The 72,089-nt window shown below is 38.4% G+C and overlaps 1 protein-coding gene, 1 long non-coding RNA gene and 1 pseudogene across 2 annotated transcripts; all 3 read left to right on the top strand.

Moving 5' to 3' along the window:
- The first annotated feature begins 16,849 nt into the window (after positions 1–16,849).
- On the top strand, positions 16,850–17,377 carry LOC145802231 (disease resistance protein RPP13 pseudogene; annotated as a pseudogene).
- Positions 17,378–19,408: 2,031 nt separating this feature from the next.
- On the top strand, positions 19,409–21,778 carry LOC114290044 (uncharacterized). Its single transcript, XR_014345195.1, has 3 exons — positions 19,409–19,527; positions 20,778–20,846; positions 21,509–21,778. It is a non-coding gene; the product is annotated as an uncharacterized LOC114290044 (long non-coding RNA).
- Positions 21,779–47,772: 25,994 nt separating this feature from the next.
- Positions 47,773–53,390, top strand: LOC145802232 (uncharacterized). Its single transcript, XM_082894914.1, has 6 exons — positions 47,773–49,174; positions 49,610–49,905; positions 49,999–50,631; positions 50,887–51,298; positions 51,791–51,912; positions 53,313–53,390. The coding sequence occupies exons 1-6, from the start codon at positions 47,773–47,775 to the stop codon at positions 53,388–53,390; spliced, it is 2,943 nt and encodes a 980-aa protein (XP_082751040.1).
- Positions 53,391–72,089: the final 18,699 nt, after the last annotated feature.

The raw sequence follows: 72,089 nt of genomic DNA on the forward strand, positions 1-72,089 counted from the left end.
GAAATCTAGAGAGAGAGAATTGTAGAGAGAGAGGATTTTAGAGAGAGAGGCTACTAAACTTTCCAACCTTGAAAACAATAGAGAATGGCCTCTATATATAGAAATACAAGAGCCTTGGTTGAAAATATCTAAATTAGAGACAGTTGGAGTAGTGTGATACAGCTGGAGGAAAATATCTGCAAAATCTGAGCTTTTTGGACACTTGTGGCCGACTGGCCACCACTGGTGGCCGACAAGGGTCACTATTGGCCGACATATGGCCGGCAAACTCCATTTGTGGCTGACACATAGTCGACAAGCTTCACTAGTGGCTAGAAAGCAAAAACTAGTTTCTAGCCCCAACTTCAAACAGGCATATTGCCTTTATCTAGACTCCTTTGTAGGTCATTCTTGAGCCTAAATTGAAGCCCTAGAATTCTTCTTTCCAATCGTGGCAGCCTCACATCAAAATTCCAAGTTTACAAAAAGATATGCCTCTTTTAGTGAAAACTATTGAGTTTCGGTCCTAACTAGATTGATACCCAACTTCAACCAGCCATAGCACTCTCATCCGGACTCGGCTTTAGGAGATTCTTGAATGTAAAATGAAGTCCCAGAAATCCACTTTCCAACGGTGGTGGCCTCATAGCTGAAATCCAAGTGTACAAATGGATAGGCCTAATTTAGCGAGGGCTGCTCGACTCTTTCTTAACGATTCATGCCTAACTTCTTCCCCAACTAGGTTTCTTCCCTCTCCTCCAATTTTCTTCAACTCCAAACCTCTAAATAAGGTGTTTTTGAAGATTTTTCAGAAAGTTCACCTCTCTTTCATGCACTTCCACTTTGTCCTTGCTCGGTTTATCGAAAAGCGCAACACTTAACAAAATGCGAGCCTCGGAACATCGTAGGAACTTTTTCAAAAATATTTTGAAAAAGAGGGTTTTAAGGTCTAAAAATCATTGGTCAAAATAGTTTTGGTCAAAAAATGGAGTGTGAGGTTGGGATTTGATGCTCTCTTTGCCAAAGAAATCGAACATTTGCACTGCACAATTTTTATCACCAAGTAAGCAATCAGTGACGCCCAAGTCTTAAGGGCGGTAAAAAATTGGGTGTCTACAGGAACGAATTTGTCCTAAGGACAGAGTGTCACACTCTCAACTTGATCTATTTTTATACTTATTCATTTCGGTAAATTAAATTCTGTACGTAATTTATTTTTATTTGTTTGATTTGTTCCAAGTTATTTATTTTACACAAAAGATTGTTCCAACAATCTTAAGACAAAATCAAATTATTCTATTTGTATAGAATTTTTCGTTTATTTCTCTTTTTTCTTTTCTTCTTTTTGCAGAAATTATTTTCTATGGTTTTACAAAAAAATATTCTGGTTGGAAAATAAAAATAGTAGTAATATACTGGTAGTCATTAGCAATTGCAAAATATTTATTAGTGATGTTGGTCAGAAATTAATTTTGGTTTTCAGAAATAATTTTTAAAATGTTACAGAAATATTTTTCTGTGTGGAATTAATTTGTTTTAATTTTTTTTTATTTTCAAATTAATTGGAAATAAAAGTTATAGTTTTGTTTCTTTTATTTTTACAGAATTAAATTCTGTGTTTATGGTTTAATTTTCTGTGTAGTACACAAATTCTAATTCTAATTTTGTTTTATAATTTAAAATTCATGGCTACTGAAACTAATGCTCAAACAAGTATTGGTATGGTGGCTGCAATTGCGCTAACCCCTTCTCTTATTGTGACTGTGCCAGTCAATCACAGTGAAAAGTCAGAGAAGTTCTTAGGAACTGATTTTAAAAGATGGCAGCATAAAATGCTGTTTTATCTTACTACTCTCAACCTGGCTTGTTTTCTCCGTGAGAATGCTCATACTTTGAAAGAGGTTGAAATCGATCAGCAAGTGGTTGCTACGGTCGATGCTTGGAAACATGCTGATTTCCTTTGTCGGAATTACATCTTGAACGGACTTGAAAACACATTGTACAACATCTATAGTCCTATCAAGACGGCAAAGGAACCTTGGGAGTCTTTGGAGAAAAAATACAAAATAGAAGATGCTGGCTCGAAGAAATTCATAGTAGGCGAATTTTCGGACTTTGTGATGGTTGATTCTAAAACTGTGATTAGCCAAGTTCAAAATCTCTAACTTATACTGCATGACATTCATGCAGAAGGCATGTCTCTTAGTGAATCCTTCCAAATTGCTGCCTTAATTGAAAAATTACCATAAGGTTGGAAGGAATTCAAGAACTACCTCAAACATAAGTGCAAAGAAATGACTTTAGAGGAATTGATTGTGCATTTGAGGATTGATGAGCGCAACTGCAATTCTAAAAAGTGGGCTGGTAAACATCCAATAGCATCTAAAGCAAATGTGGTGGAACATGCTCCAAAAACAAAAAAACTGAAGTATTCTAGAGAAAGTTCCTCACAAGGCTCTAAAGGAGGGGAAACTAAGAAGTACGAGTTTAATGGAAAATGTCACATCTATGACAAAGAAGGACATCGGGCCAAAGATTGCCGTAGTAAGCGCAAAGGCAAAGGAAGATCAAGCAAGAAGTCTGCTCAAGCCAATATGACTGAAGTGGACAAAATTTCTAATGGTGTAGATAACATAAATCTTTTTGCAGTTGTTTCCGAGGCAAACCTTGTCGGAAATCCTAAAGAATAGTGGGTGGACACTGGTGCTACTTGCCACATCTGTGCCGACAAAAAGATGTTCACATCTTACTCTGTAGCGGACAATGGTGAACAACTTTTCATGGGCAACTCCTCAACTTCTAAAGTTGAAGTACAAGGAAAGATTATTCTAAAGATGACATCTGGAAATGAACTCACTCACAACAATGTACTGCATGTACTGGACATTTGCAAGAATCTAGTCTTTGGATCTTTGTTGAGTAAAAATGGGTTTAGACTAGTTTTTGAAAGTGACAAATTTGTACTTACCAAAAACAGGATGTATGTAGGAATGGTTACATGTCTGATGGCTTTTTCAAAATAAATGTAATTACTGCTATACCCTCTGTTATTAATAAAAATACATCTTCTTACTTGCTTGGGACTTCAAATTTGTGGCATGGTAGACTAGAACATTTTAATTATGGATCTTTGGGTAGATTAATTAATATGGAATGTTTACCTAAATTTGAAATTGATTTAAATCATAAATGTGAAATTTGTAATGAGGCAAAATTAATGAAAACTCCTTTTCATTCAATTGAACGAAGTACAGAGCCACTTGAATTAATTCATAGTGACATTTGTGATTTTAAATCAATTCAAACTAGAGGTGGGAAAAACTATTTTATCACTTTCATAGATGACTATACTAGTTATAGTTATGTTTATTTAATTCGAATCAAGGATGAACCTTTGGAAACTTTCATTCAATATAAGAATGAATTTGAAAATCAACTTGGTAAAAAATTTAAAAAAAAAACTAAGAAGTGATAGAGGTGGTGAATATGAATCACCTTTTGGTGAATTTTGTAAAGAACATGGAATAATTCATCAAACCACCGCTTCTTACTCACCTCAGCAAAATGGAATTGCTGAAAGGAAAAATAGGACTTTAAAAGAAATGATGAATGGCATGTTAATAAGTTCTGGATTACCTCAAAACTTGTGGAGGGAAGCAATACTTTCTGCTAATTATATACTCAATAAAGTACCCTGAAAGAAAGTGAATCAAACACCTTATGAAATGTGACATGGGAGAGTACCATCCTACAAATACTTAAAAGTGTGGGGGTATTTAGCTAAAGTGGCTATTCCTAGTCCTAAAAAGACTAAGATAGGTTCTAAAACTGTTGATTGCATATTCATTGGTTTTGCCATGAATAGTAGTGCATATTGGTTTTTGATTCATAAGTTGTGTAACGCCCTCAAAATAATAACATTAAACCCAACCAATAAGACAAGCGTTGATAGATAAACTAACCACCTTCTATCATTCATTAGAATTCCATTACATAAGTATTACATGTTAATCTCATAACAAAATGCCCTACGGGCTTACAGCCTTCCAAGTTAACACTTGGTTACAACAAAGAGTTCTAACTCGTTTACACATTAAGCCCTTGGCTTGAAATTACATGTAATACATCAAAAGTAAAACGACAAAACTATGCCCGCCACTAGCCTCCCAGCTATGTCCTTGGAGGTGGCATGCTTCCTGCACCTGAAAATGATGTTCCCATATAGGGTGAGCCACAGCCCAGTAGAAATACACTAAACCAACCATGGACAATGACTAAAACATTAGCAATTGATAGTTGGTCAACACTGATACAATCACATAAATTACATATTTATGTCAACGACTTACAAGTCCCATTTACTTTTCATTTTCCCTTTTTCAACAGATAAGCATGCTAGCTCTATCATCATTTCCACAGATATGTATAAAAACTATATCTCATATTCAGATAAGCATGAAAGCTATATCCACAATCTCAGCAGATATGTATATCAACAATATCCACAGATAAGCATACAAGCTGTATCCACACTCTACAACAGATATGTATATCAACAATATCCACAGATAAGCATACAAGCTGTATCCACACTCTACAACAGATATGTATATCAACAATATCCACAGATAAGCATACAAGCTGTATCCACACTTCACAAAGATAAGCATATGAGCTCTATCTTCACTTCTCTAGACAAGCATATGAGCTCTGTCTACGGAGTACATCCCCTATCTCCTCCAAATACCTATCCGGTTTAGAGGTCCATCCCCTATCTTCCCCTAAACCGCGGAGTACATCCCCTATCTCCTCCTCTACACATAACGTATATAAACACATTGGTTCTATATACAATCACACAATACAAACAATTAATGTATTCCAGCAACTGTCAAGTTCCATAACACATTCCATTGATTAGTTTCAGTTTGCCTAATCAACATACATTGTCTACAACAATCGCGACTATCCTCCACCGATAGCCCAAAGCAGTTATTTCTATACAGAAAATAAATGCACAAATGGATATTCAATCAACATTTCATTCCTCATTCTTCTCAATTAATTATCCCAATTAATTAAACAATGTAATTAGGTCAATTCCCATAATTAACATTTCAACCCTTAGGTTCCATTTTCATCAATGATTCAACAATCATTCCATTTTTCTATGCCAAACATGCATCTAGGTTTATTATGAATAAAACCCCAACTTTTGTATAATTGCACAAAAGCCCCAAACTCTCACAAAACTACCAAACCAAGCCCAACATCTCATAATACCAAAATTTAAAGACAAAACCCATAGAGAGGAGTAGGTTATCCCTACCTCAAATTCGGAGTCCCAAAGGAGAAGACGACAAAACCCAACGTGCTCCAAAACCCGAAATTTTCAGATTAAAATGAAGCCCTCGACGATCAACAACTTTTTTGTAAAGGCCAAAGGTGAGTAAATCACTCCTACTAGATCAAAACCTAGAGAGAAGGTAGAGTCTAGAGTGAAAGGCTCAACAATGGTGATTTTGGAAAAGTAAGAGAGAGAAGAGAAAGTGAAAAAGTGATTTGAAAAGTCACAATTTCGGGACTTTAACCCAGGTCTCCGCTCGAGCGTAAAACACCCCGCTCGAGCGGCCACTCACAGACTTCCGCTCGAGCGGCCAACCTCCCGCTCGAGCGCAAAATGCACTCGCCCAGCACTTTTGCAGAACCAGGCCTCCGCTCGAGCTCCCAACCCTACGCTCGAGCTCACAACACTGCACAGGAAAATACTGAAAGGGTGTAATCTACGCTCGAGCGCCAACACCTCCGCTCGAGCGTACAGGCCAAAAATCTGGGCAACTAGTTTTGGTTTCTAAACTCAACCAACCTGTAACAAATCCGCCCAACACATCCTATAACTCCAATACAAAGTAAGAAAGGATGTAACAAGATAATAAACAACTACCAGCATCCACGGACACATGTCCGGATCACGGTATAACAAGGGTAAACCCGGGATCGCTATAAGTTGGAACATTCCGAAATGAATGTGATAAATGTATTTATAATAAAAACACAGACAAAGGTTATGTAATAACATATTTTTATGTGGATGATATGCTCATCATAGGTAGCAATAATGACATAATTAAAACTATCAAGAAAATGTTGAATAAACATTTTGACATGAAAGACATGGGGATTGCTGATGTAATACTTGATATGAAAATTACCAAAACATCAGAAGGATATGCTTTGTCACAATCACATTACATTGAGAAAATGCTTGACAAATTCAGCAAAGCTGATGATCATCTTGCTAGAACACATGTGGATGTTACTTTGTTTCTTTCTAAGAATGTACAATAAAGTATTTCTCAATTAGAGTACGCCAAAATATTGGAAACTTAATGTACCTGATGAACTGCACTCGCTCGGATATAGCTTATGTAGTAAGTAAATTAAGTAGATACATACAAGTAATCTAGGAGTAGAACACTGGAAAACAATTATAAGGCTTCTATGATATCTCTGATTTACTCGTAACATTGGGCTAAATTATACTAGATATTCAGCAGTACTTGAAGGATACTGTGATGCAAATTGGATATCGGGTACTAGAGACTCAAAATCCAGCAGTGGGTATGTCTTTACTCTTGGTGGGGTGGCTGTATCTTGGAAATCTTCCAAATAGACTTGCATTGCTAGGTCTACTATGGAATCAAAATTTGAAGCTTTAGATAAAGCTGGGGAAGAAGTAGAATGGCTTCGCCACTTCCTTGAAGATATTCTAATGTGGCCAAAATCGGTGCCTGCTATATGCATACATTGTGATAGTTAATCAACAATTAGTAGAGCACAGAGTCATAGTATAACGGTAAGTTACGACACATTCGTCATTGACATAACACTGTGAAACAACTACTCTAATGGAATTATTTCCATTGAATATGTGAAGTCTAATGACAACATAGCGGATCCACTAACCAAAGGGTTAGTAAGAGAGTTAGTTGAGAATTCATCGAGGGGAATGGGACTTAAGCTTATTAAATAAGAGTTACCACAACAGCAACCCAACCTAACTGACTAGAGATCCCAAGATCTAGGTTCAAAGGGACAACCGAGTTGTGTATGACTCATAAGGATCACTGGGGAGTCAAACTCCTATCCAGTTCTATGATGAAATAGTGATGTCAACAGCATTTTAGATTAAGTAATACTTTTCATGAATCTTATATCTAGGAATACCTAGTGGAGTATGGTAGGATACTCTTTATAAGAATCACTTATATGAGTGTGAACTGGGCCAGTTCTATGAAATTTGTGAAGGACAGCAATTCTCTAGAGCACTCATGAAAGACCAAGTTGTTCAGGGCTAAAATGAACACAATAGTGAGAATTAAACTGTGTCTGGTAATATACTATGTGAATTCTATTGTCTTGTTTTACACAAATGACTGAACAGTTCAAGACATCATGGTCACTGGTTAGCTAGTAAATCCGATAGTGTCTCACAAGGGAAGGTTCAAAGCCAAAAGCTACATATCCTTTGCAGAATATTTTCAATTTCTGTACTCTCTGTAATTAGATTATGTTGTTGCATTTTCTCTCCGTCAAATTTCATTCATGTGAGGAATTGTTGGAATTATGGTTTTTTATAGGCTTATTTTGGGCAAACTTTGAGCCCAAATTTGAGTGGGTCTTACACGTCTTTTGGGGTGAGTCCAAAGAAGTGATGTGTTCCTTGCCGTATGGCAAGTCACATGGTAAAGATGGTTCGTCAAAACCATTTATGAGTGAATGAGAAGTTGATGTCATTTTCGGGTTTGTGGAATGGACTATTAAAGAATAAAATGTGGGTTTCTTTGTAAATGTAGTCTCACATTGAAAACTTTAAAGAACTTATGTATGTATATAAGTTCTAGGTGGCAACATTTGGTTTGGGCGCCAAGGGCACCTCAAGTTTGCAGAAGGGAAGAGTTATGGGCAAAGTGGGCCTTAGCCTAAACCACCACACACGTGCGCATGCGCCGCCACCGCTATCCAACCAGCCTGCTGGGCCGACTCGTGTAGGGCACATGTGTGGGTTGGGTTGGTCTTAATATTAATTTTTGAACAAAATTTATTTGAATTTTTTCAAATTCTTGCGGGAAAATTATTTGAAATTTGCACCAAATTTTTTCTGTCTAAACAGTCCAAACAGTGCCCTTGTTTAATCCAAGTCCAGTAGGGTCAAATTATTTTTAACAGTTATAAAACTGCCCAGCAGTTATGAACAGATATGAAACTACCAGCAGTTATCTGTTCAATTTTGAAACTGTACCTATTCATTTCAAAAACCAGATCTATTCATTTCAATTTTCATACCTGTTCGGATAGATCTGAATGGTCACCAATCTGCCTATAAAAGCAGACCTTTTTAGCATTTCTAGTATGCAGAGAAATTCTTGTGATATCCCTGTTCCGTAATATGTTAATTGATCCTTAATATGAGTATGATTATGTGTTTAATATGATTTTGTGTGCCATTATGTGAAAATATGTAGTTTTGAATTTCTATCTGTTCACCGTAGGAATATCTGTTTGATTGTCTGCTTTGGGAATTAAATTGAAGGCCCTATCGGCCACCGAAACCAAAATCGGTTGCGCCATTGTGATTGGCATAATTTTTAGAGCCTACGGTGAAATTTAATTGAAAATTGATTCGGATCAAATTAACTAGATTAAATTAGTGCTAAGTACTCAAATATGTAATATTAAATTAATGAGGCTTATTGGGCTTATTGGGCTTATATGGGACCATTATATGTGCAATTCCCTCTTTTATTTCACTCTTGGCTGATTTAACTCTCTAGAGGAGGAGAGACCCGAAATTAGAGAGAGAGAGAGGGGAGAGAATCAAAGTTTTGGTCTTGAAGCGCGATACTTTGAAGCCATACTCAAGAAATTGCTATTGATTGGAGAAATTGAGCCTCTAGGTAGGTAATTGATCTTGAATTCATAAGTTGAATTTGTAATTTTGTAGGTTCAAGGTTCATTTGTGATCAAGAGCTTAATTTGAGTCGAATTTGTTGAAGTGGAAGCTTATATGACCATGCATGTGCATGATTGCTATAATTTTGCATATTCATGCATGAGCCATGTTGAACAGGAGGAATTGGGCACCAAATCTCACATGCATGCATGGTTTTCATAAGTTCCATGATCATGAAACTTATTTGTACCATTTGAACTCAAATTGGAAGCCAACCTACATGCATGCTTGATTTTTGAAGAAATTGAGCCTATGTGAAGTTGGAAATATATGGGTTTTGTTCATGCTAAGGAAATGAGAGTTGTTTGAGAATTAGATGATGGCTTCGAACAATTTGATGTAATATCCTCACACTCTTGTGTAATATAATGTGTTTTTATGTTTTTGGAACTGAAATCATGAATTGAAACCCTTGAACATCGAAACTGAAGCCCAAGAACAATTATGGGTTTTCCAGAATTTTGATATCCGCTCGAGTGGGGAAACTGCCACTCGAGCGTGAAATTCGTGTTTTCAGTACTTTTTGCAGACGTCCACTTGAGCGGGGAAGTTCACGCTTGAGCGGGGAGCCATGTAGAGAGGCCTTCCGCTCGAGCACCAGAGTGCACGATTGAGCGTAAATTCGACATAACCAGTACTTTTGCAAGCCATATGGGTCTGCTCGAGCGGGGAAGTCCACGCTCGAGCGGGGACCCTGTTTTCTGAAATTTTGTTTATGCATTCTGTGTTTCATTTTCTGTTCCCTTTCACTTCTAAGTATTCTTAGGTATACATTGAGCATTGTAATTGAGTTAAAGAGATAAGAATGAAGCCTAAAGAGGAAAATGTGAATTCAGAACGGATTGAATTGTTTGTGACCCTTTTGTGTTCATGGAATGTGTAGGGTCGAGCTCCAGGGCAAACCAACCAACCGATCACTGTGAGTAATATCTTAACAAAGATATCTGAAATATGTTGTTGTCCAATTGCTTACTTCTATGTAAGTTTTATAAGTTCATTGATTCGATTGGTGGACAATGTTTGCTATACCAAATGAGTGGGCCAGAGGCCGTTTTGACATGAATGAATGGGCCAGAGGCCGTTTTGATATGAATGAATGGGCCGAAGGCCGTTTTGACACGAATGAGTGGGTCGGAGGCCGTTTCGACACGAATGAGTGGGCCGGAGGCCATTTTGACATGAATGAATGGGCCAGAGGCCGTTTTGACATGAAAGAATGGGCCAGAGGCCGTTTTGACATGAATGAATGGATAGAGGCCGTTTTGACATGAACGAATGAATGGGCCAAAGGCCAGTTTGTTATCTGAATGGGCCAAAGGCCGTTTTGACACAAATGAAAGTTTAAATGGGTCAAAGGCCAGTTTGTTCAGAACCGCAGTCACTTGACCTAAATTGTGTATACTTGTTAAATAGAAATATGAATTAGGCCCAAGGCCGTTTGAAGCATGTTGTTCTACATATCGTTTGTATAACTTTTGTATTTGATATTATTCACTGGGCTTTCGCTCACGCTCATTCATGTGGTTGTAGGTGAACCAAGAGAAGTCCAAACCCAGCCCCAGTGAAGTCTGAGTGGAACAACAAAGGTTTTTGGAGAGTCAGCCCTTGTGTCTCACGCACGAGACTCGTCTTCGCTCTTTCGTTATGTATTTACATTATGTCATGTTGGCGAAGACTTTGCATCCGTTGTTTATAGTTTTGATGGGTTGACTTAGACTCATATGATCTTGTATGTACAGAACTTTATGTAGTACATATTTTGTTGTGAGTTATTAACATGCATATGTATGGTTTGTTATGATGTGCCATGTAAGCACAGCTCTATGGACAAAATTTTGAATTGCTTCCGTTTGGCCTCCATTAACTCTGTAAAAATACGTTTGGTTTGATCTGAGGCCGTAGGTAATCTCATGATTATTGGCCGGTTATGTCCTTAACCCAAGAGGGCGGGTTCGGGTCATGACAATTCTTCTCTTCCCGATTTTGTTCTTTGTGTGCATTGTTCTTCATTTTAGTTCTTAGGAAAAAAATTTGGAGAGTATAGATCATAGGTTTTGTTCGCCGTGCAGATTGTTTGGAGTGCTACTACAATTTGTAAAGATCATTGTATCTTGGGAGATAGACGCCTTTTATCCGTAAGCACCGAAGCGGGGCGAATATGTCTTAAGGACAGAGTGTCACACACTCGACTTGATCTATTTTTGTACTTATTCATTTCGGTAAAATAAATTCTATAAGTAATTTAGTTTTATTTGTTTGATTTGTTTCAAGTTATTTATTTTACACAGAAGATTGTTACAGCATATATATATATATATATATTAATGTCTATGACACCGTCAACACCAAAATGAGCTTAGTAAGATCATTCTCTTTTGCCTCAAAATAAAAGATGATTGTCTTGATTTTGATCCCATGACTAAAGTGCTTATTAATTGTTCATTTGTTTGACTTTATTTATTTTTTAAATGTATTAAAAAAATAAGGATAAATTACACTTATCAGTGAGTCTTTTTGTACTTTTGACGTAATTATACAACTTCTCTTGAAATTTTAATTCACATAACAATTAGATAACTTTTCATTAGTCATATAAATATATATATATATATATATCTTTATTTATTTGAGTGTCTATCTGTCATGTGCTTTAGTTTTAGTAGCTTTAGCCATACTAAAAATAAAAACTGTAATTATATAAAAAAATATAGAGACTAATTGTATTTTTTAAAATTTCAAGGGAGATGAGTGTAATTTATCCAAAATATAAAAATAAAAGAGTATTCAACTGGTAATACTGTTGCAGCTAGTGCCACCAGTGCTGAGAGGAAATTGAAAAAAGAGAGTTATAATAAACATGTGACACACTAAATTACAACTGAATCATTGCTCCAAAACACAAAATCTAATTTAGAGAAATTTGCAAATCATAAATATACTGCACACTAAATTTTTATCTCTGTCAAATTCAATCACTAATTTTTTTTTTTTTCATCAATACAAATAAAAAAACCTTCAATCACAGAGAATTAATTACAAAAAACATACCTTCCAAACAAAAATCTCTAACAATGAAATCGAAAACAACGAACACCTCCACCGGAAACGAGCGATCAAAATCGCGAATAATGTTATCCTTCAAATTAGAATCATGATCTCAAAATGAAAATGAAATCGGAATCGGAGAGAATTCTACAAAATCAACTCGAATAAAGCTTCCAAAACAAAAAGCTCAACAAAATCATAATCGAAATTGAAATTGGAATCGGAAGCGAAAATGAGATCGGAATCTCAAATCAAAATCCTAACATAATCTTCGTCAAAACAGGATACAAAATTTTCACGCCAATTTCAAACTATCGAGGGTAAATTAGGGATTTTACACTTATAAAGGACCTAAACTACTAAAATAATAACACTAAAGTATCTTAACTAGGAAGGGTTGAACCTCTCCTACTATCAAAACTATATGGAGGATGTTTTACCAATCTTCCTCTTCATTACCAATATTGTTATTACTTAAAAACATCACATACATACTAAATTGATAATTCAAAAATATGAAATCATTACTCGTGAATTTCTGCATAATAAATTTGGGAGTTTTGTGAAACTTTGTCTTCTATTCATCCTATTCATCCTAGCTCAACTGAGTAATTATCCTGTCTTCTGAAAATTTTATGTTAGCAGTGTGCCCAACCAATAGCAGGGGTTAAAAATTACATAGTGCTAAAAACAAGAAAAATATTAGAGAAATGACATGATCTCATTAGATGGGCACGTAGCCACGTAGTTTTCCTGACTCGTAGAATAATTTCTACAACTGTAGGCCTTCATTATGTCGAAAATATATGTTGTGAATTATTGCCTCCAGCATGAAAAATGAAAATTTAAAAATAATACATTTTTGTGTTAAAATTTTATTTTATTTTTTATCATAAATTTAAAATAATTAAAGAGTTTTTTTAAGGAAAAATCGGTCTAAGGTCCCTATCAAACTTTTAGTAATGGATTAAGTCCACAATCTGTTCTTTTGTAGTCTAAGGTCCCTCACCCCATCCCCTCTCCATCCACGTTGTCCTGAGTCCGAGCAACAAGCTGGTCTGCCGTATGCATGTCTCCATTATAGAGAGAGAAGCTGGTCGTTCTTTGTGTTGCCCTCTCCATCCCGTCCCTCATGCATGGTCTAGGTGTGTGGGTCTCTCCTTGCTGTGTACTCTCTCCTTTCTCTCTCTAAGCCGAGAGAGAGAGCCCGTGTACAGCTCTCTGTAATCATGTTCGTGTATCCTCCTCTCTTGATGCCATGGAGCTGATTTGCAGAGAAACAAGCTATGGACTCTTTCGATTGAGATTTGGTTTGACAAAACTCTTTTTAGAACTGTAAAACATATAGCTATGAGCTTTGAAGCTAACTTGTTTGATAAAATGTTTCTTAGAAAAATAATCATAGAGAAAAGCAATTACAATTTTCTCTAATTTGTTCAAAACACAGAGAAAATTATGATTTTTTTTTTTGTTTCTAGGTAGCCCAAATTTCTCTGGTTTGGTTTGATTTTGAATGACCAATAATAAAGAAGTTTAGATAACCAAGAAATATTTCCTGGTAGGTAACTAGAGAAATTCTTTGATTTTGAATGACCAATAATGGCTATGAGAAATTTGGAGAATCAGAAGCTTCTTCTACAACCATATATCCAAAGAAAAAATATTAGAGAGTGAGAGAGAGTTTAGGGTAAGATGAGACTTGAACTTACTTTGTCCAAAGAAATTACAGTGGGAAATCCAGAGAAATTTGGCGAGAATTTCTCTGGACAGTGGGAAGTCCAGATAAATTTGAAAAGAAGTCCAGAGAAATTTGGAATTAGGTAAGGATAGATATACCCTGGAAAATTTGTAGATAAGTATAACAAAAATTTATTGAATTCATTCAAAGAAAATGATAGGAATTTCCCAAACAATTGTAGAATTTCTGAATCAATATCAACAATATAGCATATTCAAACAAGATGAAGCACATTACAATTTCTCTGGAGAGAATGGAAGGCCAGAGAAATTTACAGTGGGAATCTAGGGAATGTTAGAGAAATTGGAAAGTCCAGAGAAATTCTTCCCAGAATTTCTCTGGACTAATTTTCTCTTTGAAGTTGAATTTTCTCTGGAAGTCTAGGGAATGACTTCTTTTCTTTCTTGTCTATGCTAGGGTATTGCAAGATCTTACTGTCAACCACCTCATCTTGTTGGACTTGATCTACAAAGAGCACTAGGATTAGCAAACAGAATTTTGATAGCAACTCTTCATGAAAAGATATTTGTAAGAGAACATATAAAATGCATGATGATGCAGAGTTTCTTGGATTTTGTGAATTTTCTCTGAACTATCTGAATTTTCTCTGAATGTCTAAATTTTTTGTGGACTATCTGAATTTTCTCTGGATAAAGAGAATTTCTCTGGATGTCTGGAGAGAATTTCTCTGGATTTTCCAGAGAAATTCTCTGGACCGAATTTTCTCTGGTTCGAATTTTCTCTGGATTGATGTTGAAGGACCTTAGACATTATGAAAATATTGAGTGTCCTTTATGCTATAAATTCTTAATATCAGGGACCTTAAAAAAAATCCCCCTTTTTTTAATTTTGAAAAAAAATAAAAAAAAAATCAGTACGGGATTATATTATTTTTAAATTGGACAAATAATTTGAAACGTAATGAATATTATACAAATTGCATAAAAAATTATAAGATACCAAATAAAAAAATTGCACAAATAGTGCGGTAGAGGTTGTTTTGAACTGGGGCATATGGTAGAGGTTGGTGCCATAAACAAATTTATAGGAATAGTTTCTCTTTTGGAAAAATTAAAAAAATAAATAAATTAAGATTTGAACTTTTTAACAAATTTTTTTTGTTGTTGAGTTTTTCTTAATTTTATTTATTTATGTTTAATTTAAACCATCTATCTATTTTTATTGAGTAAAATTATTAGAAAAATATATTTTATTCATTAAACTTAATAAAAACAAGTATTTTAGATATTTTTCATATATCTACTGTGAATTTAAATAAGCAAAATATATATTTTTTCGACAATTTTACTTAATAAAAATGGGTAGATATTTTATTTTATTTTTATTTTTTTGTAATTTCTTGGTTCTCTTTCTATATATGATGGGAAACACTGTGTACCATATGCACCTTATAACCAAAAAAAAAAAAAAAAAAAACATAATTTAAATTTTCTGAGTCATAACTAAAAAAAGAAAAAAAAAAATCATAACTAAACGCAACATGAGGCATAAATAAAGAACTCATAAGTTACAATTAAAATATGGAGAATTTTTTTTAAGATCCTTGATATTAAAATTTTATAAGATAAATGATATGCAGTATTTTCATAATAGTTAAGGTTCCTCAACATTTTCACAGAGAAAATTTGATTTAGAGAAATTTCGCTTGAGTTAGAGAAATTCCGATCCCGACATAGAGAAATTTCTCTGATTTCACAGAAAAACTTAAAAATTTCTCTAGTATGATCACAAAGAAATTTCATCGAGAGACTTTAATTAATATAAAACATATTTTGGACATTTTCTACTGCGCAAAGTTGGATAGGATGTTTTACTAGTTTTCCCCTAAAATAATGTCATAATTAAAAAAAAAAAATTGATCATAATAAAAAAAATATAACATAACAAAAAATACATTTAATATACTCTTTTTTAAAAAATGTATATTAAAATTTTCCACACATGACACAGTTTAAAAATTTACGAAAATAATAAAAATGGATACCCACACCAAATAGTCGGTAAATTTAGGGGTGAGCATGGTTCGGATTGGACCGGATTGGGGTAAAATCAGGACCAATCCGTTATCTACGGTTCCTGAAAAATTGGAACCAATCCAATCCGTTTAAATCATGGAACCAATCCGAACCAATCCATTTAAATACGGATTGGATCGGTTTAAGACCACGGATTCACATAATTAAATAACAAAAAAATATATATAACACTTTAATTTCATAAAAATATAAATATAGCGCTATATTAGTTCCACAATAGCAACATCTATTTCTATAATAGCGACATACTGTGCTAGAATTTAAAAAATCATAAGAAAACTGGTTTCACCATAAATATTTAGACCATTATAAATTAAAACTAAAAACTAACAAACAAAAGTAATAAAAGAAGATATTATGCAGTTTTAGGTTTGAGTTTAGATTTTATATAGAATAAGAGAAGATACAATGAGGCATGATGTACAATAAAAATATATACTATTTGTATACGGTCCGGATCGGTTCCAATCCGGAACCGTGAGGTTCAATCCAGAACCAATCCGTGTACTACGGATTTTTAATTTTTCAATCCGGAACCGAACCACGGATTCAAAAAACTAATCCAAACCTATCGGATTAGACTGGACTGGATCGGATTACGGATTTCACGGATTCCTTGCTCAGCCCTAGGTAAATTGGAGAACTTAAATTAGATTAAATTATTGATCTTTATAATTACATTGATACCAATTGCTGTACTGATTACGCCAATGCCGGTCAACGGAGAAATTAAATTACATTGATGAGAAGGTTTGGTGATCGTACAGCTCTTCGCTTTTGTTTCCTCTTTAGTTTTGGCTTTGCAATTGTGCTTTCAATTTTTCCTTTTGGATCCAAAATCATGAACCCAGTTGTCCCTTCTGCTTCTTCATCCTGAAAGATCTTTCTTTTCTGTTTTTGGGGATCAATACCCATTTCAAGATTCTCTGTTCAATCACCAGTTTTCCGGCAAATCTCCCAGTCTCTTAGCATTCATCATCATCCGATTGAGGCCGCCCTTCTATGGGGAGCAGAACCATGGTCGAGGCAGAAATTACAGTGGACTTTGACAACGAGGTATTGGCCATAAAAGAGCAACTTACTGGAGGGAAGGAGCAGCTAGAATTCGTGTCAATTGTTGGGATGCCTGTCCTCGGAAAGACAACTTTAGCCAAAAAACTGTATAATGATCCTTATATCATGTACCACTTTCATGTTCGTGCATGGACCTATGTTTCTCAAGTACCAAGAAAAACAGAAATGTTGTTAAACATTTTACATTCTCTTAATGTCCTTTCTGGTGAAGATAATGACGTGTGTAATCAAATGTTTGGCGAAATGTTGGACAAGAATTTGAAGGGCAAGAGATATCTCATCGTCATTGATGATATATGGGATATTGGTGCCTGGGTTGATCTTAAAATGTATTTACCAAATGACAAAAATGGAAGTAGGGTCTTGTTTACTAGTCGGATCAAAGTGGTGGTTATGCATGCCTCGCCTGATAGCCATATTCATAGTTTGCGTTTTCTAACTGAAGAAGAAAGTTGGGAATTATTTCAATAGAAGGTGTTTCAGAATGAAAGTTGCCCTGTACAACTGGTTGAAATTGGGAAGCAAATAATGAAAAAATGTGAAGGGCTTCCACTTGCAATTGTTGTAATAGCAGGACTTCTTGCAAAGAACAAGAAAACAGAAGAGTGGTGGAAACAAGTTGCCCAAAGAGTAAGCTCCTTCATTGTTAGTGATCCAAATACTTGGACACAATAGCATTGACTTACAATCACTTGCCTTGTCACTTGAAACCATGCTTTCTCTATTTAGGAGCATTTCCAGAAGACCAAGAGATTTCGGTGCAGAAGTTAATTTGGTTATGGGTAGCAGAGGGATTTATACAGAACATTGGGGAGAGAAGCTTGTAATAAGTAGCAGAGGATTACTTGATGGATATAATTCAAAGAAGGCTGGTAATCGTTGCTCAAAAAAGATTTCATGGTTGAATTAAAGCATGTCGTATGCAAATCTTTTGCGTGATTTATGTTTGAAGAAAGCTAGGGAAATTAATTTCCTACACGAGATTCACAATTACGAAGACGCTTATCTTTCTTCTTCAAGTAATTACAGAGCAAATAAGCAATGTTGCCTGTGCTTCGATTCTAACTTGTTAGAAAAATTTGATCAAGTTCCTTCTGAGTCTTATTCTCCAGCAGTTGTTCAGTCATTCTTGTGGTTTGGAAATAAGTGGCATAAACAAATTGGTTATTTCTACAATTCTTTTGATAATATGATCTTGTTTATTTGTCGGGCCTTTAAACTTCTTAGAGTGTTGGACCTAGGGTACATGATTTCCATCCTTTCAAGTAACATACCACGGCTTGTTAATTTGAGGTATTTGGCAATTAATTTGAGAGGTCACTATGAATTACCACCATCAACATCCAATCTCTCAAACCTAGAAACACTTATTATTTTTTCACATTGGCCTAATGTTATTCTGCCACATGACGTTTGGAAGATTCCGATGTTGATGCATCTTTATGCTAAAGGAGGAGCGGAATTTTCTGTGCTGTTAAGTTCTAAAGATGCAGTAATGAATCACAACCATGCCTCTGTATTAGAAAACCTACGAACCATCGCAAACTTAAACAATTATGGATCTGTTTCGGATTTATAAGCAAGGACTCCTTATCTTACAAAGCTGGGAATTTGTGGACGTCTGATGTCAGATTCGGAGAATTCAATGTTTCCTAATCTAGAATTTTTAAGACACCTTGAGACTTTGATGCTACACAATAAGTACGTCTATTTCTCAATCAATCTCATAGTGTTCAAGTTTCCTCCAAATATTAAGAGGCTAACCTTGAAATCTACAAGGATAGAGTGGGAGGAGATATCAATCCCACTACTAGAAATATGACTTTTTATTTTTTTGCGACGGATGGTTTAGTGGTCGCAAAAAATCACTTTTTACATTAAAAAAAGAAGACCCACGTTGTTAAAAAACTATCTCCCCTTTTTCACTTATTTCCCAAATCTCTCTGTATGAACTCTCTCTCTCTCAAAATCTCTCTCGCTCGACTCTCTTTTGACTCTCCACCCTCTCTCGCTCGAATCTGACTGGCCACAGTCGAAGCTCTTCATATGCATCGCCATTCTCACACTCTTCGGAGCTTCCAAAGCAAATTAATCAACCACAACACATTGTAGCGATCTTCTTCTTCTTCATCTCTCTCTCTTTCTTCAATCACCGGAGCTTCCACGGCTGCTTATTCCGCTGTCGGATCAGTCTTCGTCGCCTTCAAATCCGTCGAAATTTCTGCTCATTCTAGCAATTTGAAACTCTCTAATTTCCGACATTGCTCTCCGATTTCAAGCCGAGTCGGATCTATTTAGCTCTGACATAGTCTTAACTCGCATTTCGGATCCCGAAGCTCCTTTGCTTCGTCTGGTAATCATCACTCTATGTTCTGTTCAATGATATCACTAAATGAAGTGAATCGAATCAGTTAATTTAATCTATCACCCCTGTTTCTCTCTCTATCTGACTTAGGAAATCTAGGTTTTCAATTTACTCTCTCTCTCTCTCTCTCTCTCTCTCTCTCTGTGTAGGTATTCGTTCTCTTTGTTTTGGCAAATCCTCTGATCACTGGTCGAAACTCTCCTTTGGATCACAAGCTTCGAAGTTTGCAAAAAATGTGAGGGATTCACAGCTTCAGGTGCGTCTCTTTCGTTCTTTTTCTTTACATTATTTAGCTTTCTTGTGATATTATTGTGTTTGGTTGCTGAGAAAATGTTGGAAAACGATCTCTTCTTCACATCCACTGAAGCCAAGTATTTTTCGTGAGGTTCAAATTTTAATTTTCTCGCATTTTATAAAACACAGGACAGCCAGTATGTGATAATAATATGAGAAGGTTTAGAATATATTGGCTTTCTAAGTCTACTTGTTAAAGTCGATGTTTTGGAAGAGTTTTAGATGATGTGGTTTGCTGCACTGAGGTTTGCAAATGTGAATCTGACCAAGTTTGTTAATAGATTTTGACAAATGGCTGCTAATAAATAAAGTAGTGCATAGTGTAGGTGAAATTTCATGGTTATTTTCGCTTTCCATGATTCACTAGTTTGATAGAGCTCATATCAATGAGATGTTTGCTTAATTAAATTCAACTTAGCGAACAAAAAGGAGCAAAATCATATCCTTAAAATCATATCCAAAAAGGAGCAAACTTAAAATACGTTCTTCACCTACTACCGAATCTTTCACAGACCCTGCATGTTATTTAGATAATAATTATTATCAGTTGCATAAAGAAGCAATAGATCATATAGACAAATATAACTAAAGTTCCAGATGCTAAAATTGATCACAAGACATCTTGATGTTGCATCACCTTCACGAGGATTTATTCAAACATGTGCTAGGCAAATACATTGAATTCGATAGTGGATTTTGAATTTTTAATTTGGATATCAAAATTGTTTTGAGGATTTGAAATTCAAGAGTAGTGAACAAATTGTTATAACTGATAGGTTGATGGATGGATTTGGAAAATAACATCTAATAGTGTAATTGAAATTCATAGATTTTGGTCATTAGATCCATATCATATCAGATACTTTGTAATTTTATTTTTGTTACCAAAAATAGTAAAGAATTGTATATCATATCAGATACTTTGTAAAGAATTGTTACCAAAAATAGTAAAGAATTGTATATCGTAGAAAATGTAAAATTAATTTTTCTTGTGGCAAAATTAGGAGCCACTTGATTTTTTATTTTTGTTCTAGTATTATATCCCTATATTGCTTGCGTTGCCTCTTCTCTTATGTGTCCCAGTGTCCTTTGAAGTTATTTTTGACAAAATACTTGATTCCCATATTTTGTAGTCTTGATATTGAATATTTTTTACTTTTAAGTGCTTGTTCTATATAGGTACATGATTTCGGTTTCTGTTTGATTTTGTAGAGTGAGAGGTCAAATGATATGTTTTGTGATGACATTTTTGGAGAGTCACCTGCTGGAGTTCGTAAAACAGTAAGTCTTGTGCTTAATTTTTTTTTTTAATCCATTATATGCTGGTATATTCTTTTACCTTGGTTGCAGTATCCTATTGTCAGCTGGCCTTTAATAAGAAATCATAAATGAGACATGTTGTCACTAGTCCAGAAAATGTACAAGTCTTTCTTTTCAATGTATCATATAACTCTGTATTAATTTATACCTTTACGTTTAACATGTACTGGCTTGTCTTTAGGTTTTCTTTCTTGGTTCATTATGACTGGTATGATGAGATTAGGATGTTATGTTACGTTTAACATGTACTGGCTTGTCTTTAGTCTTTCTTTTCATGTACTGGCTGGTATGATGAGATTAGGATGTTATTGTAATCACTAGGCATCTTCCAATAGCTACCTTTTGTAGACCCTAGTGCTTCCCAGCTGCTTTCTCTAGACCTTGATAACTGGAGTTTTGGGCTCCTTTTTGATGTCTTGCCTAGAAAAATTACTAAGATTCTTCCCCTATAAAAACCATGTACTTTACCCCTAAGGTTTTTTTTATGCATTTCAACATTTCGAAAGTGATTTTTTACGTTGCGGGCATTTTATGTACTACTTCAAATATATATGTACCTGATGGAAGAATTTTGTGCACGGGTAATTTTAACTAATTTGATTATTCGGATTGCATCTTTGCAGGTGGTTGCAGGTATGATCGGTAAAAAACAAGGGTAGTATGGATATTAGAAGTAAGCAATGATTTGTCTTATCCTGCCTCCATTCCCCTTCCCCTCTTACTCTGATTAGAGATTGGAATAAGATTTTTTTATCATGTGAGAACAAAGAATTATTGTTGCTACTGGTTATTCACCTTTATTTTTGCTTGTGGATTTTAATGCTGTTAAAACATGTGGTTTCTCATGCTATCAATCGGAATTGGATGAGCTCCATAAGAAGCTTAGTTCTGCATGTTTGGTTGTCTTTACTTGATTGCATTTTTATGCCTTCTCACAATGATGTTCCCAGTCCTTTAAAGGCCTCGTGTTAGATCTTAAACCTTTAGTTCATCATTTGGGCTTTGAAATGCTTGTGCTTCATTGACACACCTTTTATAAGTTCTATTAGTAGTATTGTATACTAGAAGTGTTTTGACAGATATTACCCCACTTGGAATATGATAAAAAAAAGTTTCACATATTAAAAGTAATTGTTTAATTGTGACAATTTTTTTTTTTATTTTGTTCAAGCTTTAATATTTGAAGAAAATAGGAAGGATATCTAGAGGTTAGTTGTGGGTTTGATTTGTCTAATTTGTTTGATAAACAGCTGGATAGGTAAAAGGGCTTTAATGTTTCACAATTTGTTTATTTATTTATTTATTTTTATTTTTAATTTTAATTTTTTGCGACGGTAACAAGATGGTCGCCAAAGATCATGTTAGTATTTTTCTTTGTTTTTTGCGACGGCAAAATAGGGGTCGCCATAAGTAGTTTAGGTGGTCGCAAATAATTTGCGACCATTGCTTTGCCGTCGCAAAAAGTATTTGCCACCCCCATATTCGTGACCCCCATTTGCCGTCGCATGGGCCGTCGCAAAAAGTCTTTTGCGACTGTTTTTTATTATTTGCGACGGTTTATGGCGGTCGCAAAAAGTATTTTTTTTAGTAGTGTCCTTGGGATGTTGTTACCCAACCTTGAGCTTGTCAAATTAGAAAATCATGCTGCTTGCGGAGAGCAATGGAAACAACTGATGGTGGGTTTCCTCAGCTCAAATGCTTGAAACTAATGGAACTCGATGTTGAGCAAAGGATCACTTGCTCTCGTCACTTTCCAAGGCTTCAACACTTCTGTTGGGATGGTGTAAAAATCTCGAAGAAAAACCATCTGGTTTGGGGGATATGCTCACTTTACAAATGATTGAGGTAGCCTTTTGTCCTTCCTCTCTTGAGGAATCAGCCAGAAAAATTAAGGAAGAGCAAGAGAGCATTGGAAACAATTGGCTGAAAGTGCTGACTAGGAATACTTTGTAGAGCGTGAGTGGAGGTATATTAATTACTGCCAGCACTAATGATGTGGCAGTGGGTCCTATTCACTGCCACAATGTTGTTGTGTCTGTTCTTTTTTCTTTTTTCTTTTTTGAAAAAGTGGGTGCCACATCATTAGTGGTTGCTTTAGAGCACCACTTTTAGTGGTATCTAGCATTGCGCTATTCTTTTTCATTTTATGTTTAATCTTTTCTTTTCTCTATCATATTCTTTTCTCATTTTGGATTCAACCCAACATAAAATAAATGAGATCTATCTTATATATACTTGTTTTCTAGTGTTGTAAGCATCTTACAATTCACAATATATATTTTACAATTTGATATTTTTAGAGATATGTATCTTAAGTCAAATGCATTTTATGATACACAATATGATATAATATGATATGGCATACATATTATACATCAATACTTAATTATCTTTAGCAATTTAGAAAAAATTAATTAAATTTATTTTATACAATTGAATGCTTTGTTTGTTTCGGTGAAAAACATTTTCCAATGAAAAATATTTTCTACAAATCAAAAAAATTCTAAAAAATGTTTTCCATAACAAACTTTTTCTTATATTTGGTTGCATTCTTGAAACTTCGATTTGTTTTGATTTTCTTTATGGTATATGGCTGAAATTTCTTCTTTAATATTGTCATGATGTTCTTGTACAACTTCTTCTCATGTGTTTAAATTTTCTTGCAACTACAATTTCATTATCATGAACCTTTGAAGATTTACACGTGTTACCAAACCATTAAATTGAATGTGCAATTTGAATAGAAGGGCCAAATTCAAACTGAATTTAAAATATAGGGACTAAATTGTTTAAATTGAGTCAATAAGAGTTCAAGTAAAATTTAAATAAAATAACAAGGGTTAAAAATGTAATTTACCCTTGTTTTTATTTATATTTTCTTTTTCTTTCCAATTTATGACTTGGCAATAAAAACAAAGCGATTCACTTAGCTTGGCTTCATCCAATGTCAATTGTTAAACAATGCCTTCTTCAATTTATAGTTAAATTTGTATTTTACCTTTTGTTGAAGTTTTTGCTCCAACTTTATGGTGAAATAGTTTAAATAGAAATCACAAAATGTGAACCCAAGAAAAGAAAAGGGGGCAAGAATACAAATCAGGATGGAATTGCAATTTAAATTTCAATATTTTGGTTCTACCTGTTGTATTAATTTTAATCATATTGAGTATGTTCGATAGAAGTTGAAAAACATATAAAAAGAAAATGTAAGAAGTCTGTATTTAAAATACAATAGGGTCATCATTTAACTAGAAACCCAGCCCAGGCACATACCCTGGGTAGGTTAGGTAAACACGAACAAGGCTTTGTTTGCGACTGTTAGTATAATACCCTACTACCTGCTAGCCAAGAGCTTAAGCCCAAGTTAGTTATTAGCAAGCTAATGGTGCTTTAATATGCTGAAGATTATCCATGCAGATGTGGGACATGTCATTGCAAATTGTCATACTTATGGATTCTCATGTCCTCACGAGGATCCGTAATCAATCAAAAAATACCATGACAAGCTTGTGGCCAACCCATAATAGTGATCCATATGGTTGCGAAGTAACATTTGCTTAAGCTCAACTTACTTTGTAGCAAGCTTATGTTGCTTTCGTATGCTAAAGATCACTCATGCAAACTTCTAGTGTAGCATGGGATCATTACACTTAGCATACAGACCACCCCACTAGCCCGTCAGGGCTTCAGCCTAAGATTTTTGGCAGCGTGCTAGCTTTGGCTAACTAAAAAGAAAACTACCAAACTTAGCCAACATATGGGATTGGGTACCAATTTGACAAGTTGAGCCGGCCTAACCCAGGTGTATACACACAATGTGCACTAGGTTTCCTATTATGATGGAAATATTGTTTAAGTATATCAAGTGAGCACACGGTTGGGAAAATGTGATCAAACAAATTTGATATTTAAAGAACTTGTTGAATCTTAAACAAGTAGTACCCTTTTCAATTTTGTGTTGGCTATTTGTATTAAACACAATTGCTTTTTCTTTTTCTTTTTTTTTTGTTTTTTTTTTGTTTTTGTTTTTGGGTTTCATATAATTAGTAACTTTTGAAAATTGTCTCCATTTTCTTTTAAACAAAACTTAGACACTGAACAAATTTGTGTTTCTCGTTTTCAAAATTTTTGTAAGCATAAACAAAAGAATTATAAACATAAACACTACCAAATGGGCACTTGAAAGCCTAACCTTGAGAAAAATCAGGAAAGAGTGGGAGGGAATGTTGATCCTTGGCTTGTTACCCAATCTTTGTTGAGTAGTGTTGTGAAGTCTAGAGTCTCGGACCCGATTTGATGGATGATTTTCGAACTTGTCATTTTAGGAGTCTCGAGTAGTGTGTTGCATTGTTAATGTTTCTCTTCCACCTTGTCTAACTATTCTTAAACTTTCATGTGTTTTAATTTTTTGAATTTCGGTCGTAAGGACGACACAAGATGGTGCAAGAGTGTCTCGGGTAAATTTTTGGCCAAATAGGTGGTCTCGTATGTACGGCTTGAAGGGCCCGCACGTGTGGTTTAGTGTTGAGGAATTTGAGATTTCTGGGAGGGGGTCCCGTACGTGTGGCCAATGGGCCCGCATGTGTGGCAGATGAGTAGGCCAAGATTTTTTCACTGAGTGTAACCGCACGTGCGGTGCCCCATGTGCGGCCTGGGGCACCGCATGTGTGGAAGAGCGCCATCGCTCGTGTGGCTAGGATCTGTACCAACTTCGAATTTTCAACTTTTTGAGTAGAAGACTGATCTCTCTCTCTCTCTCACTTTTCTCTTACTTTATTTTCTCTCTCTTACTCTCTTTTCTCTCATCTATCTCTACCCAAATCCACAAACCTTCACATTTTCTTTGATCCAACAAAATCTATCAACATTTTGATACAAGTTCGTAAGGCCAAAACGATGAGCGTGTCAATGGCTACAGTTTGACCGGTGGAGATCGAATTCTAGTGAAGTCAATTTTGGGGCTTTTCTTCTCTTGAATTTTCTTCAAGAGGTAGGGATGTCTTTACTTCTTTTCAATACTTTGCTTTAGATATATATGTGGTACCTTCTGTTGCATGAAAAACTGGATTTTTTTGTAGAGATTTCTAAAATGCATGTAGATTTGAGTTAGGGTTTTGCATTTTGGGGATTAACCTAATGTTTTATTGTTGATTATGAAATTTGGAGATAATAAAACATATTTACGATGCTTGAGTATAAAAACCCTAATTTTTAATGGAATATTCATGAAGCTAGAAAAGAGTTGATGATTACATAATTATTGAGACTACTATGAAATTAGAACATGACTGTGGTGATTTAAGTAAAAAGGCCTAATTTTATTTATTTGTTTAATAATTTTGAGAATGAGACAAACGATGAATTTAATACTTGTTGAGCCATTTTAATCATTGTAAACCAAATTATGAAGATGGAAAGAGGAGAAGGGTTGGATGTGAATTTTGAACAGTCATGAACTGGAAATTTTATCGAAATTATCAAAAGTTTGAATTAATGGAATTTAATTATAGAAGCTATGTTTTGTATGATTGTTGATGGAATCTAAGCTAAACTAATGGAAATTGAAGTTGTGAAATGTAAAAAGAAGTAATTGATGATTGAAATTGTGGAATTGGTGATCATGACAGTTGTGTAATTATGGTTTAGAGTTTTGTTCTTAGCCATCGGTGGAAGATGTTATTGCTTGTTGTTGAATAGAGTACACATGTTTTGTGTAATGTTTGAAAATGTGTAATCTAGTATGATGTGTCATGAGATGAGATGATGATGTGCTATATTGAGGTAATGCATTCCTTCCGTTTAGCACACAGTATAGGATACAGAAATGTTATATAGAGGTAATGCATTCCTTCTAGTTAGCATCCAGTAAAGTGGGTTGACACTATATAGAGATAATGCGTAATTTCATGTTAGCACCCGATAAAATTGGCTAATAGTTGTTATGTGGGGTTTGGCTAGACCATGAGAATGTTTATGAAATTGAGATTTTATCATTTGTGTGTATATATTCGTAGAGATATTTGTTTATGAATATATGTATTGAGAATATAGTTGAGGTTATGTTATGAGATGGATATCGATCTTGATAATAATGTGATTATTATTTGTGGTAAATGAGTAAAACGAGGGTATAAAGGATTAATTCTGAATTGACTTTGGAAATAAACGAAGTGATGAAAATTGTTTGAATTATAAACAATGAGTTGCAAAGAGGTCAAAACGATTAATGTGTCTACAGTTTTTGAGATTTGATTTAGTTTTGGAAACTTTTTGAATTGAAAATGGTGAATTGCAAAGAATAAAAAAAAATGGGTTCTCTTGAAATGCTAAAGAATGATTCTTTTGAGAAAATATATACTTATATACGTATATTTCGGATATAAAAGTTACATTACATATATAATTATAACTCGTAGTAGTCATGATCATATCAATCCATGTATTGCTATTGTTTAGAATCATTGAGATTTTTACTGGACATTAGTATTCATCTCACGTTGTTGATTATTTTTCAGGTGTGAAGTTCGAAAGATTTATGCAAAACTTAAGGTCTCTTTAATTGTTGGCCACAGGGCCTATTACCTTAGGTGGAATGCCAATTCATTCTAAAGAGGGTTAAACCCTTTTAATTTCATTTGTTTTGTTTCAAATTGTTAAATGTAACTTAAGGGCACTTGTAATTATTTGTATTGGTCACCTCTGTTGGAAGTTATGGTTTATAGGCTTATTTTGTGCCAACTTTGAGCCCAAATTTGAATGGGACCCACACGTCTTTTGGGGTGGGTCCAAAGAGGTGATGTATTCCTTGCCGCATGGCAAGTCGCATGGTGCAAACGGTTCGTCAAAACCATTTTATGAGTGAATAGGAAGTTGACATGGTTTTTAGATTCGTGGAATGGACAATTAAAGAAGTAAACATGAGTTTCCTTGAAATGGTAATCCCACATTGGAAACTTAAAAGAACATATGCGTGTATATAAGTTCTAGGTGGCAATACTTGGGTTGGGCCCCAAGGGACACCATAAGTTTGTAGAAGGGAGGAGTTATGGACAAAGTGAACCTTAACTCAAACCACCACACATCCGTGCCGCCACCACTGGCCGGCAATGCCGGTTGTGGGTTGGGTTGGTTTTAATATTAAGTTTTTGGACAAAATTTATTTGAATTTTTTCCAAAAATTCTTGCGGGAAAATTAATTTAAATTTTGCACCAATTTTTTTCTGTCCAAACAATGCCCTTTTTTAGTTTATTTTCTAGCAGGTTTAGCAGGTTCAAACTGTTCAACAGATTGAAAAACAGTCCAGTAGTTTCAGATAGGTTTAAAACTGCCAAACAGTTATGAATAGATATGAAGCTGCAGCAGTTATTTGTTCAAACAGTAACTACACCTGTTCATTCAAAATCAAATTTGTTCGGGTTTGAATTTCATACCTGTTCAGGCTTATAAATACTAGGACATTTCTAGCAGATTTCTCATTCTGAAATTCATTTTTTCTTGCTTTCTTTTGTGATCTCTTTGCATTATTCTACATACTAATTTTAGGGAAAAAATTTTGAGAGTATAGAATACAGGTTTGGTTCGCCATACAAATTGTTTGGAGTGCTACTACAATTTGTGAAGATCATTATATCCTGAGAGATAGATGCCATTTATCCGTAAGCACCGTAGCAGGTTAATCTGTTTTAAGGACAGAGTGTCATATACTCGACTTAATCTATTTTTGTACTTACTCATTTCGGTAAAATAAATTATATAAGTAATTTATTTTTATTTGTTTGATTTATTTCAAGTTACTTACTTTACACAGAAGATTGTTCCAACAACCTCATCATTGTATACTTGTATGAGAGGAAACTTTCATTGTTTTATTTGTTTTATCTAACTTTATATCTTGGAAATGGACTTAATTAAATGGTTTTGGTAATAGAATTGAGTAATAAAATTTTGTGACATTATAACTTGGTATCAGAGTTAATTAGGTTTGAAAACTCGTTAGTGGATGTAGAGGTGGCAAATGGGCGGGGTTTGGGTGGGTCAAAACGGGTTATGCATTTAAAATAAATCAACCCAAATTCAACCATTTAATAAATGGGCTTAAACGGGTTAGACCAATGAACTCAACTAACCTATTTACTTCATTTTTTTTTAATATATATGTTTGAAAATCTTGCCCATATTACCACGTTATTACTTACCATGACTATAATATAATCACAAACACATTAATTTTAAAGTAGCAACCAAATACCAACAAAAAAAAAAAAAATGTAAAAACAACATTTTGACTGTAACAAACACAGCATAAAATTATATTTTGTACCCATCCCCATTTTGTGTATATTGTTTGCTTTTTTTCTTTTTAATTTTTTTTTATCAGTGTGTATTGTTTATAGGGGGAATTATAGTTTTGTACAACAAACAAAAATAATTTACATCAATATGGAGGGGTGCAACTCACGGTGTTTAAATTGCACCCCATACCAAAATGAGTTACATCCCTCATGTTTTGTTAATTTATTTATTATTATTTTTTTAATATTCCTGCTCATGGAATTGTAATTCCCCCTTGTTTATGTGGCTCAAGTTTACTCCAAATTTAGGTGCATGCATAGATGGGTGCCATGAGCAAATTAATATTTTAATTTCTATCTTTCTATTAATTACTAAAAGTATCTGAAACTGCTTAAACTTGGGAAAAATAACAAACATTGATAGGTGAATTCGAATTACATTGATCTTTATTAATTGTGCAATTGTTTGACTTTGTTAAAAAATAAGGATAAATTACACTCACGAGGTGGCAAATGGACGGGTATGTGCAGATTTAGGCAGGTCAAAACCGATTATGCATTTAAAGTAAATTAACCAAAACCTACCCATTTAATAAAGAAGCTTAAACGGATTAGGCTGAATCGGCTGTGGGTTGAACAAATGAATCTAGCCAACCCATTTACTTCTTTTTTTTTTTAATATATATTTTTTAAAAAAATTATTTTATTTTTTAATTTTTTTTACATATTTTTAATTTTTTAAAAATTGTTTTTATTTTTATTTTTAAAATATTTTTAATATTTTTAATTTTTTATGACGATAATAACGGTGGCATAATGGAGGTGGTGGTGGCAAAGTGGCAACGGTGGTGATGGTGACCGTCCCTGACACATTTGACCATATACAAAAAAAAAAAAAAAAAAAGTTGCACTGACAATCCGTGTAACTTGGGACTTGTGTTATTTTGGTCTCTAATTTTTCAATTGTGATACATTTGATCATGAATTTTGAATTTTGTTCGAAATAAGGACAATCAAAGATGTTTCCTTTGCAAACGGTCCATTTCAAGGGCAAAATTATCATACAACTTATTTTGTGTTGGTTAACTTTTATGTTGTTTGAAATGTAATGGTTTTTTTTTTTTTTTTATAATAAATAATGGTGGCATTTTTTTGATTATAAAGTTCTGTTTGATTTGTTTTCAGAATCTATTTTTAGAAAAATTTTCTAAGAAACTAAAAATTAAATTGATGAAAAAAAATTAAAAACATATCATTTTGATATAATTTTATCTTTTGAGATGGTAGAAATAATTTTTTTAAATTACTTTTTTTTTATATTTATTTTCGTTAAATTAGTTTCTATTTTTTCAAAAGTCAAACATGGCGACAACTTTGATGCCATCCATTATATCAAGAAATTTAAAATTGAAAACATTTCATATATTAAATATATCGATTACACATTAAAAGTCTAATAACCATCCATACATGATAACCATCCAAAAATATTTGTTAACAAAAAAAACAACTGTATTTTACATAATAACCATAAAAAAAAAAAAATCACCAAGAGCAATCATTCATTACATGATTATCATCTAAACATATATTAAAAATTAATTTGGAAAAAAACAAAAAATAAAAATATAAAAGATTTATCATTTTTATGTAATTTTATCTTTTGTGGGTAGAAATAATTTTTTAAAATTCAAAAATAACTTTTTGACATTTATTTTTATCAAACTAGTTTATATTTTGTTAAATTGGCAACTTTGTCTTGAAATGTAGCATTTTCTGTTTGCAAAAAGAAACGGTGTATGCAATTGTCTTTATTTTGGAACAAAATTCAAGATTCAGAGTTAAATATATCATAATTAAAAGGTTAGGAAGTAAAGTGACATAAGTCTCAAACTATAAGGCCGTTAATATAATTCGCGAAAAAAAAGAAAAAACTAAATCTTATCCAAGTCGACAGCACCCATATTTATACAAGGTTGACTAGAAAATTTGATTTAATGAAAAAAATAAAAATAAAAATAAAAACATAATCCGAAAGAATATAATCACCAAGAAAAACTCTTTTTTCTCTCAAGTCTTAAAATTTAAATTTAAAAGGAAGAAAAAGTAAAAGAAAAAAACATCAATAAAAATGCAACCCAAACAAATAAAAATAAGGAGAGAAAGAAGGTGAAACATTGGCCACGTTTGGCTTATTTTTTAAAATTATTTTTTGAATATAATTTTTAAAAATAAAAATTAATTTGATAAAAAATTTATTGAAAAAATATTTTTAGAATTACTTATGTCATTCAAAAAAGATAAAATTTTATAAAAATGTGCCAAATTAATTTATAGTTTTTTTAAAAGAAAAAAATTTAAAAACTAAACCAAACATAATATTAGTGTCGACTTTGCTGTAATTTAACATTATCAAAATATTATTATAAAATAAAAATATACAAGACACAAAGTGCAAGCAGCAGGTAGTGGAGTGGTTTGTGCTTCATTCACACCTGGGAGATTGGCAGAGTTAAAGTCTTGGGCTATGTGAATTTGTGAATTATTTTTGCCACCCATTGACAGCCCGTTTTAACCCGCATAAGTAGGCGGGTTTTCAAACCCATAAATTGTGGGCGGACTAATGGGTTTAGGTCAACATTGCCACCAGTAAATGTCAAGCTTTGAGCATAATCAAGGTCGGTTGAAGCCTAAAGAAGAATGGATTTAAGCCTCATTTGCAAGAAGGGTCCAAAATTTTCATATATAATTGTAAGTCATAACACAATTCAATTATTTCTTATAAGGTCCACTTTGATGAAGCCTCCCAGAAAACCAACACAATAAATAAATAAATAAATGAATAAAGATATAATCCCATGAGCATAACACTAGTGTAAAATTTTGATAAAAAGTCCACCAGTTTAGGATATATTTGTCAAGTGCACACTTTTTTTTTTTTTTTTATAATAATAAATAAAGGTTCACATTGAAAACGTTTTCATAAATTTTAAAAAGTTTATAATATATAATTTTAAAAAGCTCACTTTAAAAGAGGATCCTATCAATTTGAAATAGGTTCTATAGACCTTTCTTAGTTTTTCGCTTTGAATTTGTAAATTTCATTTATTTAATAACTTTTGGCACTTTTAATTTCTTTTTTTCTTTTTTTTTCATAGCGAAATATTATAAACAACTATCAAATTTTAATCTTGAGAGTCAAAGAGATATGAATTTTACATGATAATTTACTAAAAATAATAAATATTATTTACATTTAAGTTTAAAATATAAAAAGGGATGATTTCTTAAGAAATCTTTTTTTAAAGTATTTGTATTTCAATTAGTCCACAACATATTCTTCTATTCCAATAAGTTTTATTATTTGGACATTTGATCCACTAAATCCTAATTCTCAAATTTAAGGTATTTTATGGACAATTTTACCTTTCAAATATTTTTTAAATGCTTAACAACTTGATAATGTGAACATTCATATTTTATAGCGTGAATGTTTATATTGACAGTGTAAATATTCACATCACGTAACATTCATACTATCAGGATGAATATTATTAGTAGGGGCATTTTGATAACTATGTCACGCATAGGACTTATTAGAATATAAGAAAATAATTTGTATTAAATGGAACATAAGTAGACGAAGAGAAATTTATGAATAAATGTCCCTATAAAAAGTCGCACAATAAAATTTTGCTTTAGGCCTTGTGAAGGCTTAGGTCGACCCTGGACATAATTACACAATTTTTCTTAAAGTTTTAATTTACATAACAATTAATTCATTCGTTATCAATAGTGCTTTAGTCATATGAATGAAAAAAAAGAAATGCAAACAACAATAAATCTCATTTCCATGTCTTATGAACCAATTATGTTACCCAGAAGGCAACCCAAGAAAGTGAATGAATTGGATTTTTAAATAAATTAATAAATTAAAATTTAAACCAAATAAAAATAAATAAATGAAAATACTCAACAATATAAAATTGTAACAACCTTCATTTCAACTTAGTCATACTTGCATACAATTATGAATGATTTTGTTTTGGTATGTGCATTTGCAAATCTTGTCTTGTTTTGCCCGAATGTTGCTTGCATACTTTGTTCTTACCTGGTGTGTTGCCGAGGTCATCTTAAGCCTAGACACCTTCGAAACCTTTTCCACTTAGAACTGTCGTGGAATTCCTTCGGTTGACCTCCATCTCCACCCTGACATATTGGCCGAGATGTCACCATCTAGGCCGAGGCGTGCGTCGCCTAGGCCGAGATGTGCATCATCTAGGCCGAGATGTTAATATCTAGGCGTTCTAGATCCTTGATCCTTGCATTAGTGATTTTGTTCCTGGAACGGTATGACCTAGACCGAGGTGTGGCACATCTAGGCCAAGGTGCGGCACAGCTTAGTCAAGTATTGTCCTTCCAAGCCGATGTCATTGTTACCCTGCTTACCGAAGCTTTGCCCTTAGCCGAGATCATCACTTGCCGGAGTACTCTTGCTGTTTAGTTTGTTGAATACACTTTGTTTTGGTCTTGTCTAATCAGTCAGTCACCTTTTTGAGTAGAGCGAACCAGCCGGTGCCACGTGTCCCGGCAGAGGGATTAAGTCAGTAATTGTCGTGAGAAACATATCATTTGTATCAAATCTTGTCTTTTAGAGAGAGAGAGAGACTCTGGGAAGAAGAAGGAGAAGTTTGAGCAAGAGAGAGTGAACTTCCAAGCTTGATCGTTGGAGCTAGAACCGTTAGATTCGAGTTTTGAGGTTAGAATCTTAATCTACTATTGTTGTTCTTATTGATCATCAAACTGCATTGCACGATCAAACCTGTTTGGCACGTCATGCATTGATTTAAAGTTGGTTCTAGAAAGAGAAATTGGTTTTCATGTGTTCTTGAAGAAAAGCCTCGTTTGATCCGAAAGTTTGCACTAAGACTCATGTTTTTGTATTTGTTTTGATAAGATCCTTGAGTATGGGTACCCAGGTCCATGTTTTTGAATTCATAGTATGGAATCTCAGCTTTCGTAATAGCAAGTTTTGATCTTTGCATTCATTTTCCTCATGATCATGTTCTTCATGTTCTTCATGCTCATGTTCTTCATGTTCTTCATGTTCTTCATGCTCATGTTCTTCATGTTGTCAAGAGGGAAACCCAGATTTTCCCGATTTCGCTTTTGAATGTGGCCGTCGGGGCCACACCTCGGCAAGGAGGTGTGGGACCTCGGCCTAGACCTGGTAGTTGCCCGATATATTTTCCAGAAATAAGAAACGGTGTTTTGATTTGATTTGACTTAGTTTTTGAGGTATGCCGAAGTCATTTGCTTGCATGCAAGACTTGTTTTGAGAAGTGCATTCAATAGACCTTGCCATGTGTTTGTAGGACTTGGACTTGCCTTGACGCCGACGTTTGACGAACTAGGTGAGTGGTATTTTTAATAAAGCTATGTTATACGTTTTGATAAAGACTTTGCTTTGCTTTGTTCTGAAAGTATTTGTTAAGCATGAATAATTGTCCTTGTTTTGTATATCAAGCATGATCTTGTTTGGATGACCTTCTCGGAAAGTCCCTTGTGCTGGAGGACTCTAAACTTTCACAGCACATCTCGTTTTGGAAGTCCCTTGTGCTGGAGGACTCTAAACTTTCGCAGCACATCTTGTCTTGAAAGTCCCTTGTGCTGGAGGACTCTAAACTTTCGCAGCACTCTCGTGTTAAAAGACTACGGGCCTTTGTAACATAGGTCCCTTGGGCTAGAGGACTCTAAACTTTTGTAGCACCCTTTGTAGACACCCCATTTTTGACCGACCTTAAGACTCAGACGTCACCGATTGAGCGCTTGGTGATATTGCATAATGTGCTCGTTCAGAAGTTTCAGAGTCGCGGCCGTGAGCCCTGCCTCCAGACTTCCGAACCCTCTTCTGTGCCTTGCCTCGGTTTGCGAACCAGGCTCGGTTTTCTCTGTTTCTTTTCCTGAGGGAAGGGAGAGGTCCCATAAACCATCTCTCAGTGGCCGTGGGCTACATTTTGTGGCTATAGGCCATTTTACCCATTTCGGAGCCCGGTTTCTGGTTTTTCGGGACCGTTGGCCGTGTGCCTCGGTTCGGGACCGCTTAACCGTCTCTATTTGCTTTGATTTTTGGTATACATCTTATTTTCTCCCTTTTGAGGGACACTGAGGTCTGAGAGACCCACTTCGTGGTCGAACACCACTCCCGGTGCCTAACAGCCAGTTTTCGGGGCCTCGGGCTGCGCGTTTCAGCCCCCGAACCTTCATTTTGCATCGGTTTGGGCTCATTTTTGGTGGAGACCTTATTTTCACTGTTAGAAATCTTGTAGGAGGGTGGGAGGCCAGCAATTTTGCTGAAAAGCCAACTTCTTTTTGGTCAAAAGTGGTTCAGCATGAATCCGGGAAGGAGAAAAATTTGCGCGGCTTCACCGAAACGGGCGTAACTCTTTGCACAAGAGGAATTAAGATATGAGGCCACCACCATTGGAAAGCTTACTTCCGGGGCTTAATTTTTCACTCAAGAATCTCCCAAGTCCAAGTCCCGGGGGGGAGATGTGGTTGGTTGAAGTCTGGTTGGACCAAATCTGCGCGGCTTCACGGAAAAGGGCATAACTTTTTCTACAGGAGGAATTTTAATGCAAGGTTTGCGCTATTGGAAAGCTAACTTCTGGGGCTTCATCCTAGAGGGTGGTCGGCCACTTTTTCCCTTTAACCTAGCCGGACGGCTAGGGGAAGTGGCCGGCTGGCCACCTGCAGCAAAATGGTCAGGCCGGCCTGCTTCTTCACTGTGTGTGCTTTCCAGCTGTGTCTTGGTTTTCCCCCAAAAATATCTATATCCGGGGGACCCTTTTGGAGGGAAAAGGGGCCTCATTTCCCTCCACTTTTTCCTAGACTCTTCTCTCCCTCTCTTGCCTATATTGCTGGCCTCCCAACTCAAGAGGGAGGGTTACAAGAATTGGCTTGAGGATATACATACATATCACTCCATTTCCTTCAAGTTTTGGCTCCATTTTCTTCATCATCTTCAAGCTCTACCACCACCCCTCCATTCAAGCAGCAAGGAGAGGAATTCCAGCAGCTTAGAGTCATCAAAGTTGGTCCAAGAAACAACAAAAGCATTGGTCTTCAAGGGTAAGTCCACTTTCCCTCTTTTCTAGCTCATTTTTGCACCATTCCTCTAGCCATCTTTCTTATGGTTTTAGGCTCTGACCTTAACTTAAACTAGGTCTATTTTGAGCTATTCTACATGTTTGTTGAAGGGCTCAACCCTCTTTGAGAACCCTATCTCACACTTGCTTCAATATCTCCTTGTATGTCAATATTCTTGCATGCTTCATTAGCCTATCATTTTTCTATTTTTGGACCATGATCAGAACTGAAAGTGGCCTTATTTTGACCTTCTTAACATGTTTTATTAAGGGTCTTTGCTCGTTTGGTGAATTCTTTGTATACCTCATGTTATAGCCACTTTTGAGCCTTATTTTGCATTGCATTTCTAGCATGTTTGTATACTGATTTCGGGGCTTCCATAAACTGTAAATATGCATATTTTTGGTCCCTCTTCAATGTTGTAGAAGGGAATTTTTCAGTTTGGGCTTTGCATATACCACTTGCCTCTTTGGCCACCTTTTGGCCCATTTTCTTGCATAAGAGCTTAGCCATATCTATGTTTGTTTTTGGGGTTTTTACAGTTCTGTAAATATGCATATTTTGGGCCCCTCTTCAATGTTGTTGAAGGGCCCTAACCTATTTGGAGTCAGCAGCTGTGAGTTGCTTCATAATCTCATGTTTAGGGCCATTTTTGCATGCCATTGTTGCCCTGTTTTTGTTTACTGTTTGGCCATGCTTTGAACTGTAAAAATGCTTATTTTTGGGTTTCCTTGCTACTGTCTCTTCATTGCATATCCATATTGTGCATGTTTGGTATAGCTATAGGCCATTTCGGGTGCCAAAGTCCATGTTTCGGGACTATTCCATGCATCCGGTGTGTTTTCGCCTCATTTCGGGGCTGTTTTCCCCCACATTTCAGTGCTGAAATTCCATTAGCATGTTTGCATATCATTTTAGCCATATTGCATTGCGTATGCCATTGCCTCGGTTTGCGTGCTCGTGTGCACGCATTTCGAGGCACTTCATTTTCATCCATCGGCCTCTTATGTGAGTGTGGCTGAGGCTCTCTCATGTTAGTGTAAGTCCATATCATATTTTCATGTCATTTGCATTGCGTATGCCATTGCTTCGGTTTGCGTGCCCGTGTGCACGCATTTCGAGGCACTTCATTTTCATCCATCGGCCTCTTATGTGAGTGTGGCTGAGGCTCTCTCATGTTAGTGTAAGTCCATATCATATTTCCATGTCATTTGCATTGCGTATGCCATTGCCTCGGTTTGCGTGCCCGTGTGCACGCATTTCGAGGCACTTCATTTTCATCCAACGGCCTCTTATGTGAGTGTGGCTGAGGCTCTCTCATGTTAGTATAAGTCCATGTTGCATTCTATATGCCATTTTAGCCATATTGCATTGCATATGCCATTGCCTTGGTTTGCGTGCCCGTGTGCACGCATTTCGAGGCACTTCATTTTCATCCATCGGCCTCTTATTTGAGTGTGGCTGAGACTCTCTCATGTTAGTATAAGTCCATGTTGCATTCTATATGCCATTTTAGTCATTTGCATTGCGTATGTCATTTTCTCGGTTTGTGAGCCCGTGTGCACGCATTTCGAGGCATCTCTTTTTTACAGCATAGTGCATACTAGGTTTTATCTTAGATCGCATTCTGTCATTTTCTCGGTTCGCGTGCCCGTGTGCATGCATTTCGAGACATCTCTTTTTCATAACATTGTGCATACTAGGCTGTATCTTAGTTGCATTCATGCATATCATGCATATTGCATCGTGTTCGGGACAGGAGTTAGCCCGGGCACGGGAAACGAGGTGCGTTTCGTATTTCGAGTGACGGAACGTGTCTCAATTCCCAGTCACCGACACTCCGGATTACCCATGATGGAGTTAGGTTCTTGTTGTGTTCACACGTACATTCATTCTATATTAAGTTGCACATTTCGACTCCTCTGCCATCATGCATCGATATGCGTGATTGGTGGCACGAGGATCGAGGCATGCATATATCTGTGAAAATACATTGCTATGCCCCTTTCCTGCTCTCTGTTGCAGCAAATGAAGAATCAGCAAACTTCCGGAGTTTGGCGCACTTTCCAAGAAAAATCACAAAACAGAGGCTAATCGGGGCATCCCAGTGGATTTCCGCGCAAGGCAGCCCAGACATGCATCATTCATCAGGAGCAAGGCAGTCGCTGGCTTGCACTCCAGTTTTACAGCTTTCTTAGTTAATTTGATTAATTAATTAGGAATTTGTATATTATTTGGACTGTAATATTTGGACTGTATTATTCTTTCATTTGGGACTGTATTATTTATTCGGACCCTCTGTGCGAGGGCATAACTGTAATAAGTGTGCGTGAGTGTGATGTATGTCTTCCAACCCCACGTCTTTCTTCCCTTTTATTTACCAGCTTATGATGGTTAGATTAGGGCATATTTCAATTAGCATACAGTATGACAGCATGTTTACATTCATTCATCTGTTTTGCATGCACCGGGCTCGGCGCATCATATTAACTGCATTTGTATTTCAATTTCAAAGTTGAATACATGTTAGTTATAGCATTCCATATGCCATGTTTAGAATAGCCGAGCCTGCTATAGTTGCATTTTTGCATGCGTTGCATTAGGCATTTCTGTATACTTAGGATCATGCATGATTTCTAATGAGTTTTTGTTTTGGCTTGGAGTACCCGGTGAGCTTTATGCTTTAGCATCCTTGCATGCGTGTGAGTGAATGCCATGATAGCATACTTACCACGAGGCAATATGCTTATGTGATATAACTGCCTGAATGCCTGTGGGTGAAGGTTGGGTTACTTAAATTGGAATAAATCATCAAATGTTTTAGGCCCACTAGATAGTGGCAAAAACATCTTTTCCTAAGCCCACCTGAGGGTGGCAAAATCTGCATTTTAAGCCTACTTGCGAGTAGCAAACCATCTTTCAAAAATAAACATGAAATGTTTTGTTCCAATTCAAGCGACCTGGTCTATACTTATATGCTGTGTACATCACATAGTAACCTAGGCTAATAATCAGAATAAGAACACACAAAGTTTTCAAAAATAGATATCATGGTTAGTAGAGGCCGATCTTTGATCGGGCGAGCGGGGGTGCTCACGAAGTGACCTTCCCCAATCGTACCCAAGTTCCCGAGCCGAGGCAACTTTGGTGATGACGGACACGTGGCCTTTGGCACCGAGTCAGGGTTTCCTAAATTTCCCTTTAAAAAAAAACATTTAGGTGGCGACTCTGTTTCTGGCAAAGCAGTCCATGTTTGGCACTTCTTTCAAAATCTGTTTTTCTCAAAACGATTTGCCGGATTTGGACTCTTTGGTTCAGACTTAGAACCGTGACAAATTTGAGAGTCCTGAGCTGTAGTGACCCCAAAATGAACGGAACGGAAGCTAACCCTCCCGAGGCGTTCGGGGACATCTACAGTTTCTGGCGACTCTGCTGGGAACTTGACTCGAACTCGTGATATCTGTTTTTGACTACACTTGTGTGATTCTTTGCATTGCATTTGCATTGGTGCGCCTAGGACACCGTGTTTGCCATCTGCTATTCCTGAACGGTTTGCCGGAGGCTTGTCTTGTCAAGGCATGACCATAAGGCTGACCGGTTGTGGGCTCTGCCAGTATGGGAACACAAACCTCGGTTTTACTGGGGCACCCTTTTTGACCAGTCGACCTAGTGCATATTCGGATCCATAGTGACCATTCCAAATTAGGACAGGTTGCCTACCCGTTTATAGGTTGTTTGAAACCGCTGTGTGCGTAGTGAAACCCTAGCTCTTGACAAAATAGGACAGGGAAAACCTACCCCAACATAGGGGTGTTTTGGTTCTCACTTATCTGCTATGTGCTTTAGAGTGCGTCTCTACAGGAATGCATGTATCAGTTTGCAAGTTTGGGCATCAGGCCTGCGGGCGCCAGTTCAGTATTTTGGGTATTAGGCTTGCGGGCACCAGTTCAATATTTTCAGAAATCAGTTATATCTGCGGGTATCAGGTTCAGTTTTGGGAACAGTAATTTTGGGAACAGTGATCAGTGGTCGAATGCAGTTATTCAGTTATATTCATGTCTGTATTGGTGGGATTGGGCTGAGATGCTGCATGTTTTCTCTTTCAGTTTAAAGACTCGGTTCAGAGCAACCAGTGTTCTCCTTTGTTGAGGCAAGACAGGAAAAGGCTCATCGATTCTTCAGATTCATTAGTCACCAACCCGGTCCATCTGATCCGTCAGTCACCAGTCACATCACCTCTATTCAGTTCAGCAAAACTCGTGATGGCGCAAAATTCGGAAGAGATTATGGTTATGGCAGCCACATTGGACCAAGGAATCACATTGCAAGATTATACCGATGGTGAAGTGCCACACCCACCCAGGTCACCTGCCGTACATCCGATCTGGGAACCCCAGTTATTTCAAACCCGTGAGCCCACCACATTCGAGTTGATGGGAATGATTGGTGACCTTCAAAGATCCATGGCGGATCTAGCCTGCGGAATGTCGGTTTCGCCGCCAAATGCATCGTATGCCGAAAATTTCATACCTCAGGAGCCCCCGCTATTGGGACGAATTGTAATCGAACTTAGCCAACCTGAAGCCATCCCAAGTTCCGGTAATGGCATGTCGACAACAACGGGGCTCCGCTCTGATGTAGCAACTCAAACCTTCTATCAAGCCGAGGCGAGTGGTAAGAACAAGATGAAGGTGGACACCGATCCCTACGAACAACTCCTGTGGGCTGTTGAGGCTTTGAAAGCCGGAGGATTGAATAAACAGCAGGTGTTCGCTGTTGCTGTGAAAACTGTAGATGACATGTTCCCCACTCAGGTCGAGAGCAGTTTAAGCCAGAGGGAAAATCAAGATGGGGACCGTCGTGCCAGAACAGTTCTTTCCAATCCTAACCCTACACCTAGAAGAGATTAGAAAGCCAAGGCAGCACCTGCCGACCCTTTTTCAAGTGCGTCCAGCAAAAGTCAGCAAGTCTCGAATCATCCGCCCCGAGGTCGCAGAGTCTTCCATGCCCTCTATATGCCTTTGTCTAAGGCCCTTCAAATCCTCGTCAAAAAAGGGCATCTCAAACCCCTCGAACCTCGGCCTCTCCCGAGTCCTCTTCCAGCTAAGCATGATGGTACCCAGTACTGTGCATACCATCAGCAAACCGGTCACAACACCGACAATTGCTTCCGTCTTCGCCACGAAGTGCAAGATTTGATTGACAATGAAGTTATCCTCCCTCCAAGCTCGGCAAAGTCTGTCACCACCAGGTTGGTGGATTTCGAGGATAATGCAAGTATGTGATCAGGGGTTGGACCACCTGCGGGCGGCGCATGGTTTACCTCGGATGTGGCGTATAGCACGCACTATTTTGAGCATTTGCGAATGCTAGTTTTGTAGTTTCTGACTTGGGTGTTGAGTCGGTTCTGTAGTTTTGTTTTAAGTCTGTCTCATTATCTCGAGTCAGTCTTCTTGATTAAGGGTTTGTCTTGTTGCATCGAGTCAGTCCTGTTGTACAAAGGTCGGGTGATTCCGGGGGTGTTACCTCGGGCATCACCATTTTGTTTTGTGTTTGTCTTTTCGTTTTGCTTTGAGTCTGTTCTTGCTTGGAGCCAGTTACACCAACAGATTTGAATGAAATAACAGTGGTTTTTCACGCTCTTGTGTTTGCCTCTGCCGTGTGCTAGTTGCGACGGAATCTAAATGAAACGGCAGTACTTTTCGCCTACTCTTCTGCACCCCAAAATCATTGCGTTGACCTAAGTTTTTCAAAACTTTTTGAACACTGCAGTGAAAACGAAGAGGAAGGAATTCCTCGGGATTTGCAAAACTTTGATCATTCGAGAGAAAGAAAGGCGTGCTAAGCCCTTAATGAATGGAATCATGCTTGTTAGCGTGAGTGCTGAGAAGGACCCTGGCTTGATCCAGACTAGTTTCACACTATCTTCAGCGCGAGCGATTTGTCGCTTTCTTAAAAAATTTTTCAAAAACAAAATGTTTTGCGCGGTCCTGCGAAGACTTGTGTGGAATCGCTCTTGAGATTGTGCAGCTTAGGATCGCTCTCAGCCTCGAGACTTGAGCCCTTGCTTTCAAACCTTGGGCCCATTCAGAACGTTCAACGGTCAACTACAATGTGAGGCCTGTGTGGCCAGATTCAAAGCAGCCCTCGAAGAAGAGGCAAGGAAGTCGGATCAAGAAGATCAGGTCTCATCAGGAGAAGCTTACGAAGCTAGAACAGCAGCCATTCTCCTGGATTCAGATAATTTCAGGATCTCAAAACCATTTGGCATGGACTCGTTACACTTTTACCCTTTGAGAGGCTCGCTGGGCCGAAAACCCGGAAGGGCGACCCAGGCAAAAGTTAGAGCAAGAGAAAAATACAAAAAAAAGATAGCAAAAAGAAAAAAAGAGAACAAAAAAGAAAGATGCAAAGAAAAGAACAAAAAAAAAGAGAAGAAAAAGAACTGAAAAGAGAAAGAAAGAAGAACAAAGCTCGCAAGGTCGAAAACCCGCAACGGACGCCTTGGCAAAAGTTAGAGCCTAAAAAGGAGAGGTTAATACCCGAGTGTACCTTAACCCCGAACTACGTAAGGCTTGATTCCCATCCTTGGGATACGTAGGCAACTTCATTCTGAAGTCCAGCCCTAAAACACTTCAAATGCGATCATGTCCATGTAATGGTTCTGATAATCTTTGCCTTCTCTGTATCCGAGAGTTCGGTTGCAATCATCGCTTCGAGGACTGATTACAATGTGCTGCGGTGCTATTCAAACAAGGGGCAACTTTCCGTTGCCATTCAATGTACTGCGGTGCCATCCAAACAAGGGGCAACTTTCCGTTGCCATTCAATACACTGCGGTGTCATTCAAACAAGGGGCAATTTTCCGTTGCCATTCAATGCGCCGCGGTGCCGTTCAAACAAGGGGCAACTTTCCGTTGCCATGCAGTTCCCCTCAAGCAAGGGGCAATTTTCCTTCGAATCCGAGGTTGTGCATCTCAGGAGTGGGTTCTATGCTCGTTGAACAATGGTCGTTTGCAAAAATGGTTTTTGAAAATTTTTACTGAGGTTGACTAATTCTCTCGAAAATTGTTCCATCTTTTCCAAAAATTGGACCATTTCTTGGATCCAAAAGAGGAAAATTTTCAGTACTCATGGCCTGACTTGTATGATTTTAAATCAGAAAATTGAACAAGCGCGTTAATCTAACTCTCGTTTTGGTCAAAATTTTTTAGGAGAAAACTAAAACAAGAATGGTCAAAATGATGAACTAGGGGCACAGTTGAGTCAGGTGTTCTGTCTTTTCCCCTTTGTCAACATACTTGCCAAGAAGGACACTCTACCCGCCAGAAAAGGGGATAACTGAAGTTGACAACAAAGGGTTGAAAGCTCTCTCATCCTCCAAGTAGCGAGGTATCAAGCCGAGTGCGAAGCACGAATTGGAATGGATCGAGATGCCCCATTCCCTCATCCGACGCATCGACAGATGTCACCGAAGGAAATAGCCGCGAGCTGATTATGTTGGGTGTGAGCCCGCAACTTCCTATTCATCCATCAACCACCCAGGGGAGGGACAAAAAATGAGAGATTAAAGAATAGAGAGACGTGCGATGAGAGGAAAAGTGAGAAGAGGGCTTTTTCAGAAAAACAGAGCTTGAGGGCCGAGTGATGTGAGAACCACAACTGAGAAAGGGTGGGAAACACTACCCGAAGAAACTGGCTCCTCGCATACTGAGAGGTCTCTCGTCTTTGTAACACGTCTGTGTGTCGTGTCTTTTGTTTTGTTTGTCTCGATTCTGGCTTTGAGTCATTCCGAGTGTGTCTCGATGCGTTTAGGTTGTTTACCTTTTCTTTTCAATTGTTCAATCTTTTTCGCTGTGTTCAGTCGTAGGCTCAATGCCCAGTTAAGAACACATTTCTTAATTTCAAAAAATTGTCTTGCACTCATAGTGCCGTGTTGTTCTCCACATTGTGCAAAACAAGATTTTGTTCTTTCAAAAACCGCAGGGTTCAACCTGAGTCATGTGGGAACAGTAAAGCTAGAACCCATCTGAAGCTATATAAGTTCCAAACTTCGAAGCAAAAGGAAAAGAGGAAGACGTAGGACATCTGAGTTTGTTTCAACTTTTGCAAGTTCCGTCATCGCATCCTGTAGGTTCAAAATGAGCTGTGTGTTCAAAATTAAAAGACTATTGAGATGTGGGCTGCGTGTTCACCATCAATCTGGGCTGCGTGTTCAGAAAATCAGAGTTTGGGCTGCGTGTTCAGTTCTCAATCAATGTGGGCTGCGTGTTCACCTTCAATTCGGACTGTGTGTTCACCTTTAATCTGGGCTGCGTGTTCGGAAAATTAAAGTTTGGGCTGCGTGTTCAACTTTCAACTAGTGTGGGCTGCGTGTTCACTATCAATCTGGGCTGCGTGTTCGGAAAATTAAAGTTTGGGCTGCGTGTTCAACTTTCAACTAGTGTGGGCTGCGTGTTCACTATCAATCTGGGCTGCGTGTTCAGGAAATTAAAGTTTGGGCTGCGTGTTCAACTTTCAATCAATGTGGGCTGTAATAACCCGACCCTCGTACATGCTCTTTGTTATATTTTCGGATCCTATGTTGATGATTTGAATGCTTACTATGAAATCCTATGGGAAATTTGAATTAAGTAAGTGGACCCTATGATTAAGAATGTCTATCTGTTCAACAAGAAAAATATCTGTTACATCTCTAAGTTAAAAGTAGAAATTGGAAGCCTTAGGGTCTTAATTAACTGAAATTGAGTGCATATATATAATCAGCATAAATTTTAAGTAATATTAAGCATGTTTATGAAATTTCAATTTAGGATGATTAAACTGAATGATTTTTGTTTTATTCACCTATGATATGTTTATATAGATGGATATATTCATGTTTATATGATATATGTTGGACTTAGAAGAGTTCTTCAAGCTATTTCCTAAGAGAGGAAGGATGAGAGAGAGAGTGGAGGTTTGAGAGGAATTCAACAAGGGGAAGGTAGAGAATCTAAGGAGCTCAAGCTTAAGGTAAATCTAATCATTTCCTACAACCTTTCTCTTAGCTTTGAGTGAGATTTTCCCTTGGTTATGGTATTTGAAGATAGTAATTGTAACCTTATGTATGTGTAGAAGTTGATGGGTAAAATACCCTTACTTGGTTGCTTGAATCACTTTGAATTAACCATGGAGAAGTTGTATTTGAGCTTTTACTTTGAATTCAAAGATGTGGATATATGTTTATGGATGTGTAAAGTTAGAATTCTCATGGATATGTGTATGTTGTGAGCTCAAGAATGATGAACTAAATTAAATTGATGTAATTGCCATCACCTTGACATGATTTTGGATCATGTATTATCAAGTAAGAATGTTAATTTGAGCCTTGTAAATAGGTACCAAAAGATGGGATTTTGTAAGAAATTTTCGGACATTTTGGACAGAATCGCCGCACGTGCGGGAGTCATGGCCGCACGTGCGGGAGGTGCTGCCGCACGTGCGGGAGTCATGGCCGCACGTGCGGGAAATGGTGAAAAACAGGGGCTTTTGTTCTGCTAAAAAGGCACGTGCGGGACCTCAGGGCCACACGTGCGGGGCCAACTGCCGCACCTGCGGGGCTCACAGCCGCACGTGCGGCTCATGCTGAAAAATATGGTTTGCTCCGTTTTGCGTGTAGAACCCTCTAATGTTGTCGGAATATGTATTTGATGCCTTTTAATATGTATAAATTCCTTCGAAGTAAAATGAAACAGAAAGTGATTTAATATGGAAAGGAAATTAAAGTGTGTACGGTTGAATGTGTGCAGGGCACACTCCGAGAAGAACAAGCACGTCGTCGCAACACTGTGAGTAGTAGTATCATTATCTTCCTTACACATGAATAATGATTTTCATTAGCATTTCGTTTACGCGACTATGTTAATGTCTCAAGTATGCAACTAAGATTAATGTTTCAAGTGTGTAAGTATGTATGTTAATGCTCAAGTATGCCCCAAGTATGTAATGAATGAAATAAGAAAGATAAAACACCTATGTTCTATAAGACTCTAGGCCTATGGCCATTCAAGATAAGTTATCAAGATATGGAACAAAGTGCTACACGGAACTAAGTGCTACGACGTGAGCCACCACTAGAATCCGTGTGAGACACCTCTTGAGTCCGTATAAGTATGGTTTCAAGGGCTTTATGCCACTTTCAAGGGCTTTATGCCACTTTCAAGGGCTTTAATGCCAACAAGTACAATGGCCTTGTGCCACATGTTTCAAGGGCCTTAGTGCCATATGTTACAAGGGCTTCGTGCCACTATGTTTAAGGGCCTTGTGCCACTATGTTCAAGGGCATTATGCCACCATGTTAAGGGCTTCAAGCTGTTATGAATTAAGAATATGATATATCAAGTTTTTATGTTCAAGTATGGGCCTAAGGCCGTTATAAGATGCATACAGAATCAGGCTACCTTTGTAATCTCTGCATTCACACATATAATGATATATGTCATGTTTCAAGTTGAGCATTGCTTCATTATGTATTACTATTCACTGAGCCCGGCTCACTCTCTGTTATGTCTGTTTCTATAGGCAACCAACCAGGTAGTCAATCCTAACCTATGATGCCCGGTTCCTTTTGACAACCTTCGTGTATCCAAGCACTCACAAGGCCACCCATTTTGTGAAGTCTACTTAGATAATGGGCTTATTTCTTGGCTAACCTTCCCAGGTTGATTATGTATATAACTCCAATAGTTTTTGTTACATGCCCGACTACAGGGCTGGGTCTGTATATGTGTTTGTATATAAGTACTGTCAAGAAATATTTTTTTTTGTTTGAGTTCTAACAACCTCTTATGGTGCATGAAATGTATGAGATCCTGGCACGTTAGAAGTAGCTCAATGGGATTTGCTTAATTTTGTATTCTTGTATGTTTGTGCTTCCGTCAAGGCCCCATATGATATATATATACCAGGTTAAGTGACCGTTTCTGAAGTGGTCATGCCCAAACTTCTAGGGGCGGGTTCAGGGCGTGACAAGTGGTATCAGAGCACGAGTTGCTATCTCACACACGGATCCATTGAGCTTTAGGGCGTCTAGAAAAGCTTTAGGCATCTTGCATGACATCCTAAAAATATATGAAAGAGCGATGGCAACGTTAAGTCTACTCTGATAATGCTAACATTTTTGAAATATGTCTATTATGTATAAATGCGTATTGTGCAGGCAATGGTGAGGACAAGGACAGAAGAGACAGAAGATGCTACGTCTGCACGGTTGGATAGAATGGAGAGAATGATTATGGAAATGGCAGAGACCCTACGGCAACAACAGCAACAGCCACAACAACCACCCCCACCACCGGTACCCCCATCGGCAGTACAAGATTTCCGTGCTGAAGACCGGACTATTACCCTTACTAAGGAGTTTAAAAAGATGAAACCGCCATCCTTTAAAGGAGGAATAGAACCAATGAAAGCTGAAGCATGGGTGTTGGGAATAGAGAAGCTATTTGAAGTCTTTCCCTGCACAGAAGTTCAGAAGGTGCAATTGGCTGCCTTTACTCTTGAGGATGAGGCACGCAGATGGTGGATGCTTACAAGAACCGTACATCAAGGGTTGACATGGGACAGATTCTTAGAATTGTTTTATGACAAGTACTTCCCTCAAAGCATGCGGGATAAGAAGGTAACAGAATTCGAAACTCTCAGACAAGGGAACAAAACCGTCGCCGAATATGAAGCTCAATTTGCAGAATTAGCTCGGTTCGCACCTCATATGGTGGACACGGACTATAAGAAGGCGCGCAAATTTGAAGGGGGATTGCGGAGCGCTATCCTGGACAAGGTCAATATGTTGAAGTTACCTACTTACGTTGATGTATTGGAGAGAGCCGTTATAGCGGAAGGGAATCTCGCTACTCAGAGTCGAATCTCGGAATGGAAAGGGAAGAGACAAAATGCTCAATGGTCGAAGGGATCACCTACTCCACCAAACAAGAAGCATACTTTAGGGAGTTCAAATACTTCTACCCTTAGCCAGGATTCAATACCGACTTGTCCGGAATGTGGGAAGAAGCATCGTGGTACGTGCTATCGAAAGTCTGGAGCCTGTTTTCAGTGTGGTAAGACGGGTCACTTAATCAAGGATTGCCCTCAAAGAAATCAGCAAAGCAACAATAGAACCACTACAAGTTCAGCAGGGTCTGCACCAATTACCAACACCAAAACAACTGTTAAATCTACTAATAATAAAGACACTGCGAGACAAGGCAGGGTGTTCGCATTGGTTCCGGGAGATGTGCAAAATGCGGCAACTGTGGTGTCAGGTACATTTATGGTTCACGGTCATTTCGCTCACGTATTATTTGATTCTGGTTCCACCCACTCTTTTGTGTCGAGACTATTTGCTCCTAATTTAGATAGAACTGAAGAAAAATTGTCTTACATGTTGTGTGTGTCTTCACCTTTGGGAGGCCCTATGATTTGTACTTCTATCTATGTTGCTTGTGAGCTCCAACTTGGAGATATCCGGGTATATGCCAATTTATTGCCTCTCGATATGGCCTATTTTGATATTATTCTGGGAATGGACTGGTTAGGTGAATATGGTGCAACTATAGATTGTTTGACTAAACAAATCAGTTTCCACCCTCCGGGACAATCAGAGTCTACCTTTCAGGGACACGGAGTGACTTCTCCACCTTATTTAATTTCCGCAGCAAGGGCTTGCAAATTAATTCAGAAAGGGTGTCAGGGGTATTTATGCAATGTTCTAGAGGGGCAAGCGGAGAATGGGAATACCGATACGATCCCAGTTGTCTGTGAATTTCCGGACGTTTTTCCAGAAGAATTACCAGGACAGTTAATAGACCGTGAAATTGAGTTTACAATTGAAGTAGCACCGGGAACTCAACCCATTTCTAAGACTCCGTATAGAATGTCGCCAGTTGAGATGAAAGAATTGAAAATGCAGTTGCAAGATTTACTGGACAAAGGATTTATCCGTCCGAGTGTATCTCCGTGGGGTGCGCCCGTTTTGTTCGTGAAGAAGAAGGATGGAACACTCCGGCTTTGTATCGATTACAGAGAACTCAACAAAGTCACCATCAAGAATAAGTATCCGTTACCAAGAATCAATGACTTGTTTGATCAGCTTCAAGGGGCACAGGTCTTTTCTAAGATTGATCTACGGTCTGGATACCATCAATTGAAAGTCAAGGCTGATGATGTTGAGAAGACAGCCTTCCGAACCCGGTACGGTCACTATGAATTTTTGGTTATGCCCTTTGGAGTTACTAACGCCCCAGCAGCCTTTATGGATCTGATGAACCGCGTCTTCAAGTCCTATTTGGATGAATTTGTGGTAGTCTTTATTGATGATATCCTTATTTATTCAAAGAATGTGGAAGCTCATGAAACCCATCTTTGCTTAATTCTTCAAACCCTCCGGGAAAGGAAATTGTATGCAAAGCTAAAGAAATGTGAATTCTGGCTACTCGAGGTAGCATTTCTGGGGCATATTATCACAAAGGAAGGAGTTTCTGTTGATCCACACAAAATTGAGGCGATCGTGAAATGGCCGACTCCTACCAATGTGACCGAAGTGCGTAGCTTTATGGGGTTAGCTGGCTATTACCGGAGATTTGTTCAAGATTTTTCCAAAATTGCTGTGCCACTTACACAATTGACTCGAAAGGGAGTTGCATTTGAATGGTCAAAAGAGCAGGAATCTGCTTTTCAGGAATTAAAGATGAAATTAACCTCAGCTCCAGTTCTAGCTTTACCATCTGGTATCGAAGGGTTTGTGATCTACAGTGATGCGTCTCATAAGGGATTAGGGTGTGTGCTTATGCAAGGTGGAAGAGTCATAGCCTATGCTTCACGACAACTTAAACCCCATGAAAAGAATTACCCCACGCATGATCTCGAGCTTGCGGCAGTGGTTTTTGCTCTAAAGATATGGCGGCACTATTTGTATGGTACTACCTGCGAAGTTTACACCGACCACAAAAGCCTTAAGTACCTTTTTACCCAGAAGGAATTGAACATGCGGCAGCGTTGGTGGTTAGAATTAATTAAAGACTATGATTTACAGATCCATTATCATCCTGGTAAGGCCAACACGGTTGCAGATGCTCTTAGTCGGAAGAATATGGGAGATTTGGCCAACCTGTTTACGGAGCAAAGGGAATTGGTAAATGAACTGGATAAAATGAGTATGGAGTTTAAGATACATGGACAGGAAACAGTACTAGCAGCGGTAATGGCTCAACCGACTTTACTTGAGGAGATCAAGTCACATCAAATGGAGGATGACATTCTAAAGAAGGTATGTGATGAGTTAGAGACAAAACCAAAATCGGGGTTCAGTTTAGTGGATTCGGTACTCAAATTTCAAAATCGGATATGTGTCCCCAATGTGTTGGAACTCAAACGGAAATTGATGGAAGAAGCACATGCCTCAAGATTTTCTATACACCCGGGAAGTACTAAAATGTACCGGGATTTGAAGCAAAATTTTTGGTGGCCAAGCATGAAAAAGGAGATTGCGGAATTCGTCTCTAAATGTTTGCAACGTCAGCAGGTAAAAGCGGAGCATCAGAGGCCAGCAGGATTACTACAGCCCCTCCCAATTCCAGAGTGGAAGTGGGAACACCTAACCATGGATTTTGTTGTAGGAGTACCACGGACACCTCGGGGTATGAATTCTATATGGGTCATTGTCGACCGATTGACTAAGTCCGCCCACTTTCTACCAGTAAAGACTCAGTACAATGCAGATAAACTGGCGGTCCTTTATGTGAATGAAATTGTAAGGCTGCATGGTGTACCAGTCTCCATTGTGTCGGATAGGGATCCAAAGTTCGTTTCCAGATTCTGGCAAAGCTTACAAGAAGCCATGGGTACAGAATTGAAGTTCAGCACAGCTTTCCATCCCCAAACTGACGGTCAATCCGAGAGAACGATACAAACTCTGGAAGATATGCTCCGGATGTGTATGCTAGAGTTTCAAGAAAGTTGGGAAACTCATTTACCGCTGGTAGAGTTTGCATACAACAATAGTTACCACTCAAGTATTGCAATGGCACCCTATGAAGCTTTGTATGGAAGACCATGTCGTTCTCCCGTATGTTGGGCTGAAGTTGGAGACAAATCTTTGTTAGGACCTAAAATTGTTCAGTTAACAACTGAAAAAGTTAGAGTCATTCGGGAAAGATTAAAAACAGCTCAAAGTAGACAAAAAAGCTATGCGGATAACCGACGGAGAGATTTGGAATTTGAAGTGGACAGTCACGTTTTTATAAAAGTTACTCCGATGAAAGGCCATCCAAGATTTGGGAAAAAGGGTAAGTTAACACCCCGTTACGTTGGTCCCTTTCAAATTCTAGAAAGAGTAGGTCCGGTAGCTTACCGGGTTGCCCTTCCGCCACAGATGAGCCAAGTACATAATGTGTTCCATGTTTCTATGCTTCGGGGATATCTTGCAGATCCATCTCATGTTATTGATTATCACCAGATTGAACTAGATGATAAGCTAACTTATGAGGAAAAACCAATCCGCATTTTGGATCGGCAAGTGAAACAATTACGAAACCGAGAAATTACAATGGTAAAAGTGGAATGGCAAGAACATTACGGAACCGACGCAACTTGGGAAAAAGAAGAGGAAATGCAACGTCAGTATCCACATTTATTTCTACCCTAAGGTAAAACAAGTTTGGAGGACCAAACTTATTTAAGGAGGGGAGAGTGTAATAACCCGACCCTCGTACATGCTCTTTGTTATATTTTCGGATCCTATGTTGATGATTTGAATGCTTACTATGAAATCCTATGGGAAATTTGAATTAAGTAAGTGGACCCTATGATTAAGAATGTCTATCTGTTCAATAAGAAAAATATCTGTTACATCTCTAAGTTAAAAGTAGAAATTGGAAGCCTTAGGGTCTTAATTAACTGAAATTGAGTGCATATATATAATCAGCATAAATTTTAAGTAATATTAAGCATGTTTATGAAATTTCAATTTAGGATGATTAAACTGAATGATTTTTGTTTTATTCACCTATGATATGTTTATATAGATGGATATATTCATGTTTATATGATATATGTTGGACTTAGAAGAGTTCTTCAAGCTATTTCCTAAGAGAGGAAGGATGAGAGAGAGAGTGGAGGTTTGAGAGGAATTCAACAAGGGGAAGGTAGAGAATCTAAGGAGCTCAAGCTTAAGGTAAATCTAATCATTTCCTACAACCTTTCTCTTAGCTTTGAGTGAGATTTTCCCTTGGTTATGGTATTTGAAGATAGTAATTGTAACCTTATGTATGTGTAGAAGTTGATGGGTAAAATACCCTTACTTGGTTGCTTGAATCACTTTGAATTAACCATGGAGAAGTTGTATTTGAGCTTTTACTTTGAATTCAAAGATGTGGATATATGTTTATGGATGTGTAAAGTTAGAATTCTCATGGATATGTGTATGTTGTGAGCTCAAGAATGATGAACTAAATTAAATTGATGTAATTGCCATCACCTTGACATGATTTTGGATCATGTATTATCAAGTAAGAATGTTAATTTGAGCCTTGTAAATAGGTACCAAAAGATGGGATTTTGTAAGAAATTTTCGGACATTTTGGACAGAATCGCCGCACGTGCGGGAGTCATGGCCGCACGTGCGGGAGGTGCTGCCGCACGTGCGGGAGTCATGGCCGCACGTGCGGGAAATGGTGAAAAACAGGGGCTTTTGTTCTGCTAAAAAGGCACGTGCGGGACCTCAGGGCCACACGTGCGGGGCCAACTGCCGCACCTGCGGGGCTCACAGCCGCACGTGCGGCTCATGCTGAAAAATATGGTTTGCTCCGTTTTGCGTGTAGAACCCTCTAATGTTGTCGGAATATGTATTTGATGCCTTTTAATATGTATAAATTCCTTCGAAGTAAAATGAAACAGAAAGTGATTTAATATGGAAAGGAAATTAAAGTGTGTAAGGTTGAATGTGTGCAGGGCACACTCCGGGAAGAACAAGCACGTCGTCGCAACACTGTGAGTAGTAGTATCATTATCTTCCTTACACATGAATAATGATTTTCATTAGCATTTCGTTTACGCGACTATGTTAATGTCTCAAGTATGCAACTAAGATTAATGTTTCAAGTGTGTAAGTATGTATGTTAATGCTCAAGTATGCCCCAAGTATGTAATGAATGAAATAAGAAAGATAAAACACCTATGTTCTATAAGACTCTAGGCCTATGGCCATTCAAGATAAGTTATCAAGATATGGAACAAAGTGCTACACGGAACTAAGTGCTACGACGTGAGCCACCACTAGAATCCGTGTGAGACACCTCTTGAGTCCGTATAAGTATGGTTTCAAGGGCTTTATGCCACTTTCAAGGGCTTTATGCCACTTTCAAGGGCTTTAATGCCAACAAGTACAAGGGCCTTGTGCCACATGTTTCAAGGGCCTTAGTGCCATATGTTACAAGGGCTTCGTGCCACTATGTTTAAGGGCCTTGTGCCACTATGTTCAAGGGCATTATGCCACCATGTTAAGGGCTTCAAGCTGTTATGAATTAAGAATATGATATATCAAGTTTTTATGTTCAAGTATGGGCCTAAGGCCGTTATAAGATGCATACAGAATCAGGCTACCTTTGTAATCTCTGCATTCACACATATAATGATATATGTCATGTTTCAAGTTGAGCATTGCTTCATTATGTATTACTATTCACTGAGCCCGGCTCACTCTCTGTTATGTCTGTTTCTGTAGGCAACCAACCAGGTGGTCAATCCTAACCTATGATGCCCGGTTCCTTTTGACAACCTTCGTGTATCCAAGCACTCACAAGGCCACCCATTTTGTGAAGTCTACTTAGATAATGGGCTTATTTCTTGGCTAACCTTCCCAGGTTGATTATGTATATAACTCCAATAGTTTTTGTTACATGCCCGACTACACGGCTGGGTCTGTATATGTGTTTGTATATAAGTACTGTCAAGAAATATTTTTTTTTGTTTGAGTTCTAACAACCTCTTATGGTGCATGAAATGTATGAGATCCTGGCACGTTAGAAGTAGCTCAATGGGATTTGCTTAATTTTGTATTCTTGTATGTTTGTGCTTCCGTCAAGGCCCCATATGATATATATATACCAGGTTAAGTGACCGTTTCTGAAGTGGTCATGCCCAAACTTCTAGGGGCGGGTTCAGGGCGTGACATGGGCTGCGTGTTCTGGAAAGTAAAGTTTGGGCTGCGTGTTCAACTTTCAATCAGTGTGGGCTGCGTGTTCACTATCAATCTGGGCTGCGTGTTCAGGAAATTAAAGTTTGGGCTGCGTGTTCAACTTTCAATCAATGTGGGCTGCGTGTTCACTATCAATCTGGGCTGCGTGTTCAGGAAAGTAAAGTTTGGGCTGCGTGTTCAACTTTCAATCAGTGTAGGCTGCGTGTTCACTATCAATCTGGGCTGCGTGTTCAGGAAATTAAAGTTTGGGCTGCGTGTTCAACTTTCAATCAGTGTGGGCTGCGAGTTCACTATCAATCCGAGCTGCGTGTTCGGAAAATCAAAAGTTTGGGCTGCGTGTTCAACTTTCAAATCAGTGTGGGCTGCGTGTTCACTATCAATCTGGGCTGCGTGTTCAGGAAACAAAAGTTTGGACTGCGTGTTCAACTTTCAATCAGAGTAGGCTGCGTGTTCGGAAAATCAAAAGTTTGGGCTGCGTGTTCAACTTTCAATCAGAGTGGGCTGCGTGTTCACCTTCAATTCGAGCTGCGTGTTCGGAAAATCAAAAGTTTGGGCTGCGTGTTCAACTTTCAATCAGAGTGGGCTGCGTGTTCACCTTCAATTCGAGCTGCGTGTTTGGAAAATCAAAAGTTTGGGCTGCGTGTTCAATTTTCAATCAGAGTGGGCTGCGTGTTCACCTTCAATTCGAGCTGCGTGTTCGGAAAATCAAAAGTTTGGGCTGCGTGTTCAACTTTCAATCAGAGTGGGCTGCGTGTTCACCTTCAATTCGAGCTGCGTGTTCGGAAAATCAAAAGTTTGGGCTGCGTGTTCAACTTTCAATCAGAGTGGGCTGCGTGTTCACCTTCAATTCGAGCTGCGTGTTCGGAAAATCAGAGTTTGGGCTGCGTGTTCAACTTTCAATCAGAGTGGGCTTCGTGTTCACCTTCAATTCGAGCTGCGTGTTCGGAAAATCAGAGTTTAGGCTGCGTGTTCCACTCTCAATCAGTGTGGGCTGTGTGTTCACCATCAATTTGGACTGTTTGTTCAGAAATTCAAGTATTTGAGCTGTGTGTTCAAAAGTGCAAACCAAAAGGAGCTGTGTGCCCCAGAAATGAGCTGTGTGCCCAAAAATGAGCTGTGTGCCCGAAAGAGCTGTGTGCCCAGACTAAACAAAGTGTTGTGTTGCGAGCTGTGTGCCAATTGAATGGTTTGCTGTGTCGTAAGCTGTGTGCTAAGTCTTGCACTGTGCATCCATCTCCTCGCGCTATCTTGCGCACCTTACCTGTATCACACTGTCTTGTGCACTCACCTGGTCTAGGAGACCTTAAATTCTCTAAAGGTGCAATTCCTTTGGTGTTTGTCGTGCCCGAATGACTTCCGGTGGTCTGGTATAGCCACCTGCCTGTGTTCGCAGTGAGTTCCTAGGAGACCAACTGAGACGGTGGAAACTAGAGTTCGAATGGCTCATGCCTAGAACGCAAAGGTTCGGGATTTCCGAGACTAAAGTCTGGTTTAAATACCCAGAGGCGTGTCCTCGGCTTAAAATCTGTATGGAAGCCCCATAGGTTGAGATAGCGTGTATGCACCTCAATTCTGGATACTGAACCAACTTAGTCTGTCACCCTGTTGGAGAATAGGGAAAACTGCGACCATAGTCAGGGAGAAAAGTAGTACCTGTGGTTCAACCAAGAAGAAGCGGGAGATCCCCAGCACCATCAGGCACGATATTGTATGTACGGTTCATTTGAGGCTGGTGCAACCAGACGAATCGCGCAGGTATCGTATCTTCTCCGTGTGAGACGCGACGAGAATTGAGCAATTCTCCGCATTCTTAACTGCATGAAATGTAGTTGTTGCTTTGCATTCTTGCTTAAAACCGTTGCATTTATTTCGCATAATTGCTTCATTACAGCTCTCTTTGCATGATCATGAGTGATAACCGGCTTCGCGTAGCGTATAAGTCCAACTTTCAAAACCGGCTTCGCGTAGCGTATAAGTCTAACTTTCAAAACCGGCTTCGCGTAGCGTATAAGTCCAACTTTCAAAACCGGCGTCGCGTAGCGTATAAGTCCAACTTTCAAAACCGGCTTCGCGTAGCGTATAAGTCCAACTTTCAAAACCGGCTTCGCGTAGCGTATAAGTCCAACTTTCAAAACCGGCTTCGCGTAGCGTATAAGTCCAATCTTCAAAATCTTCTTGCATATCATTTTGCATTTTGCCCCCTTTTGCCTGCGGGCATGCCTGCGGGCACATCTCTGTTTATCTTGTGCGTTTGTCTAAGTCTTCGGCCTTGTCAAAAATGGGTCGTCTCTGGGCTTTGACATTCACTCCCGTCACTTGTGACTTTCGAGTTCTGTCAAAGAGGGGCAACTGTAGACACCCCATTTTTGACCGACCTTAAGACTCAGACGTCACCGATTGAGCGCTTGGTGATATTGCATAATGTGCTCGTTCAGAAGTTTCAGGGTCGCGGCCGTGAGCCCTGTCTCCAGACTTCCGAACCCTCTTCTGTGTCTTGCCTCGGTTTGCGAACCAGGCTCAATTTTCTCTGTTTCTTTTCCTGAGGGAAGGGAGAGGTCCCATAGACCATCTCTCAGTGGCCGTGGGCTACATTTTGTGGCTATAGGCCATTTTACCCATTTCGGAGCCCAGTTTCCGATTTTTCGGGACCGTTGGCCGTGTGCCTCGGTTCGGGACCGCTTAACCGTCTCCATTTGCTCTAATTTTTGGCATACATCTTATTTTCTCCCTTTTGAGGGACACTGAGGTCTGAGAGACCCACTTCGTGGTCGAACACCACTCCCGGTGCCTAACAACCAGTTTTCGGGGCCTCAGGCTGCGCGTTTCGGCCCCTGAACCTTCATTTTGCATCGGTTTGGGCTCATTTTTGGTGGAGACCTTATTTTCACTGTTAGAAATCTTGTAGGAGGGTGGGAGGCCAGCAATTTTTCTGAAAAGCCAACTTCTTTTTGGTCAAAAGTGGTTCAGCATGAATCCGGGAAGGAGAAAAATTTGCGCGGCTTCACCAAAACGGGCGTAACTCTTTGCACAAAAGGAATTAAGATATGAGGCCACCACCATTGGAAAGCTTACTTCCGGGGCTTAATTTTTTACTCAAGAATCTCCCAAGTCCAAGTCTTGGGGGGGGGGGAGATGTGGTTGGTTGAAGTCTGGTTGGACCAAATCTGCGCGGCTTCACGGAAAAGGGCATAACTTTTTCTACAGGAGGAATTTTAATGCAAGGTTTGTGCCATTGGAAAGCTAACTTCTGGGGCTTCATCCTAGGGGGTGGCCGGCCACTTTTTCCCTTTGACCTAGCCGGCCGGCTAGGGGAAGTGGCCGGCCGGCCACCTGCAGCAAAATGGTCAGGCCGTCCTGCTTCTTCACTGTGTGTGCTTTCCAGCTGTGTCTTGGTTTTCCCCCAAAAATATCTATATCCGGGGGACCCTTTTGGAGGGAAAAGGGGCCTCATTTCCCTCCACTTTTGCCTAGACTCTTCTCTCCCTCTCTTGCCTATATTGCTGGCCTCCCAACTCAAGAGGGAGGGTTACAAGAATTGGCTTGAGGATATACATACATATCACTCCATTTCCTTCAAGTTTTGGCTCCATTTTCTTCATCATCTTCAAGCTCTACCACCACCCCTCCATTCCAGCAGCAAGGGGAGGAATTCCAGCAGCTTAGAGTCATCAAAGTTGGTCCAAGAAGCAACAAAAGCATTGGTCTTCAAGGGTAAGTCCACTTTCCCTCTTTTCTAGCTCATTTTTGCACCATTCCTCTAGCCATCTTGCTTATGGTTTTAGGCTCCGACCTTAACTTAAACTAGGTCTATTTTGAGCTATTCTACATGTTTGTTGAAGGGCTCAACCCTCTTTGAGAACCCTATCTCACACTTGCTTCAATATCTCCTTGTATGTCAATATTCTTGCATGCTTCATTAGCCTATCATTTTTCTATTTTTGGACCATCATCAGAACTGAAAGTGGCCTTATTTTGACCTTCTTAACATGTTTTATTAAGGGTCTTTGCTCGTTTGGTGAATTCTTTGTATACCTCATGTTATAGCCACTTTTGAGCCTTATTTTGCATTGCATTTCTGGCATGTTTGTATACTGATTTCGGGGCTACCATAAACTGTAAATGTGCATATTTTTGGTCTCTATTCAATGTTGTAGAAGGGAATTTTTCAGTTTGGGCTTTGCATATACCACTTGCCTCTTTGGCCACCTTTTGGCCCATTTTCTTGCATAAGAGCTTAGCCATATCTATGTTTGTTTTTGGGGTTTTTACAGTTCTGTAAATATGCATATTTTGGGCCCCTCTTCAATGTTATTGAAGGGCCCTAACCTATTTGGAGTCAGCAGCTGTGAGTTGCTTCATAATCTCATGTTTAGGGCCATTTTTGCATGCCATTGTTGCCCTGTTTTTGTTTACTGTTTGGCCATGCTTTGAACTGTAAAAATGCTTATTTTTGGGCTGCCTTGCTACTGTCTCTTCATTGCATATCCATATTGTGCATGTTTGGTATAGCTATAGGCCATTTCGGGTGCCAAAGTCCATGTTTCGGGACTATTCCATGCATCCGGTGTGTTTTTGCCTCATTTCGGGGCTGTTTTCCCCCACATTTCAGTGCTGAAATTCCATTAGCATGTTTGCATATCATTTTAGCCATATTGCATTGCGTACGCCATTGCCTCGGTTTGCGTGCCCGTGTGCACGCATTTCGAGGCACTTCATTTTCATCCATCGGCCTCTTATGTGAGTGTGGCTGAGGCTCTCTCATGTTAGTGTAAGTCCATATCATATTTCCATGTCATTTGCATTGCGTATGCCATTGCCTCGGTTTGCGTGCCCGTGTGCACGCATTTCGAGGCACTTCATTTTCATCCATCGGCCTCTTATGTGAGTGTGGCTGAGGCTCTCTCATGTTAGTGTAAGTCCATATCATATTTCCATGTCATTTGCATTGCGTATGCCATTGCCTCGGTTTGCGTGCCCGTGTGCACGCATTTCGAGGCACTTCATTTTCATCCAACGGCCTCTTATGTGAGTGTGGCTGAGGCTCTCTCATGTTAGTATAAGTCCATGTTGCATTCTATATGCCATTTTAGCCATATTGCATTGCATATGCCATTGCCTCGGTTTGCGTGCCCGTGTGCACGCATTTTGAGGCACTTTATTTTCATCCATCGGCCTCTTATGTGAGTGTGGCTGAGGCTCTCTCATGTTAGTATAAGTCCATGTTGCATTCTATATGCCATTTTAGTCATTTGCATTGCGTATGTCATTTTCTCGGTTTGTGAGCCCGTGTGCACGCATTTCGAGGCATCTCTTTTTTACAGCATAGTGCATACTAGGTTGTATCTTAGATCGCATTCTGTCATTTTCTCGATTCGTGTGCCCGTGTGCACGCATTTCGAGACATCTCTTTTTCGTAGCATTGTGCATACTAGGTTGTATCTTAGTTGCATTCATGCATATCATGCATATTGCATCGTGTTCGGGACAGGAGTTAGCCCGGGCACGGGAAACGAGGTGCGTTTCGTATTCCTAGTGACGGAACGTGTCTTAATTCCCAGTCACCTACACTCCGGATTACCCATGATGGAGTTAGGTTCTTGTTGTGTTCACACGTGCATTCATTCTATATTAAGTTGCACATTTCGACTCCTCTGCCATCATGCATCGATATGCGTGATTGGTGGCACGAGGATTGAGGCATGCATATATCTGTGAAAATACATTGCTATGCCCCTTTCCTGCTCTCTGTTGCAGCAAATGAAGAATCAGCAAACTTTCGGAGTTTGGCGCGCTTTCCAAGAAAAATCACAAAACAGAGGCTAATCGGGGCATCCCAGTGGATTTCCGCGCAAGGCAGCCCAGACATGCATCATTCATCAGGAGCAAGGCAGTCCCTGCCTTGCACGCCAGTTTTACAGCTTTCTTAGTTAATTTGATTAATTAATTAGGAATTTGTATATTATTTGGACTGTAATATTTGGACTGTATTATTCTTTCATTTGGGACTGTATTATTTATTCGGACCCTCTGTGCGAGGGCATAACTGTAATAAGTGTGCGTGAGTGTGATGTATGTCTTCCAACCCCACGTCTTTCTTCCCTTTTATTTACCAGCTTATGATGGTTAGATTAGGGCATATTTCAATTAGCATACAGTATGACAGCATGTTTACATTCATTCATCTGTTTTGCATGCACCGGGCTCGGCGCATCATATTAACTGCATTTGTATTTCAATTTCAAAGTTGAATACATGTTAGAATAGCCGAGCCTGCTATAGCCTGCTATATACCATGTTTAGAATAGCCGAGCCTGCTATAGTTGCATGTTTACATTCATTCATCTGTTCTTCATTTTGGATCATGCATGATTTCTAATGAGTTTTTGTTTTGGCTTGGAGTACCCGGTGAGCTTTATGCTTTAGCATCCTTGCATGCGTGTGAGTGAATGCCATGATAGCATGCTTACCACGAGGCAATATGCTTATGTGATATAACTGCCTGAATGTCTGTGGGTGAAGGTTGGGTTATTTAAATTGGAATAAATCATCAAATGTTTTAGGCCCACTAGATAGTGGCAAAAACATCTTTTCCTAAGCCCACCTGAGGGTGGCAAAATCTGCATTTTAAGCCTACTTGCGAGTAGCAAACCATCTTTCAAAAATAAACATGAAATGTTTTGTTCCAATTCAAGCGACCTGGTCTATACTTATATGCTGTGTACATCACATAGTAACCTAGGCTAATAATCAGAATAAGAACACACAAAGTTTTCAAAAATAGATATCATGGTTAGTAGAGGCCGATCTTTGATCGGGCGAGCGGGGGTGCTCACGAAGTGACCTTCCCCAATCGTACCCAAGTTCCCGAGCCGAGGCAACTTTGGTGATGACGGACACGTGGCCTTTGGCACCGAGTCAGGGTTTCCTAAATTTCCCATTAAAAAAAAACATTTAGGTGGCGACTCTGTATCTGGCAAAGCAGTCCATGTTTGGCACTTCTTTCAAAATCTGTTTTTCTCAAAACGATTTGCCGGATTTGGACTCTTTGGTTCAGACTTAGAACCGTGACAAATTTGAGAGTCCTGAGCTGTAGTGACCCCAAAATGAACGGAACGGGAGCTAACCCTCCCGGGGCGTTCGGGGACGTCTACACCCTTGTTTGAGATGCCTCTCTTGCTTTGTCTTGTTTTGCCACTGACGGTTTACCGCGTGGATATGTTTTCCGGAATGTTATCATTTGTAATATGTGATGCTAGTAAGTATCCCTTGAAGCTTTGAAGATTTGTTAGATGGACGAGGTCCATCCCTTGTTATCTAAAGTTTTGACTTGTATTGTTTTAAAGGACTTCGGCTATTATTCATGCGAACCCCTTTATTATTTATACCATTCACTGGGTATCCAAGCTCACCCTCTCTATATATATGTAGGTGATGAACAAGAAGGCAGTGACGCCTAGATGTGATTCTGGAGCTTATTTTGGATTTTGATTATGTCGGCTTAACCTGTATTTACGTCGGCAGTCTTGAAAATTATGCTTCTCGATTTGTAATACTTGTATGCTGCATACGTCGGCTTGAGAAGCCTTTTGATCAAGATGTGTGTTTTGTATGATTGTTATGTCGGCAAAGAGGATGTTGGCAACCTGGCAGACTGTGTTCCTTGACCTGTAGTTCGTACATTTTGTTTGTGTCGTCTTGTGAAGCCCTTTGTTAATATGTAAGATGTAATTTGTACTTTGCTTCGTTTGTAATTAAGTTGTAGCCCATATGAAGATGGTTGCTATTTCATTTGACTTATGCATAGCTCTTATGGACTAATCTGATTGTATGTATCGCTTCCGTACTTGTGAGCCCCATATATTTATACTCTGTTGTGTGTGAATTTTGAAAGTTGGCCTCGGTAATCTCGAATTACTGGCCATCACGGTACCAAACTACTTGGGGCGGTTTGGGGTCGTGACAGAATGGTATCAGAGCACAAGTTCCTTAGTATACGTTATTCACACACTTTGAGTCCTAAAGAGCATAGGATTTCCCCTCAGAAGGATGTTAGAATTGCATCATATTGCTTGCTATGTGAACAAGGTGTACATTGTCTCGGCATGCTTAACTGTTACTTGCCTACGTGATTATTTGCTCATTTTGTTTTAAAGCCACATTTTGCATACTCATAGCATCATGAGGAGATGCAGACCTCCAGTTGGCCGAGATCAGTCGGAGGACAGAATAGACAGACTGGAAAGGCTAGTTGAAGGTTTGGCCTGCGAGTTAAGGCAGACAAGACAGCAGTACGCTAGTGCTACATCGACTCAGGCCGAGCAGACAAACGACCGAAATGCAGTTCCACCTCCACCTCCTCCAGTACCACAAGTGCCTCTACAGCCAGCTTTATATGGGGACGGCACGATAGCTTTGATTAGAGAGTTTAAGAAAATGAAACTGCTGAGATTCCAAGGGGGTATAGAGCCGATGAAAGCCGAAGCGTGGGTTTTAGAAATGGAAAAGCTGTTCGAGATCTTTCCCAGCACCGACACCCAGAAGGTGACATTAGTAGCTTTTACACTAGATGACGACGCCCGCATATGGTGGATGATGGTTCGAGAAAGCAATCCAGACTTGACCTGGACCCGATTTTTGGAATTGTTTTACACCAAGCATTTTCCCTTAAGTGTTCGAAATCGCAAGGCTACCGAGTTTCAGACTTTGACGCAAGGCAGTAGAACAGTAGCTGAATATGACCGTGCCTTTACTGAGTTAGCGAGGTATGCACCCCACATGGTCAATGATGAATATATGAAGGCTAGGAAGTTTGAAAGCGGGCTTCGTGGACCGATACAAGACCGAGTTAATATGCTCAATATGTCGACTTACGCTGGGGTACTGGACAAAGCCATTTTGGCCGAAGCTAACTTGAACAGATATCAGAGTTTAGGAGAGAGCCAAAGGAAGAGGCAGAGTTATGACAATCGCCGAGCACAGTTTGGTGCCAAGAAGAAAGCGAATGTTGGCAGTTCAAGCAACCCAAGGCAAGAAAGTAGGACTAAGCCGACATGTTCCAGTTGTGGAAAGCCACATTTCGGGGTCTGTCGTCGGGCGTCTGGAGCTTGTTATGAATGTGGTGAAATAGGTCATTTTGTGAGGGACTGTCCAAAAACGAAGGCTAGTGAAGGTAAGAAAGATGAGAATACTTCGGGCTCCGTGAAGAAAGGTTACGCTGGGAAAGGACCGATGAGGTAAGGCAGAGTTTTTGCACTGGTACTAGGAGATACTCAAAATGCTGAGACAGTGGTGTCAGGTATACTTCCAATTTGCTCTCAAAATGCATATGTATTGATTGATTCGAGTTCTACGCATTCATTCATTTCTGCTAAGTTTGCCGAGAAGATTAATAGGAAACTAGAACCCCTTGATTATGTATTATCTGTATCTACTCCATCTGGGAGATTTATGAATGTCGCATCCATCTATCGAGCATGTGTTGTTGTGATTGGAAATGTTGAACTGTTAGCTGATTTAATGCCATTGGACATAACTCATTTTGATGTTATATTGGGGATGGATTGGTTAGTGGCAAATCACGCGTCCATAAATTGTGTTTCTAAGAGTGTCACGTTAAAACCCCCGAACCTAGCCGAGGTCACGTTTCAGGGAAAAGGGGTGGTATCCCCACCTTACTTAATTTCATCCGTGAAAGCCTATAGATTGATCCAAAAAGGGTGTCAAGGTTATCTGTGTAGCATATTAAGTAATTTGCATGGAAGTGTTGAGTTAGCCGACGTCCCAGTGGTTAATGAATTCCCCGACGTCTTTCCAAATGATTTGCCTGGTCACGTAGTCGATAGAGAGGTAGAGTTTACTGTCGACATCATATCGGGAACCCAGCCCATCTCTAAAATACCCTATAGGATGGCCCCCGCCGAGCTTAAGGAATTGACACTTCAACTACAAGAGTTGCTAGATAAGGGTTTTATTAGGCCGAGCACTTCACCCTGGGGAGCACCCGTCTTGTTTGTTAAGAAGAATGATGGTACGCTTTGTCTTTGTATTGATTACCGGAAACTAAATAAGGTAACCATCAAGAATAAGTACCCGTTGCCGAGGATAGACGATTTGTTTGACCAGTTGCAAGGAGCCCGAGTCTTTTCCAAAATTGACCTTAGGTCGGGTTATCATCAGCTTAAGGTTAAAGCCGAGGACGTTGAGAAGACCACTTTTCGAACGAGGTATGGCCACTACGAGTTTTTAGTAATGCCTTTTGGAGTGACCAATGCCCCGGCAGCATTTATGGATTTGATTAACAGAGTCTTTAAGCCATATCTAGACGAGTTTGTGGTTTTCTTCATTGATGATATATTGATTTACTCTAGAAGTAAAGCCGAACACGAGGAGCATTTGAGACTTACCTTACAGACATTGAGGGATCAGAAATTGTATGCTAAATTTAACAAGTGTGAGTTTTGGCTTTCCACTATTTCATTTTTGGGTCATGTAATTGATGAAGAGGGTATTTCGGTCGATCCTAGTAAAATTGAAGCCGTTGTGAATTGGCCGAGGCCGGTTAATGTGTCCGAGGTTCGTAGCTTTCTGGGATTGGCTGGTTATTACAGAAAATTCGTAAAGGATTTCTCAAGGATTGCAATTTCGTTGACACAACTGACTAAGAAGGGGGTGGCTTATGAATGGACTAAGGATAGAGAAGCAGCCTTCCAGGAGTTGAAGACGAGATTAGTCGCAGCACTAATTCTTGTACTACCATCAGGTAATGAAGAGTTTCATGTCTACAGTGATGCTTCGCATAAGGGTCTGGGTTGTGTATTAATGCAAAAAGGTAGGGTTATAGGATATGCCTCTCGTCAGTTGAAGCTACATGAAAAGAACTATCCCACCCATGATTTAGAATTAGCAGCCGTGGTATTTGCTTTGAAGATTTGGCGCCATTACTTGTATGGAGCTTCTTGTCAGGTTTTTACAGATCATAAAAGTTTAAAGTACTTGTTCACTCAGAAGGAATTGAATATGAGGCAGAGAAGATGGCTTGAGTTGTTGAAAGATTACAATATGCGGATTCAATATCACCCAGGAAAAGCTAACACCATAGCCGATGCTTTGAGCAGAAAGGTGGTTGGAAGTTTGGCATGCCTAACCGCGATCTCAGTGGAGCCGACTATTGCTGAGGAAGTAAAGACAAGACAAATAAAAGATGAATTCTTCAAGAAAGTAGCTGATGAGATTATCACAAAGCTGAGATCAGGGTACACCATAGAAAATCAAGTGCTCAAGTTTGAAGGAAGGTTGTGTGTGGCCGACATCCCAGAGTTGAAAAGAAAAATTCTGCAGGAAGCTCATGGTTCCAAGTTTGTTGTTCACCCCAGGAACACCAAAATGTATCAGGATGTGAAGCAGACGTTTTGGTGGCTGAACATGAAAGGAGAGATAGTCGAGTTCGTGTCGTAGTGTCTGTATTGTCAACAAGTGAAGGCAGAACACCAAAGGCCAACAGGACTTCTTCAACCCTTACCGATTCCTGAGTGGAAATGGGAGCACATCTCCATGGACTTCGTGGTGGGTTTACCGAAGACACAAAAGGGGATGGATTCGATTTGGGTTATTGTGGATAGACTAACCAAGTCAGCACACTTCTTGCCTGTTAAGACCACCTTCAACGCCGATAAATTTTCTTTGTTGTATGTGAATGAAATTGTTAGACTTCATGGAGTGCTGATGTCAATTGTGTCAGACCGAGATCCGAAGTTGGTTTCCAGATTTTGGCAGAGCCTACAAAGAGCTTTCGGAGCCGAGTTGAGGTTTAGCACTGCTTTTCATCCCCAAACTGATGGGCAAACAGAGAGGACGATTCAGACACTTGAAGATATGCTTAGACTATGTGTATTAGACCTCCAAGGAAGTTGGGGAGTATAGTTGCCTTTAGTGGAATTTACCTACAACAACAGCTATCAAGCTAGCATTGGCATGGCGCCGTATGAAGCACTGTATGGAAGAAAGTACAGGTCACCGATATGTTGGACCGAGGTAGGAGACAAAGCTCTGCTTAGTCCCGAGTTAATTCAAGAAACAACCGAGAAGATTAAGCTCGTTCAACAAAGAATCAAAACCGCACAGAGTCGACAAAAGAGTTATGCCGACCAGAGAAGAAGAGAGTTGGAATTTGAAGTCGGGGACCACGTGTTCCTAAAGATTTCGCCGATGAAAGGAGTCACAAGATTTGGGAAGAAGGGTAAGTTAGCACCTCGTTACATTGGGCCTTTTGAAATTCTTGAGAAGGTTAACCTCGCTGCCTACAGACTTGCTTTGCCGCCAGGGTTGAGCCAAGTCCATAATGTATTTCATGTTTCGATGTTGAGGAAGTATATTTGAGATCCGCTACATGCGATCGACTATTTCGGAATTGTGATTAATGAAGATTTGGGCTACGAAGAGAAGCCGATACGGATTGTTGATAGGCAGGTGAAACAGTTGAGAAGTAAGACGATACCAATGGTGAAAGTTGAATGGAAGGAGCATTACGGTGAGGATGCTACATGGGAAATGGAAGAGGAAATGAAAGTCCGACATCCAGAATTGTTTTTGGAACAAGGTAACTCAAGTTTGGGGACCAAACTTCTTTAAGGGGGGTAGGATGTAACAACCCTCATTTCAACTTAGTCATACTTGCATACAATTATGAATGATCTTGTTTTGGTATGTGCATTTGTAAATTTTGTCTTGTTTTGCCCGAATGTTGCTTGCATACTTTGTTCTTGCCTGGTGTGTTGCCAAGGTCATTTTAAGCCTAGACACCTTCGAAACCTTTTCCACTTAGAACTATCGTGGAATTCCTTCGGTTGACCTCCATCTCCACCCTGGCATATTGGCCGAGATGTCACCATCTAGGCCGAGGCGCGCGTCACCTAGGCCGAGATGTGCATCATCTAGGCCGAGATGTTAATATCTAGGCGTTCTAGATCTTTGATCCTTGCATTAGTGATTTTGTTCCTGGAACGGTATGACCTAGACCGAGGTGTGGCATATCTAGGCCAAGGTGCAGCACAGCTTAGTCAAGTGTTGTCCTTCCAAGCCGATGTCATTGTTACCCTGCTTGCCGAAGCTTTGCCCTTAGCCGAGATCATCACTTGCCGGAGTACTCTTGTCGTTTAGCTTGTTGAATACACTTTGTCTTGGTCTTGTCTAATCAGTCAGTCACCTTTTTTAGTAGAGCCAACCAGCTGGTGCCACGTGTCCCGGAAGAGGGATTAAGTTAGTGATTGTCGTGAGAAACATATCATTTGTATCAAATCTTGCCTTTTAGAGAGAGAGAGACTCTGGGAAGAAGAAGGAGAAGTTTGAACAAGAGAGAGTGAACTTCCAAGCTTGATCGTTGGAGCTAGAACCGTTAGATTCGACTTTTGAGGTTAGAATCTTAATCTACTCTTGTTGTTCTTATTGATCATCAAACGGCATTGCACGATCAAACCTGTTCGGCACGTCATGCATTGATTTAAAGTTGGTTCTAGAAAGAGAAATTGGTTTTCATGTGTTCTTGAAGAAAAGCCTCGTTTGATCCGAAAGTTTGCACTAAGACTCATGTTTTTGTATTTGTTTTGATAAGATCCTTGAGTATGGGTACCCAGGTTCATGTTTTTGAATTCATAGCATGGAATCTCAGCTTTCGTAATAGCAAGTTTTGATATTTGCATTCATTTTTCTCATGATCATGTTCTTCATGTTCTTCATGCTCATGTTCTTCATGTTGTCAAGAGGGAAACCCAGATTTTCCCGATTTCGCTTTTGAATGTGGCCGTCGGGGCCACACCTCGGCAAGGAGGTGTGGGACCTCGGCCTAGACCTGGTAGTTGCCCGACATATTTTCCAGAAATAAGAAACGGTGTTTTGATTTGATTTGACTTAGTTTTTGAGGTATGCCGAAGTCATTTGCTTGCATGCAAGACTTGTTTTGAGAAGTGCATTCAATAGACCTTGCCATGTGTTTGTAGGACTTGGATTTGCCTTGACCCCGACGTTTGACGAACTAGGTGAGTGGTATTTTTAATAAAGCTATGTCATACGTTTTGATAAAGACTTTGCTTTGCTTTGTTCTGAAAGTATTTGTTAAGCATGAATAATTGTCCCTGTTTTGTATATCAAGCATGATCTTGTTTTGATGACGTCCTCAGAAAGTCCCTTGTGCTAGAGGACTCTAAACTTTCACAGCACATCTCGTTTTGGAAGTCCCTTGTGCTGGAGGACTCTAAACTTTCGCAGCACTCTTGTGTTAAAAGGCTACGGGCCTTTGTAACATAGGTCCCTTGTGCTAGAGGACTCTAAACTTTTGTAGCACCCTTGTTTGAGATGCCTCTCTTGCTTTGTCTTGTTTTGCCACTGACGGTTTACGGCGTGGATATGTTTGCCGGAATGTTATCATTTGTAATATGTGATGCTAGTAAGTATCCCTTGAAGCTTTGAAGATTTATTAGATGGACGAGGTCCATCCCTTGTTATCTAAAGTTTTGACTTGTATTGTTTTAAAGGACTTCGGCTATTATTCATGCGAACCCCTTTATTATTTATACCATTCACCGGGTATCCAAGTTCACCCTCTCTATATATATGTAGGTGATGAACAAGAAGGCGGTGACGCCTAGATGTGATTCTGGAGCTTATTTTGGATTTTGATTATGTCGGCTTAACCTGTATTTACGTCGGCAGTCTTGAAAATTATGCTTCTCGATTTGTAATACTTGTATGCTGCATACGTCGGCTTGAGAAGCCTTTTGATCAAGATGTGTGTTTTGTATGATTGTTATGCCGGCAAAGAGGATGTCGGCAACCTGGCAGACTGTGTTCCTTGACCTGTAGTTCGTACATTTTGTTTATGTCGGCTTGTGAAGCCCTTTGTTAATATGTAAGATGTAATTTGTACTTTGCTTCGTTTGTAATTAAGTTGTAACCCATATGAAGATGGTTGCTATTTCATTTGACTTATGCACAGCTCTTATGGACTAATCTAATTGTATGTATCGCTTCCGTACTTGTGAGCCCCATATATTTATACTCTGTTGTGTGTGAATTTTGAAAGTTGGCCTTCGGTAATCTCGGATTACTGGCCATCACGGCACCAAACTACTAGGGGCGGTTTGGGGTCGTGACAAAAATAAAGTAATGAATGAGTAAAGGGAAGAGAAAGTAAACTCAGCGATTCATACTGGTTCGGCTTAACCCCAAGCTTACATCCACTCATCAAGTATTCTCTTCGGGAATTTCTCCACTATTCTTCGAATAATAATACACCCCTAATTTCACAGGTGCTAGTGAAATTTTAGATATTATTTTCAAATCTATTTAAAAGATAAACAGTGAAATCTATTTAAATATTATTTGCACAGTAATCTTTCTATTAAAATAAAATATGATGTATAGTAAAATCTATTTAAAAAATATTCAAATAGGAATGAATCATATATATACAAGCATATAGCACATTTGATAATTTTTTGTGTTAAATAATATGAAGTGTGTATCATATAAAATCATAATATATCTAATGTATTTTAAATATCATCAAAATCAAACAACATAATTAACAATCTTCCCCCCTTTTGATGATGGCAATGTATGTCATGCCCCGTATTTTATTACTCAGAAAACATTACTAATATTAATTAATTAAGTCCATTTACAAATGTCAATTCATTCTTTGATGAAATGATGAATAATTAAGTATAAATGTTCCCTCTCGTGATACAACAATGTCATTTACATACAAATAGAAGAAATGTCCTGAGGCTTACAATAAATAAGAGAGCGTTGCCCTTTACAAAGCATAGAACTCAACTAAAGAAACAATTAAAAAGCACTATGGCTCTTCACCACTTCATAACCATGCCAAGTTGTTTGATCCTCAAATCCGAAAACATTCCCTATACACATGTACAGGTAGGGATTGAGCAACCACTAGCTCACTAAACAATCTCATATTATAACATTAGAAGATATGTGGGTACAAGATACTCATACATATATGTGAAATCATACCATGTCAAAACTATATGATTTTATTACATAACCTCTTAAATCCAATTTATTTTAATTAACCACAACTAGTTAACTTAAATAAATAAGCATGCCTCAATAGTAACACGACCTCCCTTTCAATTTATTCAATTACCCCATTGTCAATTGAATCAAATAATTAAACAATTCATAATCACATCTAACAAAGCATCAAATACATTTCATACAATCTTATGAGATGAGGGCATATGCCATGTCATGCTCAAAATATTTTTCTCATCTTTTGAAAATTTTGTGCACAATGCCAATTTGAAAACACATTAATCCAACAATTTCAATAAAATTCCAAGGTGATAAATATGACTCAAGTAATCCCTAGGCTAGTGTCTACAAGTAGGCATATTGAGCACTACCAAATCCCCACTTTACCGGTCTCTCACTGGAAGGCACGTGGTACCTCCTCCGCGCGTGTTTTCAGTCTTTCACCATGGACATTTAGGCCAACTTAACCAATATCAAACTACACCCCCTATCCGGACTTACCAATGTATTTACCCAAAACAAATCAAAATGATCCTGTCTCACAAAAACAATTCCTTTCTCAAAACAATAGTTTTCAATGCAATTCAAAATCCATGATAATAATGAAATAGAACGGCAAAGCAATATGTAACAATGCATTAGAATAGTTCCAATTTCAATTCCACCACACAATACTCCATTGTGATCAAATTCTATATCTCTATCAATGTAATATCATGATACAATTTCAAGATATAGTATAATAATGTCAATGTTCATATATTACCACATGTAAATCAACAACTTCCAACTTAGTCTTTTCAAGACAATTTAACAATATTCTTTATATAAAACAAACTTCCAAAATCAAATATTTTCTTACCTTTCCAAGAATCTCCTCATTTAAACACCAACATGGTAATCCTCTACCAGTTACCAAAACCAAAACTTTTAAACAATAGGTTCATCAACAGCAATAACATATAACACTAAAGTGGGTTTAAGGTTTTCTCAATTTCTAACTCACATACTTTATCAATGAAATGTAATTACAATCTTTCCAAAACTCATCCACATCCCAAACATTAAATAGAATCAAATTCCCGTTTTTCTCATGCAAGTGAAATCTCAGGATCTTCAAGTTCAATCATAATTCTCAATAAGCATAAGTGAATATTCCAACACTTAATCAATTATATCAAAATCTTCTCTTGACTATAATTATAAAATATAACATAAATGTTCACTTTCCAATTATCAACATCAATCCCATCGAATTAAACCAAGGAAAATAATAAATAAATAAAAGTTTTGATGACTCATTCTTGTTTTAATCCAATTCATCCATTTGCTCCAAACGAGCTAAAATCACATTCTTTTCTTTTCTTGTCAAAAAACCGCCAAACAAATCAAATATCTCATAAAAATTTTGAAGAACGAAATTATTATTATAACATTACTCAACTAGTAAAACTAGGAACCTAATACTAAACTACCTCAAC

This window comes from Camellia sinensis, chromosome 11, assembly GCF_055761805.1.
Source record: "Camellia sinensis isolate YWXY chromosome 11, ASM5576180v1, whole genome shotgun sequence".
Classification (NCBI taxonomy): domain Eukaryota; kingdom Viridiplantae; phylum Streptophyta; class Magnoliopsida; order Ericales; family Theaceae; genus Camellia; species Camellia sinensis.

Coding starts and splice junctions, on each gene's coding strand:
- LOC145802232 (XM_082894914.1), top strand. CDS start 47,773: ATGAAAGCTGAAGCATGGGTGTTGGGAATAGAGAAGCTATTTGAAGTC. Junction 50,632..50,886: donor AGGATGACATTCTAAAGAAG/GTATGTGATGAG, acceptor CAACGTCAGCAG/GTAAAAGCGGAGCATCAGAG. Junction 51,299..51,790: donor GGAAGATATGCTCCGGATGT/GTATGCTAGAGT, acceptor GATATCTTGCAG/ATCCATCTCATGTTATTGAT.